The sequence below is a fragment of the Schistocerca serialis genome, chromosome 4, assembly GCF_023864345.2.
Source record: "Schistocerca serialis cubense isolate TAMUIC-IGC-003099 chromosome 4, iqSchSeri2.2, whole genome shotgun sequence".
Classification (NCBI taxonomy): Eukaryota; Metazoa; Arthropoda; class Insecta; order Orthoptera; family Acrididae; genus Schistocerca; species Schistocerca serialis.
Window position 1 is genome coordinate 70,730,292 of NC_064641.1, and position 72,089 is coordinate 70,802,380.

The 72,089-nt window shown below is 40.0% G+C and overlaps 1 protein-coding gene and 1 non-coding gene across 2 annotated transcripts; both read right to left on the reverse strand.

Annotated features, from left to right (window-relative positions):
* Positions 1 to 2,345: 2,345 nt before the first annotated feature.
* On the reverse strand, positions 2,346 to 38,305 carry LOC126474241 (trypsin alpha-3-like). The gene is made up of 2 exons (XM_050101705.1): positions 37,937 to 38,305; positions 2,346 to 2,714 (listed from the first exon to the last, which is right to left on the reverse strand). The coding sequence occupies exons 1-2, from the start codon at positions 38,303 to 38,305 to the stop codon at positions 2,346 to 2,348; spliced, it is 738 nt and encodes a 245-aa protein (XP_049957662.1).
* A 14,249-nt stretch (positions 38,306 to 52,554) lies between these two features.
* Positions 52,555 to 52,629, reverse strand: Trnas-cga (transfer RNA serine (anticodon CGA)). Its single transcript has one exon. It is a non-coding gene; the product is annotated as a tRNA-Ser (tRNA).
* Between the last annotated feature and the right edge of the window lie 19,460 nt (positions 52,630 to 72,089).

Consider the following 72,089-nt stretch of genomic DNA (forward strand, 5'->3'; position numbering starts at 1 on the left):
TATGTGAAGATTTATTACGGAGGACGTTCTGTTGTGGCTCTTCTATTTATTTGTTTGAGGCACTCCTTAAGGGTTTCATGTGGTGATGAGAGCCGTAGCACTGCGCTTGATGTCATGGCAAGTATAGCAAAGAGAGTTCTGCATGCATGCGCCTCCTAGGAATATCAATGACTCGAACATAATATACTGCATTAATGTCAACCCAGGCTAATTCTTTTGTTGTTCAGTTGGTTGAATATCATAGTCTGGACTGGATATCAGCCTCAGGTAATGGCTAATGACTTGTCTGATGTATAGTCAGCATTTAATAAATTCCGATTGTAACGCCAAGTTACTGGAATACTGATTTAGTTGACACCGGCATTGAATTAAGATTTAAGAAGGTTCCACCTAATCGGGAGTTCGACGATTCCTACAATGCAGATGTGTAGTTTATTCGAAACACACACACTGACCGAACTTTGGAACATTCCTGCTTGAGGTAAGAGCTACGCATATAAGAACTGCCTTTCAAAGACAGCACTCTGGCTTTCGAGAACACTCAAGCATATATTTGTATCTTGTAATGTACAATATCATTGCAGCAAATGCTCTACGTAGAGTAAAAGAAATAATCCTCATAACACAATTATTCACAAATTTTCTCTGACCTCATGGCGAGGAATCGTAAAATAGCTATATGAAGGAAACTTAGAATTAACTTCACTGGAGTTGGATTTTGCTCGGGTTGCATACCAATCAGGATGGAGATCGTTGCAATTCATATAGTTTTTATTGTTAATCGAATTTTCGATTACAGTTTTGTGGTTACAGTTGGTACAAGAAACGATAATTATCCGACAGCACTTCCGAAAACTAATCGATAAAACTTACTAGTATGTACAAGGCTGCAAATCGTGCAAGTACTCAGCGTATATGCAAGATTTATTTGCCGCACCACCGATTGCAGAAAATTTACTTCTGTCCACCAGTAACAAAGCTGTAGCGTCGAGACACGAATTATAAATTTGAAAAAGAAAGTTTACGATGTGTTTCTTTTATCTGGCTTGTGTATAGGATCCAGAATGCAGAGTGAAAGGAACATTGTAAGGTCGCGTAGAAACCGTAGTATTGATGAGCTTTGAGGCCACAATTCAGCAATATGTACTTGTTTATATATACAGTTTGAAGATAACGTGCAGTAAAATTTTATTTTAGTAATATAAGCACTAGATTTCCTTTTACAAATAATTAGTGTCTGAATGTTAAAACCGAAATAAAGTGAATGGACTACTACCTACTTAGGCTGCGTATATGCTCAAACTGACAGCATGAACAGGTTTCTCTCAGTATTGTTTTCCCTGCACAGGAAGAATAACACAGCAGCTGTTCCAGAGTTTTAGTAACGTTCGGGTTCTTGGCAGACAGAACAGACATTTACTCACCTCCGGAGGCACGACCTGTACAGGTTGTAAAACCAACAGTCGGTTACTAAAGAATCCATTAAAAGCAAAATGGATCATAATACGAACTTCTGAAGTCAGTCTTCTGAACAGAAACAAGTTTCGAAAATCACTCTATAGGAGTATGGTATACAGTGAAACGTCGTGATACAACATGTATGGAATAACTGATCAGCGTTTTGCTTAGGGTGGAAGCTGGAAACTCGAAAGTGCATATTTAAATGGATTAAATGTTGAAGTCTGCGTGGTGACTTTGAAGAATGTGCTGGAACATGGTAGAGAAACCTACTGTAAAGCTATTGAGCTTAAATTTTATCAATTAGCGGGATACATCGTTTCCTGCAAGGGGTGATCAACAAAAGATGTGTTCCAGTGTAAAGCATAAAGCAACCATTCACTGTCTAGAATAGTGTGACGCATGATAGTAACATATAGAAAAAAAAAAACAGTTATGGCGATATGTAAGAGATAAAAATGAGGGATACTAAAGTAGAACTACGACGAATATATTCTTCAAATGTTCCAAAAGAATTTTGGGTCCATATTCATTTATTTCCAGTGCTACAGAATCTTGCAGACGCAGTCCTCAACAGCAATTTTCGGTTCGATACAGGTTACAGCCAATCATCCCCGACAAAGTGAGCATTGCGAATGCGGGACCCCGACAGCACAGAAACCGTAGCGTACGCCTCACTTGCTGTGTGAGTATAAATCACATTTTTCTGGCTTGCCTACAGTAATTTTAGTTCAACGTGACACTTATCGGGACGTCGAATGCATCGATGCCGCTCCAGGTGACGTAACTACCCACAGGTTTATAGTGGACACACTGAAGACTGTATGCGTAATATGGAAGTACGCCTGGTGCTCGAAAGCGACTGTCATCTGGACCGCAATGCACAGTTATTTGATGCCGGTGTTTTCGGTGATCCAGCTGCGTAGTGAAACCACGTCCGCATAGACGCCCGGATAGTAGGGTCTCGCACAGCCCTTGCCGAAGGAGACGACTCCGACGAGTTTCTTGCCGTGGACGAGGGGGCCGCCGCTGTCGCCCTGGCACGCGTCCTTGCCTCCAGAGGGCACCGCGGCGCACACCATGTTGCTCGTCAGCGCCTCGCTGAAGTAGCAGCTCCGGCACTCGCTCAGGGAGACCACCTGCACAGTGGTGGCGCGCAGGAAGTTGGTCGTGCTGGCCCCCTCCACCATCGCCCCCCACCCAGACACCATCACTGAAGCACCCGCCTGCGGACGGGAGGTTGCCAGAGGCACTATCTGTAAGAAAAACAGCGAGTCAACAACAGCAGAAAATGAAGTTTGAGGCATTTAGTGTGTTTCACCAAGTAAATGTTCCACAGCTGCAATTCACTTCTTTACTTTGTTGTTCTAACACGTTTCTCCGTTCAAACCTCATTCTGAATAGCTCCTGTCCATAGTTAACCGTTCATTTCCATCTAAGGAATTGCTACCTTTGCTTGCAATGCTACGGCGTTGACATGAGGTTTAGCGCGTTTTTCCATGTGTTTACTGATTGGTTCTAATCTCACCCTGCCTGGACGAGCTAAGAGACAGTATGGAAATTATAAGTATAAATACACTATGTGATCAAAAGTGTCCGGGCACTTGGCAGAAAATGACTTACAATTTCGTGGCGTCCTCCATCGGTTGTGCTGAAATTCAATATGGTGTTGGCCACCCTTAGCCTTGATCACCGCTTCCACTCTCACAGGCATACGTACTATCAGGTGCGTGAGGGTTTCTTGGAGAATGGCAGCCTAGTCTTCACGGAGTGCTGGATTGAGGAGAGGTGAGGCCTGTGACGAAGTCGGCGTTCCAAAACATCCCAAAAGTGTTCCATAGGATTCATGTCAGGACTCTGTGCAGGCCAGTCCATTACAGGGATGTTATTGTCATATAACCACTCCGCCACAGGAAGTGCATATGAACAGGTGCTCGATCGTGTTGAAAGATGCAATCGCCATCCCTGAATTGCTCTTCAACAGTGGGAAGCGAGAAGTTGCATAAAACATCAATGTAGGCCTGTGCTGTGATAGTGTCACGCAAAACAATAAGGAGTGCAAGCTCCCTCCATGAAAAACACGACCACACCATAACACCATCGCCTCCAAATTTTACTGGTGGCACACGCTGGTAGATGTCGTTCACCGGGCATTCGCCACACCCACACCCTGCCATCGGATTGCCACATTGTGTACCGGGATGCGTCACTCCCCACAACGTTTTTCCACTGTTCAATATTACAATGTTTACGCTATTTACACCAAGGGAGGCACCTTTTGGCATTTACCAGGGTGAGGTGTGACTTATGAACAGAAACTCGACCATAAAGCCAAGTTTTCTCACCTCCCGCCTAACTGTCGTGGTGCTTGCAGTGGATCCTGATGCAGCTTAGAATTCCTGTGTGATGATCTGGATAGATGTCTACCTTTTACACATTACGACCCTCTTAAACTGTCGGCGGTCTCTGTCAGTCAACAGTCGAGGTCAACCTGTATGCTGTTGTGCTGTAGGTGTGCTTTCACGTTTCCACTTCATTATCACATCGGAAACAGTGGACCTATGGATGCTTAGGCGTATGGATATCTCGCGTACAGACGTATGACACAAGTGGCACCCTATGACTTGACCACATTCGAAGTCTCTAAGTTCCGCGGCGCGCCCCATTCTGGTCTCTGACGATGTCTAATGACTACTGAGGTCGTTGATATGGAGTACCTGGCAGTAGGTGGCAGCACAGTGCACCTCCTGTGAAATACGTATGATTTTGGGGGTGTCCGGATACTTTTGATCAGATAGTGTATTAAACAGTGGGCGATTAGAGACTATGTTAATCGTTGACAACGTATTCCACCTGTAGGTCACCAAAAGGAGGTAACTTGATGTAACATATACGATATTACAGTGCCTGTATTGTTTAGAAGTGTTGGTCCGGACAAGCATGCACTGCATACTTCAATATCGTATTTATCTGCCGTTACCAGGTAGTGACTTTCAGATAAAATGAAATGTCCTCCCATTGCACGGAAATTACATAGTGCGTGATACACATGTAGGGAATAGCTGATCAGCGTTTTGCTTAGGGTGGAAGCTGGAAACCTAAAAGTGCATATTTAAATGGATTAAATGTTGAAGTCTGCATGGTAACTTTGAAGAATGTGGTGGAACATGGTAGAGAAACAACCGTAAAGCTACTGCGCTTAAATTTAATGGAAAGAAAGTAAAACAAGATGTCAAAAGATACACTAAGTAAACTAAATTTTTCCGTAAGCGTAATTTAAACGAATTTTAGTTGATAGACTTTATCAATTAGCGGGATACGTCGTTTGTTGCAAGGGGGCGATCAACAAAAGTTGTGTTACCAGCACAAAGCAACCATTCACTGTCTAGAATAGCGTAACGCATTATCGTAAGTTGTAGAGAAAAACAAACAAACAAACAGTTATGGCGATGTGTAAGACATAGAAGTGAGGGATACTAAAGCAGAACGCATCAACGACGATATGAAAGTTTGTGACTGACTGTGAGTCGTACAGAGAAAACAAAGCGGCTAAGGTGAACGTTCGCGTAAAACAGGAAATCCGGGTTTAGTCCTGGTCCGGCACAAATTTTCACTGTCGTCATTCCGTTGTACAGCCGACGGTTGTACATATTCGCATTCATATATTGCATGTAACACAGACATGTAACGGAGTATTACAGAAGCAATAAAATGAATTATAATTAAAAAAATATACATATGCCGGTCTAAATGTGGAGCACAGCCATACTGTAATGTTAATTGTTCGTGCCGTAAAGGAAACTCAACAAGTATTGCGTTAACAAGGGACAGCAATAGTTTCCTCAGCATATAATTTTTCCTGCGAGAGTTTGATCGGAGTTTCCCAATGTGGCACCTATCTGGACGTCGCTAGTTAACAATGTAGGAAACGGCTAGAGCAAGTGCTGTGGGTAATAGAAAAGTCGCTGACCACGAAGCGTCACGCACGCGCCTCCTTTCTTGCAAGCCACTATAACTGGTAAACACATCATGAAAGCCGCAGCCAAGCACGAGAGAACTACTTAAAGTCGAAGGCCGACTTGCAGCGCGGAAACTAAAAATGTTCTGCAACACCCTACGTGTCAGTCATTTAGGTAGCATGCAGATGAAAGGTAATTCTGTCATCAAACTGAAGGTTGGTGCCAGCCCTACAATTCTTTACTGGGCACAGCGCTGTTGTAAATGGTTGCCAATTTCGTTTCTCCGACCTTTGAAGTGACTTACCTAACCACTTAGAAGAGGACGTGCTGCTTAATGGCGATACCAAACATGGTGGAAATGACATTTATCATTCGAAAGAACCGATTAGACAGATAAAAATCCTACGACTACCACGAATCGAACCTGAGACGTTTGGATTCGTTGTCTGTCACTCAACCACTGTACCATTAAATTAGGCAAATAACAGAGCGAACAGGCAAATACTTTTCCCACTTTCCATATCTGAGTGGGACGGGATTTAAACCTAATAAGTGTTTCGTCGGATTATAGAGTAAGTATATAAATTTCTGTAAGTTTATGGGGCTTTGAACATCATGATATTAAGTATTTATTATTGGGTATTTTTTCCGTTCCTGACCACATATGGGGACCTTTCGTATTCTTTCTATGGGAAGGTGAATACAGTTTGAATAAGTTTTGTAGGGAAAGCCATTGTGCTTATTTTGTTTATTGGTTCATTGGAAAGGAATGGCATCGGCTGTACGAATATATCTTACAGGAGGGTAGTTGTACTTAGCTCTTAAGTAGAAGTCATTCCAAGTCTACAGAAAGGAGTAGTACCTTTGAAGTCTTCCAATAATCTGTTGTAGGATCTTGTTACCATAGTCTGAAGTTTTCTTTTCTTCCGTTGCTCTTCGGAAATCAAGGTTGGCAACTGCACTACATTTCATGGCGGCATTCCATAGTAGGGCGTGGGTATCACTTTATGAGATCTGTTGGGGGTGAAATTGATTGTAATCATTCTATACGGTTGGCAAACAGCTCTATTCTCCGTTCCACTAGTGAAAAAAATACGAGCTCATCGAATTCGGACCAGCTCTCTGCAACTGGATTCAAGACTTTCTTGGAGACAGAGCACAAATCACTCTTAATGGAACAAAATCGACACTTATGAAGGTAATGTCTATGGTACCCCGAGAAAATACCCGTTACTGTTTACAATGTATATGAACGATTAAATAGAAAGCGTCAGAAGCTTTTTAAGACTGTTCACAGATGATGTGGTTGTCTACAAGAAAGCAGCAACGCCAGAAAACAGTGCTGCGCTAGTATTATTCTTAGTCCTAGAAAAGGGGAATGTTGTTAAAATTCAGCAAAGGCGCGGCTGGGCGATGAAGTCTGGGGCTACTGGCAGAATGTAGTGGTAGTTGGCAGCTAGTAGGCCAGACAGAGTAAACATGGCGCAGAGCTGCGGTGGCGTTATTGCACACACGATGTGTTTTGAGTGGTGCAACAACGAGGCAGGAAACTGCTGCGTTGCTTGAAACTATTGCGATGTATGAGGCGGGACACTAGCCCAGAGCGAGGAGGGCTGCCATAGTTTCTGTCTCTCTCGGACACTACGTCAGAAGTGAGGGGAAAGGCAGTATAAACAGACGGGCAATTTTAACTAGAGACAAGCGTGTGCCAGGTCAGTCGAGAGTCGGGACGGACCTGTGCTGGTCTATGCTTATAGGGGCCAGTCTGGCAGCGATGTTGTAAATATTCTGTGTAACCTGTTCTTTATTTCTATGTACTGTTTGGGCTGTATTCCACCTCCGGGGACACAACACTGGGGCGGGATGGAACGGCAGTCGGGTACTTGGAGATGGCACAGACTGCCTGAAGGAGGGCAGTGACAGCGGTCTGCAGCAGATCCAGGATGGGCCACGTTCTCTTCCAACCTGGCGTACCAGGGTCCGGGCAAGGCGTGCGCTGCGTCAGCACCAGAGTCGGCAGCCGATGTTGCCATCTGGCAAGCACCACTAGCGGCAAGATGCAGCACAGTGTCCAGGATGGCGCGGGTTCGAGTCTGGTCTTGTCCTGGGAGCAGCAGCGGCCGAGGGCCACGGGTGACCCGTACAACCACCTTCGTCCCACGGTCAGACAGAGAGGCCAAACGGGGCAGAGGGCGGCGAGGACCAGGGACTGTAGCAGTTTCTGGAATCGCCGGCAGCTACGCGGCGCAGGACGTGACGCTCGGTGGGTGGCGACTGGGCAAGTGCGGCTGAGTTCCAGCTGAGCAGCCTTGATGATGGTGCAACGGTGTCGGCATACCGGGAGTTGCTGAGCCGGGTGGACTCGCGGGACAACTCTGCGGGCGGCACGCTGACACTGTGCTGCACCCATCGAAGTACTGTAACTTATGTGAATCAAGAAATGCTTCAGAATACCGCAGTATCACTCTGCACTGCCCCTTGACGCTATTTAACTTTCTCTTCCTACTGGCGTAAAATGGCGCGGTGGATCCCGACTTCAGTTCGGCCATCTTGAGTCCCGAGTTTGTCCATCGACGCCCCCACAACAACATTTTCGAACTGAAGAATGACCAGCAGAGGATTGATGAATGGTGCAGGCTCCGGCAGTTGATCGTGGGCGTAAATAAATGACATACTGTGTATACATGGGAGAAGAAATCGACTACCGTACAATTATGCTATTGATGATAAATTGATGGAAAGAATATCCACTGTAAAATATCTAGTAGAATGAAGACATAAAACAAATAATAGGAAAAGCAGCTGGGTATTGTTCGTCAGTCTGGGATAGTTGTCAGGTAGGACTGACAAAAGAGATAGAGAAGATCCAAAGAATAGCGGCGCGTTTTGTAACGGGATCATTTAGTCGGCGCGAGAGCATTACCGGGATACTCAACAGACTTCACTGTTAGACGTTACAAGAGAAACGTTGTGCATCATGGAGATGTTTGCTATTACTTCCTCCCACATACATCTCGCTCAATAAGCACGATGAGAAAATTCGAGAAATTAGAGCGATGCAGAGGCTTACGACTATCATTCTCCCTACGACCCATACGGGAATGGAACAGGGTAGAGGTGCTCGTTTAGAGGTACCAGAAGTACACTCTGCCACACCCCAAATATGTGGCTCGCAGAGTATGAAGACCCCGTCCCCCTTTCCAGGAAGGGTGTCCGTGATGAGGTTTGCAAGGGTGCCAATCTTCTTTCTTAGGTTCTTACGTCCTCGTTCTTGCTTTTCCTTTCTTTCTTCCCCCATCGGGCTACAAATTCTGTCCTCCCTCTGTCTATATGCTGTAGTTACATCGCGTGAGCCCTTCCTTGCGTCCATTCTATACAGCTTGTTATAGCAAGACTAGCCAAAGGTAGTGTAGCCCTAGAAGATTTCCAACTCTAGTAGTACAAGTTTTAGTTGGTAACTTTATTATGTATGAGTCAGTACAGTAATAAGATTGGAAAGATACGTTTTATTTTATTATACAGACTTAAATGTAGACATTTTGAGATTGGCGTGAAACACTTTAACAAAACTTATAAGCCTCCCAAAGACGAATTTAATAAGTGTATCAGATATTATGGAATTGCTACATTTCATGGGACAAGCGAGCTATCGATTTTATTTGTTTTGTTAATTAGCTGTCTGGTCCCTTCTGCAACATGCTGTGACAATAAAGCGACTTATATAGATCTATAGTTTTGTACATAAAACGTGAAAACTTATGATATCTGAAAAAACTGAAATATATGCTAATGTAGTAAATAGTTATAAAGAAGAAAAAAAGCTGTAATGGACAACAGGCCAACAGTTGTAGTTTAGATAACTGAAGTTGTTTTTCACATAGTTTATTATTTATTACATTTAGCTAAGTAGACTGATGCCCATTTATTTCCACAGGGTATCAAGCGAGAGGGTACGAGATTTTCTGCTATTTTATTGCTAAGAATTCCTTGTCGTTTTTACGGTTAAACGAATTTTTTCGATGAGAGTTTTGGGACTGCAGTCGTTACTGGAAACGGTAATTATTCGATAGGACCTCCGAAAACTAGTCTATAAAACGCACTAGTGTGTGTGAGACTGCAAGATTTATTTCCCTCGTCACCGATTCCAGAGAATTTTACTTTTGTCTACCTGTAACAACGCTGTAGCAACATGGCGCAAAATGTAAATTTGAAAAATAAAGTTCACGATTTGTTTCTTTTCCTGGCTTGAATACAGGGTCCAGAATGCAACGTGGCAGGAAGAGTGTAGGGTCGCGGGGGAACTGTAGTGCTGACAAGCTTTGGGGCCACAGTTCAGTATTATGTACTTTTTTTATACTCAAAATTTAAAGATAACGTGCAACAAACATTTTGTTTTACTAATGTAAGCACTATCATCTCTTTTACAAATAATTTGTGTCTTAATCTTAAACAGAAATAAAGTTCTTGGACCACTACCTACTTGGGCTACGCATATGCTGAAACGGACTACATGAGATTAAACTTTAATAAGTTAAATGGTATAATTATTTGAAGCGTCGTCCGCACAGCTCATCGAGATTCACAGAGAATAGAGGTCAAAATAGATGTCTTCCGATTTAACTTTCAAAATGACACAAATGGCATTATAAGAAATCAGTAGTTTTGTTTCCATTTCGATGAAGCTCGTGGCTATCTTAAACAGTAGCAGCATAAATCACCTGTATATGTGTTCTGTTGCATTTCAACAGCCAGTTTCAGAAAAAATACTTGAAATCAGTGTAGAACGAGACACACCAGTCTTCTTTGCTAACACTCTAGTTGCATAAGCTAGGTCGATAGAAAGCTGTTTGTTTTACTTCTTCCTTTGTTCAACAGTGATTATCATATATTGTCTCAAAATCTGGAAGTTAATTCTGTTACAAAATTCGAATTTTTGATGGACTGATATATACTGGGTTTGATACCATAATTTTCTTCTGGAACCTGAACAAATACCAAATTCGATATCTCGTGTTACTCTCACTTCCACACTGAAAACAAAACAAAGTGGCATCATTCGAAAAAGGTTGAAAATTTTCTACATAAAATAAAGAACGGAAAACCTATTGATGAAGTATTTTGATATTAAGGGCCATAAGTAAACACTTGGGCGAAGTGTGCCTCATAAAGAAAAAAGTAGTCCATCAAACTTGGTGCAGCTCTGCTGATACTATTTTCCTTAAGGCTGTAATAGTGGACATCGAGGCTTTTCATCTGGTACCTGGATGGAATTTCAAGTGGAGCTATGTAACGAATCTGATCCAGTCCAACGTATTATGGAATTCATAAAGTTCACTACTGTCACTTAGAAGGAGTAAAGCTATTCCATTTATGATGTGGATCTAGTGAACAGGTCGTAAGAGGGTCATTAATCTACCATCAGTGTGCTAAATCCTATGACAAATAAATATTTCTTCATGTACTGATGTTGATTTTTCTCCAGGAGTTCAGGTGCTTTTAACTGGCGTCCATCAGAATTGATCACATTGCTCCAACGAACATCCACACACAACACACTTCAATTGCATCAAGTTTCTGAGTTGTAAGTTTGGAATCTTTATGATATAAGAAGCTTCCATGGCCGGTGACTCAGCGGGAAAGGCTCTTAAACGTGATCAGAGGAATGTAAAGGGCTGCATCCCTCCAAGTTTCTGCGATAGATCTCATTGTGACAATGCTGTTTTTTCTTAAGAACGTGACAGATATGATCAGGTCGCATTAAACGTAGGCCAAATGTCATCTAAACAAATTGCCTTTATCAGCAGAAAGAGATCCCTTCTGTTAAAGGGACCGAACTGATCGATGATAGTTTTCTGTGGCTGAAGTGAACTGCTGGAGATTGGTTTCCTGAAATAGTTAGGCCTTTGTCATCAAACTGGATCTCTCGCATAGAAATGGCGCTGTCTAATGCCAGACAGAGATTTAACATTATGCTGTGTAGAGAATACACATGGAACATTTATGAGCTGGGAAGTTTTAAGGCCCAGTGAAAAGATAGTGTCCATTTCCCACATGTAGACTGAAAATAGAGCTGGCTATGAATGGAGTCCTGTAGCAGTCCCCTCGGTGTGGCTCGAAGGCCGATTAAGTTATTCTGGAAACAGGCAACTTATGTTTTTTTGTTTTTTTTGTGTCAGGAATGTATGAAAACCAAATAGAAATTCTTTTGACATGACTATAGCACTTAATGCAAAATTGAAAAAAAAATACTATTAATGTCAATACATGCCGCTAAAAGAAGATGCTGATTGCTGAAAGTTCAGAGAATTTCAGAGTGCAGACCAGAGACTGTATAGAGGTCCTTTACATTTCCCAAAATTGCTCTTAGTTTCTGAGAGAAAATTCTTGAACTCCATCCCAATTTGTAGATGGGCCTTCCTTAAAGGTGATGTGCATCTATGATGTTGTACTTCCAAGTTTTAATAAATGGAACGATTATTTCAGTCATCCAGTTTGGAAAAAGAGGTTCTTTCATCTCGACAACATAAAGATTTCGAGAGAGCGTTGTTAAAGCCCAAAATGCTAATTACGTTAAGAGAACATAAGCCAATACAGAGCTGGCTCCTGTCGAGGATTTCAGTGAGCACTGGAAACTATATCCACTGGCGTAATGGTGGGACTTTGAACTTAAGCAGACACTTTATATCAAGCTTATCTTACAACACCGCGTGTCTGTCGTGGCGTTAGTAGCCATCACTAAGCATCTACAAGCTACAATGATGTGGAAGAAGTACTGATGCAGGTTATCAAAACAATGGATAACCACACCATATGGATATTTAGATACATAGGTTCACTGATCTTTTTGGTTTACTTAAGGCATCTACCAGACTTGATGAAGAATAAAAAAACTGCACAATTAACCACTCACAACATTATTCAGTTGGCAGTAACTTCACCTCTCCATGAGTAGGTAAAACTGAAAATACAATACGCGATGAGCAAGTATGATACAGTTATATAATACTAATACTGTTCTGTTGGCCTAACAAAGAACTAACGAAGAGATAAATAAACAACGTAACTACAATGTAAAAGAGGGAGAAAAACAGGAAATTTCGAGCAGAAAAAAATTACAGTAATAAATTTAAAAAAAACTTCATCTAATAACATCATAGTGACAAAAGCTGATTAAAGGAACAGTACAGTACTAATCTTAAAGAACAATGTGTAGAAAAACCAAAGATTTCATATCACCTAACAATATCACAAAACTGAAATCAGATGGCGATGGCCACAAAACACAACATCAAAGACATTAAACATGTATTCGCAGATAAACAGAAAGAACACATCACCCAGAAGAAACCAAAAGCACCAACACTCAGAAGCCAACCCAAAGTCCACAAAACACTTACTCCAGTGGGCCCTCTTAATTAATTTCATGAATGCACTATCATACTATGTGGCAAAACACATGAGTAAGATCATAATGCAATACTATGAAATGAAGAGTAACAGAACACTGAAAAATAAAAATGAACTCATAACACATATAAGACTTACATATTCCACAGACAGCGTCACTCACTTCCTTCAACAATGAGAATATGTATACCTGGATACCCACAACACACACAATAAAACTAACCAAAGAAAACTTACTGACATACAGCACACTAACTGTAGATAATATCAAAGAAATAACCAAACAGCTGAAAGTAATGACATCCCAAAATAACTCAATTTGGAAAGAAATTTTACTTACAAAAAGATGGCCTTCCAGTGGGATCCCCCATATCAGGAACACTGATAAACATATTCATCAACCATAGGGAATACACAATCTTTGATACAATCATCACACAGAAAGGATACAAAATTGTTTACGGGTACAGATATGTGGATGCTATTATGTATATGGTAGATGAGCCAACAGAGCAAAAAGATAAACAGAACACACAAAAACAATCAGTTCACCATGGAAGAAGAAACACAAAAGCAATTGCATTCTTTGGATACAAAAATCAAGTGAGACCATAATATGCACACTTTTCACATCTTCATAAAGCCAACAGCCGCTGATACAATTGTACATGCCACGGTTATAATATCCATACAAGGAGAATCACCTTAGACTCGCAGTGCAAAATAAATGAAACTATCGTACGACATTGTTGGCTGGGATCCCTCATCTGGAGAAATTCAGCCGCTATGCTGCAAGTCTTATTTCAGACTGGGAAACTTACATGTCGATGAGGTTGAGATGATCATGATGACAGCACAACACCCAGTCTACAGGTGGGGAAAATCTCCAACCTGGCCTGGAATCTAATCTGGGCCTGCTTCATGGGAGGCAAGCACGTTACCACCCAGCTAAGCAGGCAGACACTTGCATCACAGATATTACGGAAATGGATAGTGCTATTCATGTGCGGTTTTCACACAGTGGATTGGTAGTCAAGGTCTTGTATTGTTAGCCAATAAACAGATTGTAATAATGCTTAGGATGTTTATGTTTTGTGCAAACAAACAATTTTTAAATGGAACAGTGCCTATTCACATTAACAAACTAGAAGTTGGTTAAATCACAATGTCACTGGTGTTTGTTGCAATATTCTAGTGCGAGTCGTTTACGAGACCGCGTATTCTGAAAACTTCCCACACTGACACTTGTACAATACCTGTGGTAGCACACATTAGAGAACAACGTATCTGTATACTCTATTTATGTGAATTCTGACCAGTAACGAGATAACTGATCATCACAGGTTCTGTTCAAAATGACCACCAGTAGTGGCAACACACGCTACCAGTCAGGTATGGGACAACTGCTACATACATGCTAACATTTCAGAGGAGGTGTCCGTAATACGTCATTGCATGTCATAGGGTGTAGTTGGTATGTCGTTGTAGACAGCGTCTTGCAGCCTTCCCCACAGAAAAAAAGTGTGATATGGGGAGTGGGTTGGGCAAGCTAATAGTCCTCTGCGTCCAGTCAAACGATTTGGAAACAATTCGTGCAGATATGCTGCAGCACTTCGTGCACTATGGGGTGTACAGCCATCATTTTGTTGCCACAGGTTCCTCCTAGTCTGCAGAGAAACGTTTTCTAGCACCTGTGGAAGATGGCCTGTTGGAAGGCTGTGATACTTGTGTGCGTTCAGTGTTCTGCCTATGAAAAATGGACCTCTGAGCTGATGGTTCATTATCTCACACCACATGATTACACTCCACAGACTCTGACGTACCACCTGATGAAGCCAACAGGGATTGTCAGCAGACCACTTCAGCGGTTTACCTGGCCATAATTGGTAAATGTGGCTTCATCACTAAACAACATACATGATACATTGGGAGTATTTTGCCTTAATGTACAGAAGTTAACATGTTTCTCACAATCGTTTTCATGCAGCTCCTGATGGAGTGAGATGTAATAGGGATGGAACCTACGTCGATGGAGAATGCATAGGATACTTCCCTTACTTATGCCTCTTTCACCTACGATTGCTTGGGAGCTAACTTGTGGATCAACTGCAACAGGAACAGAAATTAATATTTTCTCCTCTTCTGTCAACACTTGCTTCCTTCTGTTACATTGTCTAGGTGTTACACCACCACTTTCACACAATGCATTGAAGAGGTTGATAAATAACTCCCGAGATAGTTGATGTCTGTTGGGATACCTTGCCACATACATCATACAAGAACAAAATGCATTCTTCCTACATTCTCCATACACTGTGAGCATATTGGTTTTTTCTGCATCGGTAAATCCCACTGGCCACTCACTACCTGCTGCTTGGACTGTCATGCACTAACTTACTAGCAAATTTCAATGCACGCAAGGAAGATGCAAGCAAAATGTAAACAAATATATGAGTAAGAACATTGTCCCTAGAAACTACACAGACTCAATAGCACAAAAAATTGTCAGTGTGGAAACTTTTCAAAATACTATATCTCGTAAACAAATCCTGCAACAAACACCAATGACATTCTAATTCTGTGGTGTCACCGCCAGACACCACACTTGCTAGGTGGTAGCCTTTAAATCGGCCGCGGTCCATTAGTATACGTCGGACCCGCGTGTCGCCACTGTCAGTGATCGCAGACCGAGCGCCGCCACACGGCAGGTCTAGAGAGACTCATTAGCACTCGCCCCAGTTGTACAGCCGACGTTCATAGCAATGGTTCACTGACAATTACGCTCCCATTTGGCGAGACGATAGTTAGCATAGCCTTCAGCTACGTCATTTGCTACGACCTAGCAAGGCGCCATAGCATTTGATAATTAGTATTGTGAAGCATACCTCACGACAATCTGCGTGAGCTTAACAGCGTGCATTTCGGCCTCCTCTAGCAACACGGTGTTGGCTCTTCAGCCAACACTTCAAATTCATACTAATTTTAGTTTATTAATGTCAACAGGCATTTTTCTATTGAAAATAGTACATGTTTGCAAAAAAATACACTCCTTAATTATTAACACAATCTGTTTATTGGCTAACAATACGAACCTATGATTACCAATCCATTCTGTGAACACCACACCTCAATAGCACTTAACATTTCCATAATATTGGTGGTATAAGTTTTAGGTGTTTCATCCTATAAACTACAAAGACTCAACCACAAAATCAAAACACAACTAAAGAAAAATGGAAGCAGCAGACAATACAAATAATGCAGATGTAAAAAAAACAATACAGAAACTACACCACATACAGAATCGCAAAGAGCAATACTACTGGCTCGACTAACATAAAGAAATGGTACACTTTAACATACAAAGAATAGCAAATATACTAAAGAAATGAGGATTACATTTTGCTTCCAGAACAAAAACATGCTCCAGTCACATTTTCAAACAACAACAGACAAAACAGGAAAATTTGAAGGAGCAGTTAGATACCAATTAGTCTAACAAGAATGTGAATCAATGTATCTGGGAATGATAGGCAGAAATTTCAACTCTAGGTATAAGGAACAAATAATATATAGCCATTCTGCATTTACTGACCACAGCATAGAACTAGGCATAGAAATTATTAAAGCGAAATATTACAACAAAACACTCCTGATGTTACAGGAAATCCTTTGTATAGAAAGAGCAATAAAAAAGGAAAGTAATGAATGATCAAATAAATATATACCAATAACTTGCAGACCATGTTAACCACAAAACAACTGTAACACATCACCAGACTAAATAACTAATTAATCTTCCCTTTCCCTGCGTCTCTCTCTCTCTCTCTCTCTCTCTCCCCCTCCCTCCCTCCCTCCCTCCATCTCTCTCTCTCTCTCTCTCTCTCTCTCTCTCTCTCTCTCTCTCTCTCTCTCTCCCACACACACACACACACACACACACACACATACATACATACATACATACATACATACAACATACGCAAAGAAGGAAGTAATATCAACCCACACATACATATAACAAACAAAAACAAAAGACGAAAGATAAACACACAGCGATACTTGGCAACATTATACACTGTAAATCCACAGTCAAAGGTGCAACAAATGAAGTATTGTGATAAATGTGGTCGAGTAAATGCCGAAAATCGGTCATCTGGAGCATGGAGATCAAGCAAACTCATCTCCAGAATGACACAAGTGAATCAACATCATTGGAAATCTTAAGCAACACCAAACGATAATTCAACCTCACGAAATTCGTGCTGCAAAAGTAGTTTCTAATCTGTAAAACGAGAGAGTGACATGAGAAAACATAACGTATTAACATACTTGTAACTACTACTACATAATGCATTTATTATATATACACATCAAAAAAAGTTTTGTATCACCTCGGTTCCGAGAGTTTCCCAACCTGTACAGAAAATTGGAACAGAGAACAACATAAACACCATTTCCGCCCTTTTTACTGCTCATGAAAACCACGAATTGCATATTGTTCCAGTATACAGCGAAATCTTCAGAAATGCTGGTCCAGATCGCTGTACACACTGGTACCTCTAATACCCAGTAGCACATCCTCTTGCGTTGATAAATGCCTAAAATCGTCGTGGCATACAATCTACAAGTTTATCAAGGTCCACACTGTCCCACTCCTCAATGGTGATTTGGCGTAGATCCCTCAGAGTGGTTGGTGGGTCACGTCGTCCATAAACAGCCCTTTTCAATCTATCCCCATCATGTTCGATAGGGTTTATGTCTGGAGAACATGCTGGCCACTCTACTCGAGCGATGTTGGTATCCTGAAGGAAGTCATTCACAAGATGTTCACGATGGGGACGCAAATTGTCGTCCATGAAGATGAATGCCTCGCCAATATGCTGCTGATATGGCTGCACTATTGGTTGGAGGATGGCATTCACATATCGTCCAGCCGCTACACCGCCTTCCATGACGACCAGCGGCGTACATCGGCCCCACATTATGCCACCCCAGAACAGCAGGGAATCTCAACCTTGCTGCACTCGCTGGACAGTCTGACGGAGGCTTTCAGTCTGACAGAGTTGAGTCCAAACACGTCTCTGATGATTGTCTAGTTGCAGGCATATGTGACACTCATCAGTGAAGAGAACGTGATGCCAATTTTGAGGGATCCATTTGGCATGTTGTTGGGCAATCTGTACCTTGCTGCATGGTGTCGTGGTTGCAAATATGGACGTCGCCATGGACGTCAGGAGTGAAGTGGCACATCATGAAGCCTACTACACACAGTTTGAGTCGTAATAAGACGTCCTGTTGGTGCACGAAAAATATTATTCAACATGGTGGCGTTGCTGTCAGTGTTCGTGCCAGCCATGCTAAGTAGGTAGCGGTCATCCACTGCAGTAGTAGGCCTTGGGCAGCCTGCATGAGGCATGTCGTCGACAGCTCCGGTCTCTCTGTACCTGCTCTATGTCCGAACAACGTTGCTTTGGTTCACTCCGAGATGCCTGGACACCTCCGTTGTTGAGGGCATTTCCTGGCACAAAGTAACAATGCGGATGCGATCGAACGGCGGTATTGACCATATAGGCGTGCTTGAACTACAGACAACAAGAGCCATGTACCTCCTTCCGGGTGGAATGACTGGAATTGATCGGCTGTCGGATCCCATCCATCTAATAGGCACTGCTCATGTATTGTTATTTACATCTTTGGGTGGGTTTAGTGACATCACTGAACTGTCAAACAGACTGTGTCTGTGATGCAATATCCACAGTCAACGTCTGTCTTCAGGAGTTCTGGGAACTGGGGTGATGCAATACAATTTGTGATATGTGTATGTAAAAACAAATTATGTTCTATAGGAAACAGTAGACGCTTTGTGATCATGAATAAAACATGTCAAATGCATATGGCAAAAAAAAACTGCTTTTTATGTAACTGCAAAGGTGGAGCATACCTCCATGAACTCAAATTTCATTTGGTAAGTCATACATTCAGACTTTTGATATGGCGTCTCATGATAGTGACACTTAAAATTTCTTTGATATTGTAGTATAAACATTTTTTTTAATGTGAGCTCGTCCAGGTCCTGACGGTCGAGGGATGTCGACTGGTCGCCATATCATCCTCTGCCATGTGGTATCATGCAGATGTGGTATGGAGAAGCATATGGCCAGCACACTGCTCTCTGTGCCATTTGGTCGCCTTTTCACGTCTTTAGGCAGCTACTTCTCAGTCACGAAGCTCCTCAGTTGGCACTATGAGGCTGAGTGCATCACGAACCTGTCCTCCACCAACGAAAATTTTTTGGCATTAACAGGAATGGACACTGGGTCCTCCAAATGACAGCCATTTACAGCTGACCACTCAGCTAAGGAGGTGCACATATACATTATTAGGCAGCAAAAAAAGAATGACAGAACACTAATGGTGCAGAGGTCATGCCAGTTATTTAGTCTTGAACACTGAAATTGTTTTCAATGTGACATACACCTAATGTGCAAAATGTATGGACAAAAACGACTTTCGTGTGCTGGGTCATTGCAAAGTAACATAGCTCAATGAAACTTTGACCACTTATTGAAAGAACTGCTATAGCATAGTACAGAAGGTAACTGTAACAATTACATGTTGAGATGAACAGAAATGAGACTTCCATGCAAAACGATAGTTACACTGAAGTCATCGTTATTCATGATGGTATTCTGTACATTAAAACTGACAGAACATAGGGTTTGACGGCTTCTGTGTGATCAGTGTGGATGGCCATGCATGCTCTGTAATGAGCTCCCAAGCTAGCCACAATCTTTCTAAGGAGTTGTTGTGGTAGGATGTTCCATGGCTCCACCAATGCAGCTGAATGGTCGTTGATTCATGTAGACATGATGCAATATTTTTTCCAATGCATCCATCATGTATTGGATGGGATTTAAATCAGCAGAATTGGCAGCCAAATCCATTCACCAAATATCCTTTTGTTCCAAGTGAGTGTCCACCTGTGCTGTTTTGTCATACATTGTCATTTATAAAAATGAAGTTGGGGTCAAACCAACCTATACTTTGGAAATTGCTTTATTATGTATATGACAACTACAGTAAGGAATCACACTGATGGCGTAACTTTACATAGAAAACTAATAGTGCTTTGACATAAATCTGTTAATAGCAGAAATTTTGTTGACAATGACAAGTAACATGACCGTTTTATTTCGAAAATTCACCACCAAGTTTACAACAAAATCTAAATTTCCTTGAGCTCAGCTAGATAGAACCCTGAATGAAATCAAAAACGCACATATTGCTGCTATTCTCGTAAATGACCTAACAGGAAGCAATAAGAAACACTGGTTATACTATTGGTATTTGTTCACTGATGCTAAATGGAAACACTTATTGTAGAATACAGCACAGCAGACAATGTAGCTACTCACATTAAGCCGTCAAATGTGTCTGGACCATAACATGAGTCGACATTACAACTGAAGAATATGATGGTAGTATACATGTGCATATGCTATATCTGGAGGAAAGAGAACAGTATTTTAAAAATTTCCTAATATAAATCAAGATTTTAGTTTTGTTGTTAACCTCATTTAAAAATTTCTCTCTATCTACAACCGACTTTTCATTTATTTAAAAAATAAAAAAAATTAATAATTTTTCCTTAAAAACACGTTTTCTGAGGTAGTGTTCATCCATAACAGCAAACCAAATTCTCATTACATTTAAAAAATTAAATTTCTAATAATTTTTTCTTTATAAATAATTATCACAAAATCTTGTCTATCTCAATGAATAACTTGAAGTCTCATTTTATTTAAAAAATAAAAATGTAATAATTTTTTTATAAATAAGTTCTGTCAAATATTCTTGTATTCCAGTGATTTAAATTTCCATTTAAAAACTCAAGATACATTTGACCTTTAAATGTTTTAATTTATTTAAACTCTACCTTTTTATTAAAATAAAAGCAAAACAAAATGTACTCCAAAGATTAGCTATTTCAAAACTCAGAAAACTATTGCAAATCATGGATTGAGCTATATAGATTTAGAAAATTCTTCAAAAAATTGTTATTCAAATGGAAGTGGAAAAGATCTCTTAGAAGTTATTGTTTATTTTAATATGAAAGAAATGAAAATGAGCTAAATAAGTTACAAATATATAAAAGAACATTGATCAACCAGTAAAACAAAAAATCTTAATCAAGGAAAATTACTCGATCTTATTCAAAACCCTGGTGAGAATATTAATAATAATGATAAAGAATTGAATAAAAAATATATAAATGAACTTCATCTAACCTGTAAAAGAAATATCTAAAAAATTATACTAAACATAATAAACAACAATTAATCGCTCTTATGGAAAGATCTGAGGACAGTATTAATAATAACGATGACTAAATGAAAAAAAAATCTTTATAAGATCTTCAAAACCTGTGAAACAGAAAAATTCGAAAATTATTCTAAACTTAATATACAAAAATTAATAGATCTTATCAACACATCTGAGGTAATATTATTTATATTGATAATAGGAATTACTTATATAACCTTCAAGTACATGAATATCAAGAAAGAGTATGATAAACATTTTTCAGGTTACAATTTTCTAGATTACGACGATTTTTTTAAAATTTCTAAAACGAATTAATATTAAAGGTTATGAATTATAGTCTAGAATAACGATTAAATAATGGACAATTAATATGTTGATAATATTGCTGAACCACAAGAATATTTTAACCAAATTAAAAAAGGTGTAATCACTAAATTCAAGAATGATTTTAAACAAAGAAGTGCGATTAAAGCTTACATTAATTTTTATTGTTATTGTATATGACATTGGGAAATAAATGAAATAAAATTTAAAAAATGAAGTTTTATACAGGAGAACTAATTAAGACGATTATTATATTAAATCAACACATAAACTTATGCTAAAATGGAAAAAAATGCAAAGAAATACCCAGATTGGTATTTATTGCATGTCAATAGTTCAAAATTAAGTGTTAATTGACACAAACCAATTTCCTGTACTTCTTATATCGATTCACCAAAGGTACTTAAAAATAAAATACCAGTGATCAATGTAAAAACTGAGATAAAAAACGTTTTCTTTATTTAATAAAATCAGCTTTATAGAAAGCAATTGATCACATAGAAAAGATTCATAATGATACAAATATAGGATTAGAATTTGATGATATTATTGATAAGGGAAAATTACTTTTCGCATTCAGTTAGCAGATATTCTAAAATTTGAAATGGAGTCTAATATTTCAAAAAATGTTTATGCTTATGATGAAAAATGTAGTGTACATCCTCTTTACAATATAAAAAAATTAACATGAAAAACATGTTAATCTACTTTTAATTTTAGAAGAATATAATTTTCAATAATGTTTGATAAAAATCGATATTGATTAACTAGTTCACAATCAACCAAAAATGGACATCAAATTTATTCTTGTGATAAATATTTAAGATATTTTTATTCACATGAAAAGTTAGACAGTTAGAAAAACGATTACAAAGAACTTAAAGATGTAAAAATAATATCCCTTAGAAGGCGAAAAATTAAATTTAAAAATTATAGTGATTCATTATGAATACCTTACTTAATTTATACAGGATTTGATTGTCTTTTAAAGGATGTTTACAACTGTCAAAAAATTAGCAGAAATGTTAAAACAAATACGTAAAGAATCTGCTGAAAGTGTTTAAGTATTGGTTAAAAGTAAACAAGAAATCATTGAATATCGTCACTAGAACATACAGATTAGTTGAAAACATATGATGATTTTAACTGAGATATGAGCAAAAACACAGCTAACAAATAGACAAAAAATTTATAAATCATTTACTAATTCTGTTTTTGCTATAACGATAGAAAATATTATCAATAGACAAAATATTAAAACAAAAAAAAGAGAAAATAAATTCCAGAACCTAATTATGATCATACTTCTTTGCAGTTCTTATGGAAAAACTATACTAAAGTTCAATAAACCAATTTTTATTACAATGTAATAAAACAAAACTATGGGGAAAATTTTTGATTTATTTTACATGGGTACAGTTTATTTTATTCATGATATAAAAAAATGAAAATCCTTATATAGATATGAAATCATTTATAAACGAATTTGACATAAGCAGTACTCAAAAAATAATTTATACAAAATTCCACAAGTAAAAAAAAAGTTTAAGAAAAATGAAGCATGCAAGTTCAGGAAAAAATATGTTGAACACATAATTTGAAGATCGAAAATGTATGCTTAAAAATTAGAAGGTAAAGAACACAAAATATCTAAAGCAGATTAAAACGCTTTTGTAAAACATACAATTAGTTTTGATAATTACAAAAACCGTTTAGATGACAAAATGTAACAACATAGAAAAATGGATTTACTTAGTTCATTTACGCATGAATTGTCATGACTGAATGTAATAAAATGTTTTATGTTCTGAAGACAATAAATGATTTATATTACAAGGTGGAATTAGTAACTACCATATGGACTTTTAAAAATAAACGAATTTAATCTCAGTTCTTAAAAAGTATTAAATATAAAAAATGAAATAGAAAAATATAAAATATAAATATTAAAAAATTAGTTTTGAAAAACTGAACAATGTATATCCATGATGTTTATAAAACAAAATATTATAAAATAAAAATTTATTTGTTGTCTGATTTTTGATGCATTTTCATATATATATATATATATATATATATATATATATATATATATATATATATATAGCAGAAAAGATTAGTAAAAGTCAAATTTCTTTAAGAAACCGACAAAAATAACTTCATTGTTATGCAAGGCCATGTATTTTAATTCACTTGATAGCTCCTGGCCACAGAAATCCGTTTGGTATTCATTTGAAGTGAGAGCAATAAACGAAGCGGAAACAGCAAAATCACTTAACGTAAACACAGGTCACGTGGAGATTACCACCTCCCACTACAACTCAGACTGCTCTGTAAATCTGGTCCAGATCTACGATATTTTCAAACTGGGGCGATATAAGACAGTGGCGCTCCCCCCTCTCTTGAGCGTTTGTGGTACGACGCCAAAAATTTAAAAATCGACTTTTCAAAAATAACTTCATTTTGCAGCACACATCTTTCTGAAGAGTCTGATACATAAAACATATATATTCGAAGGAACATAAGACATGTTTTTTTGGTCTTAAGTGTGGCAAAGTGCAGTGCCACACCTCTCCACACAGCATTCTTCCATTGCATGCCCTTGTATTTCGCTCTGTGGAATTCAGACATGTAATATTTTGTAATGGAATGGGTGCCACCAAACTATGTTAACGCCAGTGGAAATTAAAATGTCCTGTGGTGCCTCTCCTGCTCCCAGTCAGCCAGTCTGACATCCTGCTCCCCTTTATTGACGTCCTGCTCCTCTTTAAAAAAGTCTCGGAATTAATACTGGTTGGGATTATTTGTAACCGGCAGACCAAGAACTCTTCAGAAAATTTACAGTCTTTACTGCCTATTACCTAAAAACTTGCTGATTTGTGTGACACAAAATTAAATATAGGATACACAAAACGAGTAAAGACAAGAGACAAGCAAGACAGTACACGCTTCTTCAATCGTTAAGTCCTAGCTTCTTTTCTCTCTAACCTTGCCACAGCTTTATATGGCGCACTTTCCTTTCTGGGGCAGAATCTACTACCTCATCAAAGTTCGTCAAAGTTTTGCTACATGAAAAAACGAAATGTCGTTGCCTAATACTAGAAAAGCTGTTAATACAAATTGTACCCAAGACTGGTGTGGTTTCTCGATCTGATTACATGTATTTTGTTACAGCTATATAAAATGAAATAGGCCTGCACAATATTGCAGCAGTTGTTACACACACCAAAGAAACGAGACTGTTTTGGCACAAATGGTCATTTTTATAACATGACGAAATATAATTCACAAAGTACCAATATCAAATGCCTATTAGGCCTGCTACAAGCAAAAAGTTTTGTGTTAGGAAATACTTTCACATTTCATTCATACTCTCTAGCTTCTGAAGCATGGGATCGAAAAGTAGTTGTACTAAATTTTTAAATAAATTTCGAATCGTCATATTCTCCCCTAATTTGTGTGAGTTCCCGTTTCTTCTCCTTCCTCCGTCTAACAAACAATCTTATCACGAATTCTGTAGCTATTCCTGCCACTGTCAAAACTTATTCTCTGGTTAATTTCGTCACCGGTTTAGTTATCCAGTTGGGCATTATTACGTGTTCGTACAACGCGTTTTCCACGCTACTCCCAGAATAGAACTTTAGCGGCTGCCAGCCAGGGACTGTATAACTGGCCCTTAGCAGTGTAACGGTCTGGCCAAAAATTTTCTGTCAAAATTTCATTTTCTTGGATACACGGAGGTGACACTACGCAATCTTTGTTGCCTGTTATTCCTGTTAGTCATTTTTTTCGACGCTGGTAGTTGAATCTATGGAATTCCTTAGTAGTTATAACAACGTTGATCATTTGCAAACCCAGTCAACCACATAAACAGTGACTGGCATTCATCTGTTCGCCTTTTTTCCGCTCAGCTCGTGTAGACCCGTCCCCATTTGTCTACAGGAAAGTTTATTTCTAGATGCGACGGGGATTCCCATGGCAGAGACATCACATACACTATGCACGCATTCAAAAATCAACTTGCGATTCTTTCAGAAATCGACTTAGAATTTGTTTAAAAATGCGTTCAAAATCATATGAGAAATCAATAGACCAATGCCCGCTTGGTGCTAGGGGCTTTGTGAAACAAGGTATTTTTCTTCAATAATATGAATTTGGCGCCCCCCACCCTCTTAAACTATCGCCCGGGGCAGATAACCCGGTTTGCCACCGCCCCCTAGTTCCCGGCCTGTTGCGCATACGTGAATCTGGCAGCTTAGGCGCACCAGTAAAATTTTTCCGGAGAGCATCTGACTGCTTGCTAGTATTGCATATACAGCTAACTTCCACACTTCTGTAGCCAGAAGCAGGAGAAGGTACTATTCATACAAGAGCCAACTGCACACATGCATAAGCTCGCTCGCAACCGCTCAAATGATTCTAATGTAAAGTTGTGACATCACGCCCATCAGAGGCAATTTGTTGTTATGAAACATTGCATAGTCTTCCTAAAGCCTTTGACACATTTTACTGTTGGCAGACGCTTGTAAGAGCACTGTGTTTTGTTGTTGAGTGTGGTGAAATTTCCTTGGCAACTTAATTTTTTTTTTCGTTTCTTTTTGTCTCGTTCGTTTTTTATTGCTGCAGTATTATTCTACAGTAGCTAGACACAGTAATATTATTTCTTAGAATATTGGTTCTTACCTGTCAAAGTTACAAAAATTTAACCAAAAACTAAAACATGAAAAATTCCCGGAATTCTAAAAAATTCCCGGGTTTTTCCCGGTTTTCTACCGGATGAAAAAATTCCCGGGTTTTTCCCGGATCTCCCGGTTGTCCTGGGTCGTATACACTCTGATATACTTTACTACCTCCCTTTTACAAAACTTTGGCAACGACATAAACATCTGGAAAATGTTTTTTCGATAGTTCCAGTTCTTAAAAAAATTCCTTTTATTTCCACACCAATTATATCTTTTTATTTTTATGTGATTCTATTAGAATGGATAATTTCGTCGACTCCACAAATTTCAGTTAACCATTTTGTTGCACATCGTTTTTCGAAAATTCCTTTTAATTTACTTGTTCTTATTTTATCAGCTATTTTATATTTAGCATTAGTATCTAACAAACTTGTTACACAGAAACCTTTCAATAAGGTTTCTCTGTTTTGTTTCATTTTCTATCTACTTTAACAAATTTTATTTACTTTATTTTCGTAGAATCCATTTCGAGTAAATCAGTTTACAATGATGTGAAGATGGTATCTGTTCCCAAAAGAACAGATACCATTGATGACCATGCAGCTTCTCTAGAATGAAATTGAAACTCTTAGCTGCTGACAGGTGTAGTTAGTACATCAATGGGGACAGTTGAAAATGTGTGCCCTGACGTGGACTCGAACCCAGGATCTCCTGCTTACATGGCAGACACCCTCGCCATCTGAGCCACCGAGGACAGTGCAACTGCAGAGACTTATCCCTTGCATGCTTCCTGTGAGAACCACATTCCCAACGGTCTATAACCTACATTTGTATTGTTCCTAGTAGATACTTGCCCATTCACTCATTTCTTGTGCCAGACTAGGCTGACGAATCTTGTAAATATCAGGCAAAGTGTGTGCATTCGCACAGAAAAAGGCCAATGACTGGGTAGCCTTTAACTATGTGAAGATGGTATCTGTGATAAAATCTTCTCAGGTTGACAGACAAGTCAATGTGGTGTTCTTGAGCAACGTTTCAGCAAGTTTCTTACTTGGTGTGTTCAGTTGCACTATCCTCTGTGCTCTCGGTGGCTGCCATGTAAGCAGGAGATCCTGGGTTTGAGTCCCGGTCAGGGTACAGATTTTCAGCTGTCCCCATTGATGAATACAACACATATTGGCAGGTAACGGTTTCGATCTAATTATCATTTCAGTTTGAGATGAACCATCTGTTCCAAAAGAAATTACATTCATTCCATTAAAAATACACTCTCTTTGGTTTACATAACTCATGATTCGTTTCTTCATAATTGTAAGCCATTATGTACAATTTTTTTAACAAATTTACCTTTTTCGTTTTACAAATTGAACAAATTCCCTCAATTCCCTGTTTTCCAATGTTAGCTGTCAATTAGTGACGATTATACGTTTCAGTAAATTTTTGTACAGTTAAAACAGCAGACATGATTATGATTCTCTAAACAGAACCAAACATAATTAAATTTTAAATTATTTCAGCAAGTGTAATAGGTTTACATCAAGTAAAACAGTTTTAACAGTTTTTTTTAATCTTATAGTAAGAAAATTTTATTTCTGCCATATTTTTATGATCAGATGTCAGGAATCATATCGTAAAATTTGTCGAAAACACTAAATCATTAGTTGATAAATCTGTACTTATATTTTGTCAATAACAGGAACTTATTTAGGTATAGATACATATGAGATAACTATACACTTTTGTTTATTTTTTGAGTCATAAAAGTAATTTAAATTAGTTGTTTATTATGTACACTTTCCTTAAAATTACTTAAATCTTTTCAGTATGGAGTTAAATATGTTTTTGAGAAATAATCTGAAAACCCTTTTTCTATTTCCTTTTTTGTAAGGTAATTTGATAAATTAGTTTTATTAAGTCGAATATTCTTACCATTAAAATCTGTTTTATTAACATAACTATTCAACTGCACTAAACTGCTTGTACATTCATGTTTTGTATCATATTCTTTTTCTATATTTTTTCATAACTGCAACATAAACCACTTTTAGAGTATTTTAAATGTACTAGTCTGCTACCTTTAAAATCAATATATACTTTAGCTGTTTCAACAATGTTAAGAAATTCCTTATGAACTTATTTAATCATATTTTCTATTTTTGGATTTTATATTGCTACTACATTAACTGCTTCAACAGATGCTACTTCATTTTTTAACTCTCTATTAATTTGTTATTTATCTTATTTCCAAAAATCCCCATTACTTAAAGTAAAAATTGCAGTTAACTTATAATTTGTACATAATAGCTTTAAAAGAAATACATACAAATGTCTCCAAATAAATTCGTTAGAACTTTGTATACTTCTGGTGTTGGAACAAAAGTGATTTTTCCTAAATGATTTACTAGTTGTTTTGGTATATTTCTTCCAAATGAATCAAAAACATATTTTATACATTTATTCTTATAATAACAAATACAATGAGTACCAGCATGTTATGTATCTAAATTTACTATTCCATACTCCAAATTATTTCATTATCAGGTAATTCATCAATCATAAAAACACCACAGAAGTATCTAATTTTTAATTGTTTAACTAATTCTTCTATGTCAAAATTAGATAAATGATTATGAAATTTTGTGATTATTTCTTTTTTCCCTTATTCCAGTTCCATTTTTGTTCTTGTAATTTTTTATCACCTATTTCATTTATAAATACTTCTGTAATAACTGCAGCTGTTGAAGCAGTGTCAAACATAAATGGTAAAGCTGACAATAGTGATCGCAAAAATCCATTTTCATGTTTTGTTGAGCCTAAACCTTCTTCTTTCTATTTAGAAAATCAACACATTTTGCCCACAGGAGGTGGGCTTACTGTTATGCATAAATTACCACTTTTAGCTGTTGTCATTTTTTGTGCATCAGTTAAAACTGACCAATAGTATCCGGTACAACATTAGCTTTAGTTTTCTCACTTGGTGATGATGATGACTGGTTTGTGAGGTGCTCAACTGAGAGGTCATCAGTGCCTGTACAAAGTCCCAATTTTTACACAGTCCTATTATCTACTCAATCCAAATTAACCACTGTCATGGATGATGATGATGACGATGATCAGATGATGAGGACAACACAAACACTCAGTATACATGCAGAAAAATCCCCAACCCAGGCAGGAATCGAACCTGGGACCCCGTAAGCCACTTGGTAGCAAAATGAAATCAATTGAAATATTGTTCATTTATAGGCATTAAAAATCAGTTAAGAATTCTGTATATAACTGCACTCTTTATCATCAAAATTTAAACCAATTCTTAATTTTCGTTTCCATACATTATTCCTCGAACTTCAGTTGTGGCTAGGTTTCAACTATTGAAGCATCAGGAGCATATAATGTTTCTTGGAATTAATTACTTCTTTATCTGTTTCATATTCCCTTTTCTAAATCTTTATTATTTCAATACAAACTATCACATTTTAACTTGCTTCAACTAATAGATATTTTCCTATACCTCCATGTGCTAATCTTTCATCCACTTTAGTTCCAGGGCCACACCAGTAATAACCAGGTAAATGCTTTTAAATGGTGATTATGAATTAAAGTATTAACCAATTCTTTTTCGTAATCACTACCCCAAAATGTATGTGGTAAATTATTCAAAATTCTAATAAAATAGAGAATTCATTTTTCAGTTTTTTAAACCCTTCCTTTAATTGTTCTTTTTATTATCTATTTTGTCCAGCTTTTTTAACAACCTCTGGGTCATATTTTTGGAACATTTATTAGGACACAAAAATATAATCATTTTTACTTGTCATTGAATATTTATATTCATCATTAATATTCAGTGTTTATGTTCATCGATAATCATCAACATTTATGTTCTACATTATTGTTTAACATTTACATTTAATATTTAAAATTTTTAAATATTTCCTCTACATTTGACATTATCCATTTTTCTTGTTGTATCTATTGTTATATAACGAATTTTATCTTTATTCCAATATTTACTATACATTTGTTTAAAATCATCAAATTTAAATCACACCCTACAAATTCATGATAAGTATGCATTAAATGTAAGACATCTTCTCCAAAAATATTTTAAAAATTCAGATTATCTGTAACTAATTATTTGGTATTTTTCAATAAGGTTAAAAATTATCTATTTCTTTATTCCTTCCTCCAGTAAAATGTTCTCTAATTATGTCATTATTTTAAATAATGAAATCATCAAAAACAACAGGTGAATTATTTTGGCATTGATCTAATGGAACAATTTCTTAATTATTTTCAATAAAAGTCGCAATTCATGAACTTTTATTTTATTTTCACATCTTCCTATAAACTCTTAATTTTTTGTTGATTTAAACTTTTAGAATACAGATACAAATGTTTAATTTTTTCACAATTTAACCCTCCATGTACTAAAATTTAACTATCAAACATTAGTGTTGTTCATCTGCAACCACTTGGTCCTATAATTTTTAACTCTTCTCTGAAATTCTTGTTTATTTACATAAATTTTATTAATATAAATCAGTAGACTGCTCAGTTGAGTGATAATTCATCTGTTCTTAAATAAAGATTAACTATTCAAATAAGAGACACTTATAAAAATGTTTCACTAATTGGTTTTTATAGAACTTTTAAACTGCAAGTATTACATAAAAAAATATTAAATTATACAGTAACAAAGAAAATACTATTGGTCAATATAATTTGAAAAATTCATTCAGTTGAAGAAACCTAATATACACTTTAAGCAAGATACAATTAAAAAAAAACAGTTGTTAAGCAAGATACATTTTAAAAAACAGTTGTTATCAAAATATAAGTTAAACAATGTATGAACAAAGAAAAATGTATTGGTCCTGTTTTGAGATTCAATAATCAGATTATTGAACCTAATGAGAAAACAATTGTAAATACTGTTCCTAAAATTATTCCATTTGAAGTAATAAGTATTAATTTTAAATTAGCTGATGGAATGTTTGTTATACATATTGATCATTTTTCATAAAGAAAGTAATATTATTTCTTCATTAAATCCAAATGCCGAAATTGTAGGACCAATAAGATATGTACCAAATCATCCTATAGATATTCCAATTTTTAATACCTTTCAAAATTTAAAGGTTACTATCACTGATGGAAGTGATAACCAGACTGACTTCAATGGTTCTCTTGTAATAGTATGGTAATTTTAAAAGTGATTTAATAAATTTTTTCCTTAAGAAATCACAAACAAAATCAAGGGTTATCCATTTTACTCATTTCCTGTTAATGAGAAAACAAAAACAGTGTAAATATACCTATAAACAAGCAGAAGACGATATTAATATCGGTGATGTTTATCTTTATAATAATTATTCACAATTTTATATTACATTTAATGTTATTCACATACATGGAACAGATTTTTCAGCGTATGATGGTAAATCGAGTATTACACGAATAAATATTTATGTGTTAAAACTCTTTGTCATTATTACAATTAAAAAAGAAAACAATATTTTATGTAGAATAGAAAAAGTAATTATTTCTTCATCAACTCCTGTTTGATTAACTTCATTTCTATCAAATGAATTAACTGTGGAAAGCCACATTTTAACAATGATAAAAATAAAATTAGAAACAAACCAAATCAACTACTTTATCTATTTGAATTACTTGGTGGATTTTAAAGAAATAATTTGGCAATGAGTTCCAAAAGTAATTTTCAATTGGGTTACACGGAAAAAAGATGAAGTTTCCATTCTTTGGAGGACTACTACTAATGATGATAGTGCACTTCCAAATGAACGTAAAATTGTTGTAAAAATAATGGAAATTGGTGTTGTTGTTGTTGTTAAATTTGAACCAGAATATTCACTTGAACTAGAACAAGAGAAATTGATAAATTCGAAAATAAAAATTTCCTTCTTTGAACTACAAACAACTGAAGTTTTTTCATTAAATGAAAAAAGAAATTTAGATACAGATATTACTAATTATTATAATATTATAATTCTGATGGATTTGATATGCCTTACTTTATTTTCTTTGTTTCCCAATAGAAAAAATAATCAATTACATGTTTCTTCTTTATTCAATCACATATAATTAAAAAATGTCTATGTAAAGAATGGAAAAAGTGAAGTTTTTTCTTAAGAATTATGGTATCTTGATCCACTGAATAATTTTTTAAAAGAATACAATGTTTTTAGAGCATTTGAAGGAATAACACAGTTAAATAAAAGTGCAAATGTAAATAAATGCAGTTTTATTCAAAATTTTCCTATCTATCTAATAAATATATCTAGAAGAATGAATGTTTCAACCACTCAAAAAGGACAGTGAAATTACATGTATTTTAATGAAAATATACCAAACGATGCAATTGCTTATGTAATTATGTATTGTAAGAAGAATTCAACTAATGGTTCACAATACAGAAATTTAAATGACAAATTTCAATTATATAAATGAATATAAATTAGAGAAATTATAGAACAGTTAACCTCATGTTTACATTTCCTTTTGAAGTATTTTCACAAAGATAGGAAAAAACTGAAGAATTTAGATTGTAAGAATTAAAATATTTAATCCTCTTTAAATATTTTTCAATTTCAAAAATTTAGTATTTTCAACTTTTTAAAATTTCCAATTTCAAAAATTTGAAAATCAAACGTTTTTCTATGTAAATAGAAGCAAAACAAAATGAACACAAATGGTAGTGTTGAAATTCTAGTAAGTGAACTTACCGGTTATATTAATGGCTGCACAGACATGTATACTAAGTTAACAGAGCTGAAAAGAAACATATCTTTGAATATTACAAAAGCTGTAATTTTAATAATAAAATATGGTAAAAAGTTTTATTACTTTCAGATCATAAATATAAAATAACTCTTCCAAATCATTATACTACAATCTTTTCAGAAGATGAAGATGAATTACTGGTAATTATTAGATTAACTTTTATTTTTCGAGGTAAAAAAACAAAATCGAGATTAATCAGCTCATGTTATTAAATTTGAATTAATTTTAGAATTACCATGACTTATCAGCAGGTTCTGTTGTAGGAGCTAGTGGCATGAGGCATTCTGTCACCACAGTTTCATGAGAGTTACAAGCCCATGTACACTGTTAGCAATGGTACTGCTGAATGGGCCTACTATAAGCACCTCACAGATACCGTAGGCACCACGCATGTGTCTAACTAGCAGTCATTCCTCGCCAGGTGAAGCTGCTATCGCCTGGACGGATTTACATCGATAGTGTATGGCGGCGGTCATAACGTTCTGGCTGGTCAGTGTGCACACAGTAACGCCATTCACGCCTGGGAGGTACCACAATCTTTGCTGTCAACAGAAACTTGGGTGGCTAATAATTATTAGTTTTGACCAATAAAAAACAGAATGCAGGTCTCAGTGAAACACTTTAAAATCGGGTGTTTCTAGTATATGAAGACAGTAGAACCTTTCCACAATGAAAGGACAAAGCAATTTCTTTCTTTTTTTTTTAACAAAAAGAGATGCGGGTCGATTCAAGTTCACGAGTTAAGTTCACGTCTTGTCCCAACAAATAACCATCATACAGTTTATGCGCAGGCGCACGGTATTGTGTCCGCCTAGGCGGGCCTCATGACGCTACCGTCAGTTCCAGTACAGCACTCGTGGCTGACGCATCGCTGTCGCGAAGTGGAGCCGAGGCAGTTCCAGATAAGTTTTGTAGTCTGACGATAATTTAAGGATTTGTAGTTTTAGTTTGACGATGTCCACTATGGAAAGACGGTAGTTACTGTTATTCTGAAAACCGTTGGCCTATCCCGTGCAACTGAGGCTGTTAATTATTAAAATTAATATTTACACAGTTGCTGAAAAGGCCGCGAAATGTTGAGGATATTTAGTTCAGTTTTACCGGTTGAGGAACGGAGCCCTAAAAACAAAACTGAAATATAAAATATGCTATCACACAGTGGTAACTGTAAACCTGACTTGAGAAAGTAAACTGACTTCGTCTCCAGTGTATCAGGACACAGCGGAATAACTTGCCACGTAGTGTTCCGGTGGAAGGCGCCTTGGCAGCAGGATAGACGTATCAGCTAGCAGTAGCAGGGAAGCAGCCAGCTCCTTCCACCTGCGGCACGGGTCGCAACATTATCTGGCATGCATCTCCTTTCAAATGACGAGAACAAGTCGAGCTCACGGTCTTTCACAGACACGAACAAAACACTGCATGCGGAGTGCTAGCTTTCTCAAATGTTTGCCACTTAAGGATGAATGTTACGTGTTTCATGAGACGGTAGGAGACGCACGTAGGAGTTGAAGGTTTATGAAATACGCACGCAAGTTTCAGAGGAAGGAGGGTACGCCAATCTGACCTCCCTGTCTCGCTCACAGTGCAGACTCAACTTTCCTTTCTGTTGGGGTTGATACACAGACAGGCTTCGTCATGGAGGAACTTAAAGACGCCTCCAGTAGTCGTACTTGGCGAAAGAGCTGGTAAGAGACTTGTGATGCTACCAGTTGACATGATCACAACAACATTAATAGCTGCAGTAATGCGACGCAAAAGGGAAACAGAATTCTATCACTGCGGGAAACTGGAGTGCAATCGTCGCTGGAGGTAGGGAATAGAAAATAACTGAACAGCTCAGCCTTGACAAACGAAACGTCATGGGAATCAGATCAATAGAGCCCTTTAGTTGGCACAAGTTAGCCGTCGCTATTATGCTTCACAAGAACACCTCGAGATCGAGTAAAACGTCGAAGATAGCAAGTGATCAATAAATATTTAACTTTGAATATACTTACCTGAAACAAAGTTTTCGGAATCGAGTTAAGGACTTCACCAGTTACCCAGGAGCTGACACTTATAGTAAACTTTACCTAATACTACTGAACTACCTTCTTTTTCTTCCTCTTCTACTTTTTTCTTTTCGAAAAGAAGGCGTAGCTTCCATCCTTCAGCAGCCCTCTTCATCTCCATTTATGAAGAACATGCTATCTCACTGATTATGTTTTTTTTTATTTAAACGGGATATTCTCGGTCGTCTTCTCGTTTTCTTCCCAACCATCTTGCTCTCGAAAATATTGTATAAAAGAATATGATGTCTAATTCAGCGTGCAGTGAGTTTTGCTTTATGTTGACCTATTACTAATTCTTTCTTTTCTTCAATTTCTTGTAGGGTTATCTCATTCGTATTTTGTGTAATTGTCCTTCACAAACATATTTCCGCAGTTTCGGGGCGAGCATTCTCTTACTTTGCTAACATTTAGGTGTCACATCTTTGTGTGGGAACACTCCATGTGATGGTCTTTACAGATATTATCTTAGCGTGGAACCAAATGTGCTTGTTAAGTGGAATTCTTATTTTAGAATGCACTCTTGGGCAGTGCCATTCTTCTCTTGTTTTCCTTGAGACATGTATTGTTTTACTGCATATTACTACAGAGGTAGTGAAACGCCAACTAAAAGTAAAGAAGTTTAAGAGGAAGCAGCTGTACTATTGGAACCTAAAAAAGCTGAACGAATCAAAAACTCAGCCTTACCACGTGACAAATATAGAAGGAAACTTCAAGGAGGCACTGGCGTGAAAGACCATACGGAATGGTCTTGAAAGAGCCGTGTTAAATGCAACATAAAATGTACTAGGACTGAAAAAAAACATAAAAAGAAGCAGCCATAGGTAATAGATGATACAACGGATTCGTAAAGAAACAAATAAAATGCAAAATGTCGAAAGTCTACATGAATGTAGGAAAACTAGGGTACAGTAGATTGTCAACAGAAGTGACTCGCTAGCGCAAAAATTAAACTAGTGTGTCGTAGATATTGCACACAGATAATAATCAATCACAGTATGAGGAACAGAACAAGAAGCACATCGAATAGAGATGACAAAATTAAACTGGTAACAGAAGCAGAAAATAGGTGTGAAAATGGAAACAGTACTTGAAGAGGCTTCATAACTGCACAGACAAATTTTGACCAATTGAAAATGAGGACATAGTTTAAGAAGATTACAGGCGAGATTCAACACTTGTTTCTGAATTTCAAGACGTTTTGTTGATCAATGAAGGAATATATCCTCAGATACTGATGAAATGACAGTTCAGCTTTTGCGAACATGAGCCAAAGAGCGGACAAGAACTGTCGAAACTCATGGTGAAACGTTTCAAAATCTGAAAGTTAAATCAGGTTTTGAAAAGGACACAATTTCTGCGCATCCAAAGAACTGAACTGCGAGGGGATGTAAAAGTGCGGTACAGCCAGCACAGTATCATATTTATCAGAATGTTTCAGTACATGGTGTAAAAAAAAAGGAAGGGAAATCAAAAATAGATTAGGAGGAGACTAGTTTCGTTTTAGCAGTGCGTTTCAAGCAGAGAGTTGCCACTGAGTTTCTTTTTCTGGGAAACCACAGCATGACAGATATTCGTAGATGGTCCCAGAATGTGTACAGAGGCCTGGCACGCTGAGTCCTAGGGAGAAGTATCTGTCATGATCACAAAAAGGTCGCGCAAAGCTGTCCGATGTTTCGCGTGCCGGCCGCCCGCACGCAGCTGTGACTCCTGCAGTGCTGGAACGTGCGGTCAGTCTAATTCGAGGTGATCGGCGGATCACCGCCAAACACTTCGCTGCACAAGCGGACGTCTCTGTGGGCAGTAGTGACACAGGCGTCCATCAGCTGGGGTATTCTAGCGTGTGCCGGCCAGGGTGGCCGGGCGGTTCTAGGCGCTACAGTCTGGCACCGCGCGACCGCTACGGTCGCAGGTTCGAATCCTGCCTCGGGCATGGATGTGTGTGATGTCCTTAGGTTAGTTAGGTTTAAGTAGTTCTACGTTCTAGGGGCTGATGACCTCAGAAGTTGAGTCCCATAGTGCTCAGAGCCATTTGAACTCTAGCATGTGCGCCCGCTGGGTTCCTGGCTATCTAACAAAAGGACATAAAGGGCAACGAAGGACCGCCTGTGCTGAATTGCTTGCGCGTTACGTGACTGATCGTGGCAACATTTTACCAAATGTCGTCACAGGCGGTGAAACATGTGCCCACCCCTTCGAACCGTAAACAAAACGGCAATCCACGGCGTGGCGTCACACTATCTCTCCTCCGAAGAAAAAGTTCAAAGCGCCACCCTCAGCTGGTAAAGTCATGGCGACGGTCTTCTAGTATTCGGAAGTGGTTATTCTTTCTGATGTCTTCGCTCACAGTGCAACGATCAAGCCTGAAGCGTATTCTCTTACCCTCAGGAAATTAAAGAAAAGACTTCACCGTGTTCATCAGCACAAAAATGCAAACGAATTTCTCCTTCTGCATAACAACGTAAGGCCTCAGGCAAGTCTTCGCTGGCGAGGGGAGCTCACAAAATTTTATTGAGCGGTTCTTCCTCGTCCACTTTACAGCCCGGATCTCGCACCTTCCCATCTGCTTGGCCCAAGGGGTTGGATGATGGGGAGATTATTGATGCAGGTCCTCGCAGTAACGTGGCCTAAGGCCGTCGTATTGAACGGAGATTACACTGAAAAATAGGGCTTTGTAGCTCAAAGAGCGTGGAATAATATGGTGTACTGGAATCCAGAATAAAAGCAACATGCTTTCAGAAAAACTATATGCTGGATTACTTACTGAATGCACCTCTTAGAATAAAGAAATACCGAAATACAATACCAGCGCAAACAACAGTGTAAGAAATGGATGTTTTTTCCCTGTTGATTGACGTTATCTATCCAACTGTTTACCATTCTAATCGATAAGCTATATACAGATAATTCCGTTACCCCATACCTTGGCCTTCTTTCCCAGCCGAAACTCTCCCCGTATTTTCAAGACCGCCACGTCACAGTCGTACGCCAGCATGTTGTACCTCTCGTGTATCTTTTTCTCTATGACGTCGTATAGCCTGCCTGTTCTCAAGTTGGCGGTGCCGGCGCGAATCCGGTAACTGAAATATATACGGATGCAGTGGGCCGCAGTGAGCACCCAGGACTTGCTGATGATGGAACCACCACAGAAGTGTGTGTCTCCTATCTGGACGGACACCTGCCACGGCACGAGTTCGATCGACACGTTGGTGCCGCCGACGATATGCGGGACCTGAGCTGATGTCGACGCCGCGCTGACGAGCGCCAGAACCGCCACTAGAGGCGCCAGCATCGCGTCGACTCCTGCGCGGCCCTCCAGGCTGCCGCCGTAGAATGTCAACTGAGCCCAAGCAGTCCCTCCGCTATCTCTCAAGCTAAGGAAGATGTGGCTTCATAGCTGATATTATTACTGCAGTAAAGAAGGGGAACTACACATAACTTCTGGTGCTTGGGTTCCACATTCAAAACGAATTTTTTGAGAACATAATCGTTCCAGCACTGACATTACACTCAGTGGCAAAAGCCAGTTGCGTAGTCTGCTTTTTTAAGGGGACTAGTACGCGAATAAGTCAAAAAATCGATTTTTTAATTTTTGTCCTAAAAAATTCTGTACTGAAGAAAGAGGAATTTAAATGTTTCTCAACACGTGATAAAGCCCCAATGTTACTTATACAGCTGTGCTAAAAACAGGATTCTGTTCTCACTTTCTTGTTTTTGTGACTTTTTAGTGACTTATACGGGAACAGATACCAAAATCTTTTCTGGCAGGACTAACTACCTTGAAAAATAGGTGTGCTGGTGTAATATTTTTGGCCTTAAAGCCATCAAATTCAGCAACAAGAAGGTCCTCTTAGAACAGTTGAGAAGACAGCAGTGGAAAGATGACTTAATGTGTTCTGAGGAAACGGTGACAGATGGTGTATTTTGTGCGTGTATCGTGAGGAAGATCACCTAAATTATGGTTCTCCTCCGCAATTAGTGGCTGCTGTGTTCGGAGGTAGCGCGCCAAAATGATAAATTTATGTTACTAACATTATAAAAACCAAACAATGAATTTACTTACATTTCACGTAAAAGCATCTCTCAGTAGCATGCTATCATTCCATTATTACAAAAGCGTCAATTACCATCAGTATAATAAAAAAATGCTAGACGAGAAGCCAGGCAAAGCATTTCGATCTTCGGATCGCGAAGATCGCGCCTAAATAGGATGGCAGGCGAAGTGGTTTGGTTCTAAAATCAGAGCTCTACCGGCAGTCTCGGCGGAATGACATATGTGCCGTGGTCGGTATCAGTTATGGCTTAATTAACAATCCCTGGTTTGTAAATAAAAGAGCTGGTTCGGCAGTCTCGGAGGACAGACAAATAGTCTGCCGCGGTCGGTATCAATCATTAATTAATTAGCAATGTCTGGTTTAAAAATGTGATAGATTGATCGGTAGACTCCGAGGACAGATATGATGTCGGCCACGGTCGATAGTGGTTAAGAACTTAATCAGGAATCTTTGGTTTTTGGATATGTAATTGAAAACTGGTTTCATAGTAATTATGCAAACATGCAGTTCGTTATTCTGTTCATTTTCTGTGAAAGTGTGAAGCATGGAAATTACTTGGGGTACGTAAAATGGACTATAATCGTCCAGTTTCTCGTATTCTTCTAATAAAAAGCGAGTAGCACCCCGTTTAAACAAACCAATTAAAAATTTAATTATTTTTATAATACCAATTCCTCATTAATAGTTTACTACAGCTTCAAGATACAGGACCCGCGACCTGCGTGCTGTTTTCTGCTCAGGGGACAACGACTGTAGAAGACCGCAGGTTGGTATAAATGGAAATGTCGTGTGGCTAGGGCCTCCCGTCGGGTAGACCGTTCGCCTGGTGCAGGTCTTTCGATTTGACGCCACTTCGGCGACCTGCGCGTCGATGGGGATGAAATGATGATGATTAGTGAATAATATTCACAACTTCTGCATTCCATCAGGGCGGTAGAAGCAACTAGGCAACTAGCGTGTACTGTAATCTTAGTGTAAATGAGATCAGTGATTATCTGTTGTGTTGGCTGAAGAGCCAACACCGTGTTACTAGAGGAGGCCGAAATGCACGCGTTTTAGCTCACGCAGGCTGGCGAGAGGAGGGAAGAACTATACTGTCGTGAGGTCTGGAACATGACAAGGAATTAGAATTCAGAAAGCGGAAGTACCTAGTTTGAGACTTAACTTTGATCCATTAATGATGAAAGTCGCTCTTGACGGTACATGATTCACAATATTGTCTGTTCAGAATTCATTCTAACTACTGAATATGGCGCCTTGCTAGGTCGTAGCAAATGACGTAGCTGAAGGCGATGCTAAACTGTCGTCTCGGCAAATGAGAGCGTAAGTAGACAGTGAACCCTTGCTAGCAAAGTCGGCTGTACAACTGGGGCGAGTGCTAGGGAGTCTCTCTAGACTAGACATGCCGTGTGGCGGCGCTCGGTCTGCAATCACTGACAGTGGCGACACGCGGGTCCGGCGTATACTAATGGACCGCGGCCGATTTAAAGGCCACCACCTAGCAAGTGTGGTGTCTGGCGGTGACACCACAATATCATATTTGGAAACACAGAGGAGGCGTGAAGGGAGGACATTTTCGAGGAAAAGGACTTATGATTCTCACTTAAATCCTTCTCGCTATCTATCCGTCTCTCTCTTTCACTTGCCGCACTGGGTGTTCTGCTATATTTCCATGATGTGCAACGTCAAGGTTTAACGTTACGGAATTGATGGGAGTGCCTGATGGAATAAACATGCAAAACCTTTAACTGCTCTTGATTCCAGGAGACTATTCGAAGCAGAGAAATCAGTGTTGGAAGCCACCAAAGAAGCAAGAATACAAAGCCTGAAAAAGAAAATGGAAGGAGAACAACACCAGAAACAAGATGAATATCGACCTGGGATGCGTTAGTGTTATGCACTGCAGGCGGAGACACAAACGTAACCTTGAATTTCCAGGAAGTTCATTCTTTTTTGATTTTCTGGCGCACATTGGTTAAAAACTATTAAAGATCAATGGCTGAAATTTCGTCTCTCTTAAAACATATTTAACTAAAAAGTAGACAATTCTTACGACTTAAATTTGAAAATTAAAAACTGTTTTAAAGAAAAACTTTGAATTAATTACTGAAGTTTTTGATAATCATTATTAAAAAAAATTTTGTATCATAATTTATGACAGCAATATCTATGTTAGAAGTCAGCTTTAAACATAATAGTGTACCTAACTTCCAGGAAAAATAAGCTTCTACTTTATTCTTACTTCCAGATATATGTACCTATGCTATACAAATTAATTTACATGCTTTATTTGACTTGGAACACAAAATACATTTCAGAAAAAAGTGTGAGACCAAAAGCTATGACTCATACATGAAATTGCTCCCAAAAGATCTGTTAAAGGATGGTAAGCATTACACGGGCTTACCACTCTTATTCCTCGGGCTACACTATTTAGAGAAGTGACAAATTTTTCAAGAATTCCCAACTTGTCTTCATGAACCAGACCTCTTGAGATGGTTAAGAATTTGCCTAACCTTCTGCTGAACCAAGATGACTAGAAAAGAGAAAAAGTCAAGCCACGTGGATTTAGAGCAGTTGAACGATCGTAATTCACAGACTATTTCAAAAAATATTGCAAACGTCACTATTTTCAAATAAACGTTGGCCTACCTGCTTCATATTTAGCCATTCTGAAAGACTGAAACCAGTTTCCTTTATTTGATAATTGTGCAGTCTGGACTGTATTACAAAAGGAAGCCCTAAAGAACGCCAAGTCTTATGTAGAGGTTCTATTCTGCAGCTGCTGTATATCTCCCTTTGTAATAAAATAACTGCAGAGTTTTGCTCCACTACAGCAGAAGATTTCTTACTATGCGTATTTTCATTTAAAGAGCATTATCAGTGGGCGTGGGTATAACGAAGCAGGGTCATTCTTTTTCTTCATGTGATTTCTAAATTCAACAGTTGAGTGTATGATTGAATCTATCTATAACGACCCGTTTGTTTCAGATTTGTCAGCGCGACAGCATCATTAATGCAAGTGTTGAAAGATGTGTCGGTCAAAAGAAAGTCAGTAAGGATAGGCCGATGCGTGCACATGGTCCCGTTGGTTAACGAAGGAGACCAAATGGTTCTGTAGCTATTTCACACTGATTTCCTGCTCCTATAAGCGAAATATTGAAGAATTAAAACGAATCCGTGTTATGATGATGATTTGTTCGAGCACCCCTGAGTTAGTGACGTGGGTCAATAAAAGCATACCACAAGGGTGGAAAATACGTACTTTAAATTGAGAACATTAATTATTACTGAAAAGGAAATAGTGTTTACAATAAGTGTTGAATTTTTATGCCGACGAACCTAAAATAGGCGAGAAATCCACAAATGTACACATATCACCAAAAGACATCTACTGCAATCAGTGCTTGCTTATGGACTCCCCCACATAGAATCGAATTAATTGTACCCCTCTGTTTGAGCACTAAAATACAACTTTAGCCCTTTAGTTGATAATGCAACCTGGTAAGTCTAATCCTCTCTCGTGTTCCTGGACTTCTGGACTTTCCAACTGATTTACTACCGTAAATAGAACGTATCCGTTTGAGCTTGAGGACATCGCCCAAATTACAGCTGCCTTCAGTCGTTGTTATAACGTTCAGCGGTGCGATTTATGGTAGCTGCAACACACCGTTGGAACTATACACTGAGACGACAAATGTGATGGGATAGGAATATGCACGTATACAGATGGTGACAGCACCGCGTACGCAAGGTATAAAAGAGTAGCGAATTAGTGGAGCTGACATTTGTGCTCAGACGATTCAGACGAAAATGTTTCCGACGTGATTATGACCGAACGACGGGACTTATCGGATTCTGAGCGCGGAAAAGTAGTTGGAGCTAGATGCATGGGACATTCCATTTCAGTATTCCGAGATCCACAGCTCAAGAGGGTCCCGAGAAAACCAAATTTCAGGCATCACCTCTCACCAAGGACAACGCAGTGGCCGACAGTCTTCACTTAACAACCGAGAGCAACGACGTTTGCGTAGAGCTGCACCACTACCACCAATAATATTAGAAATCAATGTGGGACGTCCGATGAACGTGTTTATGGTCTATGGCAGCAGAAGATGGACGGGAGTGCCTTTGCTAACAACACAATCGCCTGCAGCGCCTCTCCGGGGGCGGACCCTACGAAGCCGTAGACCCAAGTTGTCAACAAGGCACTGTACAGGCTGGTGGCTGCTGTGGGCTGTTTTTACATGGAACGCACTGTGCATCTGGTCCAACTGAGCCGAACACTGCCTGGGGACAGATAGTGTTCGGCTACTTGAAGACCATTTACAACCATTCGTGGACTTGATGTTCCCACACAAGATGAAATTTTTATGAATAACAATACGTCACGTCACTGGGCCACGGTTGTTCGCAACTGGCTTGAAGAACATTCTGGACAATTTGAGCAAATGGTTTGGCCACCCAGATCGCCCGACATGAATCCCACGGAACATTTATGGGACATAATCGAGAGGTCAGTTCATGCACAAAATCCTTCACTGGCAACGCTTTCGAAGCTATGGACGGCTATAGACGCAGCATGGTCCAATATTTCTGGAGGAGACTTCCAGCGACTTGTTGAGTCGATGCCACTTCGAGTTGCCTCACTTGCACTGCGCCGGGCAAAAGGAGGTCGGACTCACTATTAGGAGGTACCCCCCGACTTCTGTCACCTCGGGGTGGTGGCAGTCCAGCTCCCAGAAACACAGCCCGCGCCCAACTGGCGCGATGGTTGCCCCTGGCCAGCGCACGCCTCCTAGGAGTTGCTTTACCCACGCTTAGGGTTGATAGAAAAAAAGCCTGATCTCCTACTCAATATAAACTGCCACAATTACAACTTGCGCGTTTTATCAGTGAAACGTGATGAATTTAGTAGTTTCAGTAGATTCCAGGTCTCTGTTCCATAACTTCACTTCTGTTGCTAGGTTGCCAACCTACATTTGACTGGAATTCACAAAAATTGAAAGTATTTCCAGATCTAAGTGAGCTACCAATACATCAACGTTTGACGTCTCTCTGAAAAGTTTTTAGACATCCCAATCTCTTTCTCAAGCTTAAGGAATGTGACGACTCGAAACAAATTATAAACATGTATTTAATAACAAAATTAAGCCGCCTGAAGGCTAAATTTAATTTGTATCTCTATTAACTTTTTTTGGGTTCCATATTAAATTTGTTTGAATGTATATTACAGTACTATCAACTATAATTCACTGCAGTTTTATTCCCACAAACTGGTCAACCATTTTACCAAATAAATAAATGAAATTTATAGACTGAGATATAATGTGGAATCGTCGCATAATAAAATAATTTTCATACTGATTCCAAAACTGTGTAATATTTCTGAAATCATGGAGAATTTAATGTTATGATTTATCTTTAACTAATATTAATCCAGCTGATGTTGTTATGTGTAAAACATGATCTTTTGTCACTGGCACAAGAGGTAGCGTGCCGTATTCACTGTAACAGCTGCTAATGCTACGACCAGCCTGCTACATCTGGTTACTCGAGACATCTACTGACACAATGGAGATGGACTCAGTAGGTGCTTGGTACCACTGACAGGGGTGGTGCTGGGCTGTCGAGAAACGTTGATATGCTGTGCCAGCGTATTTGCTACACTCGCCACATATTAACCCGAGCAGCATCGAAGACTGTCGAAGACTGAATGAATGTCAATAAGCAATAAAGATTTCCTTGTATCCATAAGCTGCCTTCTGCTGTGTCCATATCCCCCACTGGTAGAGAGTCAGTGCCCACACCACCCCGTACTAGACATGTCGATGTATTTGGTGTGAAAATAACTACTGAAGATGATGATGGACAACCAATGGATGACAACAGTCAGTACCATGGTTTTGCATGAGGGGTATCCTACGCAGCAATATTAGAAGTGTCGACTTAGACTTTACTTGGACCCGTATGGTTTCTTTCCAATCTAGCGGTGGGCGCCAGAATTTGTGTAATGTACCATAAGAAATTAAGAGATGCGCAGTGATTTCACAACTTGAGAGAAGGGATAGTAAAAAGGTTTAAGAGGTAAAATTCATGAATGTACTACAATTATCAGCTTAACGACGTATTTCAGAAGCACAGAGAACAGATAGACAGTTTTGTAGACTACTTTCAGAAAATTGATATTAACGCTTATGAAATGACCAAAGACGGTGATGCCAAGAAGACAATATTACAGGAAGCCGAGAAGGGAGTACCTGAAGCATTTCTGCGCGGTCTAGCATCGGAAATTTCATGTAGGGTGCAAACAGAATCCCCAAAGGTTTTAAATGAAGCAGTAAATGCTGCAGGAGCATTACACGAAGCTGATGTGGTCACTAAACCATGGGAAAAATTGGTATTTAGTACAAATGACAACTGTTTTATCGTCGAGGTCAATAATGTCACGCATGAAAATGGTGTGGACACTCCAGACAAAACCTTATACACAAAAGTTGACAGAAACAGGGAAATTGGTCACATGGTTTGCCTCGTTGCCCTCCATTAAATAAGGCACGGGGTAGTGTGGCCACTGTACAACGCCACTAGTAACTGTTACCATGGGGCGCTCTTTCGTGGGATTATTGGTAGACTTCTTTCCGCGCAGCTACTTGAGAGGAAAATTAAGCAGATTTTTATTTGATACAGGGTCGTAAGTAACTTTGCCAAGAAAGGGTACTTGGTGAAGTAAAACTGAATCTACCACACTGGAGGTTAAGTGATATAGGTGAGGGTAAATTTCCACTCACTTGGTTTTGCAGTGCTGGAGTTTCAAGTAGTGGGGAAGTAACTTCCAAATCATTGCAGTTCTTCCTGTTGTTAGCAGTAGAAGTATACTTGATTTAAATTTTCTGGTTGCACATCACACAAAAGCTGACTTAGAAACGCGTGTATTACAACTGGATGGAACACAATTCCATCTTGCTTTTGTGGCCAGAGAAGCAACACTGTAACCACGATCACCTCTAGGTCATGGGTGGTCAAGTAAACTGTGCACAAGATTCCTTAAAGTCAGTTGACTGGATATCGTACCTAAAGGTATAGGAAAATTACTCTGGGTAGGTGTAGAAACTGATCTACTGATTAAGTTTTTAAGTATGGTTGAGCCTTTGTTTGATAATGAAGAGATGGATAAAGCACAGTGTTTTGCACGATGTTGTTTTTCCAATGTACAGTAAATTGATGGAAAGTAAATTGTGCCTGCCAGGATAGATAGCTTTACTTTTACAGAACCAAAGTTATCCCATGGTAGGAAAAAGTCGAGTAAGTTGAAGAAATTAAGTTATATTATGATATTTTTGACGTTTATTTTGAAGTCAAATAGTTTATTTGTGGAAAAAATTATTACTTCGTGTGTCCCCTTTAGATTAAAGCTCTTAAACGCTTCCTAAGACTAATTTTTTTTTTAGATAGACCTGTTTTGGTTAATGATAGTACCATTCGTCAACTTACCCTACAAGGAGGGTAATATGAGTCTGGGGTATGGGTAAGATCGCAGAGTGAACATTTTATTTAAAGAAGAAAGACATTTTATTCGTGCTTATCTATTCATTACGAAAATCACGATATAACATTTCTCCTTTGTTTTTCATTAATTTAATCCCTGTACGCTGCGCATGAGCCCATTCTTGACAGCGCGAACGCTGATACCACATTTCTGTCTTTCACGATGGATGCAGTCTTTTCCATCGACGTAATCGGAACCACTGTCGGCGTACTCAATTTCGATGGATGAGTTTGAAGGTGAGTCTCAGTGGTCTCTTCAGGGATCGTTTCTTGGTTTCATTCCAAAAGTTTCGTCGAACGCATGTTTATGTTTAGGACCTTCGTTCATTTTTTTGCCTTTGCATTTGTATTCTCTTTTATTTTTTTATCTGTCTTCATTTTACTTTCTTGTACTTTCCTCTGATTGTTGTCTTTTCTCTGCCTCTTTCCTTCCAGAGCTATTTTCATGGGTGGACTGTTTATGTGTATAGATGACAACTTATATCTTCGTTTTCTTGCACCTCCGTTAGGTACAGCTTCAGATAACAGAGGTGAAGCAGAGGTTTATGTAAAGTTAGAGGTAGGTGAGGACACTGATAACGCACCAAGCTCTACATGGGGCAATGGAGATAAAATATAATTAGTATAGGGTTAGGTAAAGGCCTTGGTAGAGGTTTAAAGATGCAGCTTTGCTAAAGGCAATGCTGAAAAAAGCAATGACTGGTATTGTTATTACCTGGCCTGGATGATTAGCAAGACAGTCACTACAGGTAGTCTTCAGAGGTGCTTAAAGTGACACATCCAACAGCTGCAATCAGTGGCTTGTGTGAGGTGAGAAACCTAGAACAGTTATGAAATTATCTCTGCAGGGAGTAATGGCTTCGGAAGTGAGATGTTAAATATGATTATCCATAAGCAAAAGAAGTGGATTTCGGATGATCTTACTTGGTTAATGAAATACGCCAGTTATTTTACAAAGCTCTCAGCATTCATCCTGTCAGATTCCTGGTCAACTCCTAGAGATACAAGTGGTGCAACATCAAGATATCCTGGTTGCATTCTAGCCTAGAGGTAAATAAAAAAATGGAGCTATGAACTGACCTGTGGCCCTAACACAGCAAGCAGCGCTGACATTTGCTCCCTTCCCAGCAGAGGAAACCTTCACTACCCTTCTTTTCCCAACAGGACTCAGTACTGGTGGTACCTTTGTGGGAGCAGTTGAACATCCTGTCTCATTAACACTAAAAACCTGGCGGGACTCAAAGTTGTATTTTATTCTTATTTTCCTGTATACATGAAAGAATCCCTCAACATTCACTTTATTAAATGCGGCCATTCTAGCTGCCACCATAGGTTCTGGTTTACAAAAAGAAAACTTGAACTGTGTTATGAAAGTGTGAGTAAAATGTTTCCCAGTCATCTTTTTAGCTTTGCTGAATCTGTGGTCTATATTTTTAATTTCAGCATAATCGAGGATAATTCGAGTGAAGTCAGACCATGTCAATCGAAAAGCTCTTCTGTCCAAATCGATGAGATATTGCTCTGATCCTTGTAACTGGTGATCATCAAACGTATTTTTAAATCTGTCCTCATTTTGTGTCAAATCCTGAAATAAAATATGCTATGTGAATTATTAGTTCCACAATGAGATTTTCGAAAGTTCAAGTGACAGCTTTTATTTTAACTTTACTTTTAATGAACAATAAATAGATAAATTATTAATTTTAAATGAGATTTTCAGCTATATTTAAATATGAATATAACAGGGTTTACTTCACTGATATGTCTTTTACAAAGTGATGTAAAGTAGCTTCAGAGAGGCTGAACTTCCTAGTGGGGCCATTAACATGAATTCCACTTCTTAGATGCCACAATGCCTCTTTGCTCCATTTCTGTCGATCTGTCTTCCTTACATACAGGGTGGTCCATTTATGTTGACCGGGCAAAATATCTCACGAAATAAGCATCAAACGAAAAAACTACAAAGAACTAAACTCGTCTAGCTTGAAGGGGGAAACCAGATGGCGCTATGGTTGGCGCGCTAGGTGGTGCTGCCATAGGTCAAACGGATATCAACTACGTTTTTTAAAAGAGGAACCCCCATTTTTATTATATATTCGTGTAGTACGTAAAGAAATATGAATGTCTTAGTTGGACCACTTTTTTCGCTTTGTGACAGATGGCGCTGTAATAGCCACAAACGTATAAGTACGTAGTATCTCGTAACATTCCGCCAGTGCGGACGGTATTTGCTTCGTGATACATTACCCGTGTTAAAATGGACCGTTTACCAATTGGGGGAAAGGTCAATATAGTGTTGATGTATGGCTATTGTGATGAAAATGCCCAACGGGCGTGTGCTATGTATGCTGCTCGGTATCCTGGACGACATCATCCAAGTGTCCGGACCGTTTGCCGGATAGTTACGTTATTTAAGGAAACAGGAAGCGTTCAGAGAAATGTGAAACGTCAACCACGACCTGCAACAAATGATGATGCCCAAGTACGTGCTTCAGCTGCTGTCGCGGCTAATCCGCACATCAGTAGCAGACAAATTGCGCGAGAATCGGGAATCTCAAAAACGTCGGTGTTGAGAATGCTACATCAACATCGATTGCACCCGTACCATATTCCTATGCACCAGTAATTGCATAGCGACGAGTTTGAACGTCGTGTACAGTTCTGCCACTGGGCACAAGAGAAATTACGGGACGATGACAGATTTTTTGCACGCGTTCTATTTAGCGACGAAGCGTCATTCACCAACAGCGGTAACGTAAACCGGCATAATATGCACTACTGGGCAACGGAAAATCCACGATGGCTGCGACAAGTGAACATCAGCGACCTTGGCGGGTTAATGTATGGTGTTGCATTATGGGAGGAAGGATAATTGGCCCCCATTTTATCGATGACAATCTAAATGGTGCAATGTATGCTGATTTCCTACGTAATGTTCTACCGATGTTACTATAAAATGTTTCACTGCATGACAGAATGGCGATGTATTTCCAACATGATGGATTTCCGGCACATAGCTCGCGTGCGGTTGAAGCGGTATTGAATAGCATATTTCATGACAGGTGGATTAGTCGTCGAAGCACCATACCATGGCCCGCACGTTCACCGGATCTGACGTCCCCGGATTTCTTTCTGAGGGGAAAGTTGAAGGATATTTGCTATCGTGATCCACCGACAACGCCTGACAATCAGCGTCAGCGCATTGTGAATGCATGTGCGAACATTACGGAAGGCGAACTACTCGCTTTTGAGAGGAGTGTCGTTACACGTATTGCCAAATGCATTAAGGTTGACGGACATCATTTTGAGCATTTATTGCATTAATGTGGTATTTAGAGGCAATCACACAGTAACAGCATGCGTTCTCAGAAATGATAAGTTCACAAAGGTACATGTGTCACATTGGATCAACCGAAATAAAATGTTCAAACGTACCTACGTTCTGTATTTGAATTTAAAAAACCTACCTGTTACCAACTGTTAGTCTAAAATTGTGAGCCATATATTCGTGACTATTACAGCGCCATCTATCACAAAGCGAAAAAAGTGGTCCAACTGAAACATTCATATTTCTTTACGTACTACACGAATATGCAATAAAAATTGGTGGTTCCTATTTAAAAAACGCAGTTGATATCCGTTTGACATATGGCAGCGCCATCTAGCGGGCCAACCATAGCGCCATCTGGTTTCCTCCTTCAAGCTCGACAAGTTTCGTTCTTTGGTTTTTTTTTCGTTTTTTTCGTGAGATATTTGGCCCGGTCACGATCAATGGACCACCCTGTATACTTTCCCCATATTTATTACGCAGCCTGTAATCAAAATGACATGAATATACAATAACAAAGGGATCAGAAGCATGGCAGCAGAGAGAAGTGGGTGACAAGACTCATTCGCCATCTTAGCCGCTGCACAATTCACCATCTTAACTGCAGTCGAGATTGTAGATACAGATTTAAACGTGCGTTAAGTCTTACAGAATAATTTCATTAAATTGTTGTTTAAGCATCAGTAAATCTATAAGGCTTAAGAGGAATCAATTAAAATTCATTAATATAAAAGTATTACTTACTTGAAGCTTACTTAAACTTGGGAACAATTGTTACGAAAACATTGTCCACTTCCAAGCCACTGTCCTCCACAAAACAAAACGACCAAGTGGTCCTACTTCAATAGGCATACCCGCAGAACATGTAGAACTGTAGAGGTATCAGAGAAATTCAAAATTCCTTGCCTTTGATTCCCATCTTGACCTTCGTCTACTTTGACAACCAGCTTAGAAGTAAAGAACAAGGATGAACTGAATAGAGATTTCATGTCAGTCCATGTGATGCTAAGACGGTATATCATGTTTGGTCTACTGAAGAGAAAAGTATCACATTTAGAGGGACAGGATAATGAGGACATGGAAACACTGCTGAGAGAATACACTGAGTTATTTAATCCTCCTGGACCACTGCCTGACATACCATTTACTCAGCATCATATTATCACTGCAACGACTCACCTGTGTTTAAGAAACCTTAAGAATTCCACAGCATTTACAAACTGTAATGGCACGTGCTGCAGTCAACACTGACGCCTGCCGGCCGCGGTGGTCTCGCGGTTAAGGCGCTCAGTCCGGAACCGCGCGACTGCTACGGTCGCAGGTTCGAATCCTGCCTCGGGCATGGATGTGTGTGATGTCCTTAGGTTAGTTAGGTTTAAGTAGTTCTAAGTTCTAGGGGACTGATGACCACAGATGTTAAGTCCCATAGTGCTCAGAGCCATTTGAACCATTTTGAACACTGACGCCTACTGCAGCGGCAACACGGCACACAGACCAGAGATACGGGTTGCCAACTCCGTTGTGAAGTCTGCTGACGCAAGAGTGTTCACAAGCAGGTACCACAGTTGACAAAAAAATACGTAGGTGCGGTCAACGTCCATCAGAGGGCATCAACCAGCAGCAGAGGAAGGGGGGCGCGACGATTAACGAACTGTTTTCTGGCAATCAAGTGTGTGCAAAAAGTCCCAGAAATATCCTTTCACCCGGGGATAGATAAGCAGGCGGCGCCCAGCTGTTCAGCAGGTAGTTGACTCGCCGATTGCGGAGAAGATAGGTTGGTCCAGCGGTGCGCCACCTCCACCATCCTCTCCTCCGCAACGATTGTGATACGTCGCTTCCGTCGTGTTAGGCTGGCTACCAGCTGCTAACAGCCGACATCGACGTGGAACAGTTGTATGGGCATAGAGTCGAAGGGCACTCTGATTATAGGAATTAGTTGTGGAGGAGGAGATTAGTGTTTAACGTCCCGTCGACAACGAGGTCATTAGAGACGGAGCGCAAGCTCGGGTGAGAGAAGGATGGGGAAGGAAATCGGCCGTGCCCTTTCAAAGGAACCATTCCGGCATTTGCCTGAAGCGATTTAGGGAAATCACGGAAAACCTAAATCAGGATGGCCGGAGACGGGATTGAACCGTCGTCCTCCCGAATGCGAGTCCGGTGTGCTAACCACTGTGCCACCTCGCTCTTTCGAATTAGTTGTTATTTGCTTGATCCGCAAAAGGGATCCTTATTGTGTTTTGGCTTTGAAGAGTGTGTTACTGTTGGTGGTTAATAGTAGTTTTCTTAATAGAAAAAAATTGGCAAAACGAGTTGGTTCTTACTCTGTAGATTTAGCAGCGCAGTTTATAAATCAACAACATTTTAAGAGAACAGAGAAGAGAGTAATAGCCCCTAGGGCACACCAATTGTAATCATGCCTAAGAAATCATCAGATGGCAGTAAAGCATACACGTTTTGCAGCATCTACCGTTATGTGAAGTGGTGGATTGTCACACATACCTACCCTGTACCTAATAAACAAAATAATGTAGGCCAATGTCTCCAGAATGAGATTTTCACTCTGCAGCGGAGTGTGCGCTGATATGAAACTTCCTGGCAGATTAAAACTGTGTGCCGGACCGAGACTCGAACTCGGGACCTTTGCCTTTCGCGGGCAAGTGCTCTACCGACTGAGCTATCCAAGCACGACTCAGGCCCCGTCCTTTAGTTCTGCCAGTACATCGTCTCCTACCTTCCAGGATTTACAGAAGCTCTCCTGCGAACCTAGTGCTCGGTAGAGCACTTGCCCGCGAAAGGCAAAGGTCCCGAGTTCGAGTCTCAGTCCGGCACACAGTTTTAATCTGCCAGGAAGTTTCATATTAGGTCAATGTCGTTATTTTACAACTATGGACATACAAAATGGATAGCATCAATAAGAGATAACATTGCGAGACCGTCCTAAGGCTGCATTCACAGTTGTGTCTGGTCGATATCAGTATTGCTGCATGCCACATGGACTGAAAAAAGGATCAGCAACTTTACAGAGCCAATTATAGTCTGTCGGTAAACTCAAGAGCGAGCGAGCGAGTCCCTACTGTGCAGAGCCACCTACGTCACGAGGTGCTTCTACAGTCTGTTTCACAAAGTAGTGTCGGCCCTGCCGCGGCGCGGGCTTTAAATCTGTGGCGACGTCGTGTGCAGATACGTCCCGGCTGTTGCGTTTATTTTTAGCAAATGCGTTAAGACTATAAGGGTTACAAAAGATGATAGCTTCTTCCGAAACACAACATTATAAGGTAATATTTATAAACATAAGAACCGAAGTCTGGATTCTACTACAAACATAGAAACGAATGCCTGTTCATGTGAATGTATGTTCCTCTTTGGTCATTCGTAAAACGAACCCCATATAACGCTATCAATCTCTAGAATTTAAGGCTTCTTCTAACTTTGTATTTCTACTAAAAGATGGAAGTTTCTTTGAAAGGCTGCATTGAAACTTAACAATTCTTCCAACACGAAGAGTGTTTAAAAAGTAAGCAGAAATTTATAATTTTGTGTGTTGTGTTAGTCCGATTTGCACTAATTTTTTCTCGCTGTCTTCGTAAACATATCTGAAAAGTATGTGAACAATGTTACGCATATTGGGTATTTACTCTGGCAGCTGTCAAAAAGGTTACATGTGTTTTGGTAGCATCAACGATTATTTATTTTGTATAAAAGCAAATTAGAGAATCTGTATTAAATTTTGTTGTAACAATTGAATGAAGTGTATGAAGTTTTTAGATATGTTAAATATTGCTTTTGGTGAGTCTGTTATCAGTAAACCGAGCACATACAAGTCGTATAAACATTTCAAAGCAGGTCTTAAAGGACAGTGGTTTTACAAGCACGGATGAGATTAAAAATGCACAGTTAAGAGACCTATAAACTATCTCGAGGAAACTGTTCCTAAAGCGTGTCTGGAATTGGTAAATTTGGAAATTTGTGGTAAGGACTATGGGACGAAACGGCTGAGGTCATCGTTCCTTAGGCTTACACACTACTTAATCTAACACAAAATAACTTACGCTAAGGACAACACACACACCCATGCCCGAGGGAGGACTTGACCCTCCGACGGGGGGAGTGGCGCGAACCGTGACAAGACGCCTAGACCGCGCGGCTACTCCGCGCGGCCTTCGGGAATTGGTTAAAGCTCTGTCATGAGTGTATATTGCGTAATGGGAAATATTTTGAAGACGATAACATTGTTGCAGATTAACAAATAAAGTTCTTACCAAAAAATAAAAATTCATATGTGAACGCACCTCGTATGTCAAGCTTTTAACTTAGAAGTTCGGAATCGGTGTATATGTTTCGAAGGAAATTTCAGCAGTGTTTAGAATAGCTATTGCGCACATTTTTTAAGTAATATGTCTTAGAATCAGGAGAATAGTAAACGAGATAGAGATTTAGTGACAGAATACATTCAAATGCTACTGTTTCATAAGCATCAAAGGTTTTACGTGATTCTGCAACTGTCTATAACGATGGGTTTCCTCCCAAAATTCTGGCGATTCCAGTAAAGCATGCGGCTTATTTTCGCTTTTCCTTCCTTATGCGTCCTATTGTGGTGACACTGCCGTTTACATAAATTGCAGTCCTTTGATTGGGACTGGAAATATTAGCCAACAGTCCTTTTTGTGTTGCCTCTTTAACACACGCTGTAATAACATTAGAGACGATCGAAAAGCTCGTTACTCCGCAAATACTTTTTCTTCTTCGTATTCTGCACATTTTCTTGTACTGCAGGGCGATGAGGCATTACTTCCGGATACCGAAGTATATCAGTGAGTATACAAAGTTAACTGAGTGAGGCTGGCAACTAAGATCCCACGAACAGAAAAGACGTATATCACTGCACGCCGATCTACACCACTAGACAGGTAACAGGAAACTGATTTTGGGTACCCCTGTAGGCCGGTGGCAGCGTTCTTCCGGGAAAGGCCACTTCCCCCACCAAAAGCGCTGCTCGCTCTTGAATTTACAGACATACTATAGAACGGATATTACAGGGCTTAAAACCAAAGCAATGTGTGATCTACTTAGATGCCATCATAGTGTTTTCCCTGGATATCTAGGAGTACGTAATATGTTTACATCACGTCCTTGATCGTTCATATGCAGCACAGCTAAAATTCAATATGGAAAAATACCAGTTCTTACTACAAACAGTCCATTACTTGGGCCATATTATTATCCAGGATGGTATACATGCCAATCTGCAAATTATTGATACCCTGAGAAACATCCTGACACGCACTACAGAACAGGAATTGCAGTCATATGCAGCAAATTTATATAGAAAATTTATAGCAAAATTCGATGAAATTGCAAAATCCTCATACTGTTGTTACAAAATTGAATGAAAGTTGAATGATCTCTGAACTGCAAAACTACATTTGTAAGATCGAAAGATATATTGACCACTGTAGAGAGAAAGAGGCTTTTCATGATGAATCCCGAAATACCATGGTTTAGGGCTCAAATTAAACTCCATAAAATTGAGAAACTCGTCTGTCTGATTATTAGTGCTTGTTCAAGCCCAAATTACTATGTGAATAGATTTTGTCACGATAAACCGAGTCAAACAGGAACTGAGAGTCATTAATACATTTTTTAATATCTCGGCTAAACTGAGTTAGGGGCTTTTTACTAGTTTCAACGATACCATTTTCATTGAAAAATCTTAGGGTCTTAGCAATGTAGTCACTATCCTTAATCAACACAACGGAGTATCCTTTATCGGCTTTGACTACCAAGATCTTATTGTCCTCTAATTTTAAATTTACACTCCTGGAAATTGAAGTAAGAACACCGTGAATTCATTGTCCCAGGAAGGAGAAACTTTATTGACACATTCCTGGGGTCAGATACATCACATGATCACACTGACAGAACCACAGGCACATAGACACAGGCAACAGAGCATGCACAATGTCGGCACTAGTACAGTGTATATTCACCTTTCGCAGCAATGCAGGCTGCTATTCTCCCATGGAGACGATCGTAGAGATGCTGGATGTAGTCCTGTGGAACGGCTTGCCATGCCATTTCCACCTGGCGCCTCAGTTGGACCAGCGTTCGTGCTGGACGTGCAGACCGCGTGAGACGACGCTTCATCCAGTCCCAAACACACTCAATGGGGGACAGATCCGGAGATCTTGCTGGCCAGGGTAGTTGACTTACACCTTCTAGAGCACGTTGGGTGGCACGGGATACATGCGGACGTGCATTGTCCAGTTGGAACAGCAAGTTCCCTTGCCGGTCTAGGAATGGTAGAACGATGGGTTCGATGACGGTTTGGATGTACCGTGCACTATTCAGTGTCCCCTCGACGATCACCAGTGGTGTACGGCCAGTGTAGGAGATCGCTCCCCACACCATGATGCCGGGTGTTGGCCCTGTGTGCCTCGGTCGTATGCAGTCCTGATTGTGGCGCTCACCTGCACGGCGCCAAACACGCATACGACCATCATTGGCACCAAGGCAGAAGCGACTCTCATCGCTGAAGACGACACGTCTCCATTCGTCCCTCCATTCACGCCTGTCGCGACACCACTGGAGGCGGGCTGCACGATGTTGGGGCGTGAGCGGAAGACGGCCTAACGGTGTGCGGGACCGTAGCCCAGCTTCATGGAGACGGTTGCGAATGGTCCTCGCCGATACCCCAGGAGCAACAGTGTCCCTAATTTGCTGGGAAGTGGCGGTGCGGTCCCCTACGGCACTGCGTAGGATCCTACGGTATTGGCATGCATCTGTGCGTCGCTGCGGTCCGGTCCCAGGTCGACGGGCACGTGCACCTTCCGCCGACCACTGGCGACAACATCGATGTACTGTGGAGACCTCACGCCCCACGTGTTGAGCAATTCGGCGGTACGTCCACCCAGCCTCCCGCATGCCCACTATACGCCCTCGCCCAAAGTCCGTCAACTGCACATACGGTTCACGTCCACGCTGTCGCGGCATGCTACCAGTGTTAAAGACTGCGATGGAGCTCCGTATGCCACGGCAGACTGGCTGACACTGACGGCGGCGGTGCACAAATGCTGCGCAGCTAGCGCCATTCGACGGCCAACACCGCGGTTCCTGGTGTGTCCGCTGTGCCGTGCGTGTGATCATTGCTTGTACAGCCCTCTCGCAGTGTCCGGAGCAAGTATGGTGTGTCTGACACACCGGTGTCAATGTGTCCTTTTTTCCATTTCCAGGAGTGTAGTTTCTCCACAGTATCAGAAACTGTATCTGGAAAATGTGGCGTATGTCTAGCCCACGTAAGTGCGTTACAAGTTGCCACAGTTATATCGGCCTGCAAAGTTTTGGGTTCTTTTGCTACATCATATCCATTCTTAACCTCGGCGATCACCCTGTTGCTGATTTTGCCATTAGTCTGTGAAGGTAAATTAAAGTCTAACCCCTTGTTATGCAGTGACTCGCATTTCCTATTTGACTCAGATGTAAAGAGAAAGAGGCTTTTCATGATGAATCACAAAATGCCACGGTTTAGGGCTCAAATTAAGCTCCATAAAATTAAGAAGCCCATCCGTCCAATTGTTAGTGCTTGTACAAGCCCAAATTACTCGTGTGAATAGATTTTGTCACGATAAACTGCAAGAATATTATACTTTTAAGGAGACCTTTAGTGTTTGTAATAGTTTTGAGATGGTTGGCCTTCTACAAAATATTAGGGTGGCCGAGGGGCTGTGTTAGCCTCATTTGATATAGTTAATTTGTATACGAACATCCCGGTCAGTGAGACACTGGAGATTATCCACAAAAATTTGCTAAAGAATGGTAAGATGGTTTATAATGAAGTAGTTTAGTTTATGTAGTTGTTACGACTGAACTTGTCATTTAATTATTTCACATTTAACAGTAAGACTTACGAGCAACAAGATGGCCTTACTATGGGGTCAAGCCTCTTAGGCCTTTTATCAGAGATTTTTATGAATAATCTAAAGTTAAAGCTGTTCAGCTCTCAGAGCAATTTGCTAAATGACATTGTAATTTACAGGAGATATGTTGATGACATATTTATTGTATTTAAAGGAGGTTGGATGGGATACACCAGCTAGCTATCCAGTTTAATAGTATGCATGGGAACATTAAGCTCACAGTAGAGGTAGAAGTCGAAAATTCCCTCAGCTATCTCGATCTACAAATTACTAAGAATAGAAATGGGCTGGAAATAGGCATATTTCGGAAGCCAACGACAACAGACATAATAATTGCGGCGGATTCGTGCCACCCCATCCCCCGCACATAAAAGGGCGTTCTTTTCGTCAATGTTTAACTGGTTATACAGATTTAATTTGAGCACAGAAGCCACTGATAGGGAAGTTGAAATGATTGTAAGGATAGGACGGGCTAGCGGGTACTCGAAAAAATTTGTACGAGAGTTTGTAGCTAAGATTCTTAGCAAGACACGGCAACTGGGCCGCCAAAAATTAAATAGTAAGTTTGTGTCGATGGAATATGTTGGACCATGTCGCCAAAAAATAACTAGAGCCTTCAGGAAGGCAGGCGTTCGCGTAGACTTCCATACAAGGAAGAAGTTGGGGGGAATATTACGACATAAGGAAGAAGGGGAAGCAGATAAGTTTAAGCAATCCGGTGTATACTAAATTAAATGTGGAGGATGTGCTGGGACATACATTGGCCAGACGGGTCGGGATTCGGCCACATATAGTAATAATAGTGGGCTGGGGTCCCATATGAGGGAGAATGGGCATAAGCTGGCCCCGATAGAAGATAGCCCAAGGATTCTGCATTTAGAACAAAAAGGGAAGATTTTAGATAACCTTGAAGATCTGGAGATCTATGCGCGTATACAGCATGCTGCCAACGCAGTCTTTAATGAACAGGCTTCCGGTGGGAACAACTGGCTTTTTGGCTTGTTCGAACGGATACTATTTTGAGTTTGGTGTCTGTCAGCCCCTCATAAGAAGTTGTGATAGTGTATTTTATAGGAGCTGGTGGTGTTCTGTGCACGTACCGTTATGATAGGCTAGGTTTTTTGCTGAGTGGTTGGCTAGTTTAAAGTCATATGGGGAAAGTTACATGGGTAGATAGGTTGGCGTATACACATTTGTTCACCACAGTACCCCTTGGGTGGTCCTTGGTGACACAATGGTTTATTTTACTCATTTTAGACTTTAAAGTTTTAACACTTCTAATGTTTTGTGTGTGGTTTTTTTTTTTTTTTTTTTTTTTTTTTTTTTTTTTTTTTTTTTTTTTTTTTTTAAATCTAGAGCTCTCCGGTATCCGAACAGCATAGGTAGGACTCGGGCAATTGTCGTGCCACTACTTTATATAAGGAATGTATGAGGTGTAACCCACGTGTGTGTTTTGGGATTTTATGAAAATGCTCTTCTTCTCACCATTAAACTTTTTCCATGAGGTACAGGGGTGCAAGTTGTTGTTTGAAGGCCTCTATTTGGGCAATCACGGCCCACGAATGTCACTTGGCTGTAATTCGATAGGTGTATGGCTGCCGCCGACGTGGTTGCTGTTGGCTTTAACAGATGGCGCCTAACACGTTTGCGCACGCGAGCTGATCACAGGGTTTTAGTTCCTGATGGATACTGTTGGTTGTATTTAATTTGGTGGTATTCCTTTACAGATTTAGGAGCTTGAAAGGTTTATTCACGAAGGAACTCTCTCTCCCCCCCCCCCCCCCATTATTTATTTTATACTGACATATGGTTTGATTCGTATTAGTGCCACTACTGGCTGTGGGTATAGAATGGCAATGTAAAAATTTTGGAGTTTTTAAAGAATTTTTCAAAAATTCCTTTAGTGTTAACGTGTACGGAAGTACCATTCCGGTGGCTAGTCGTAATTACACCCTGTCAGATGTTACATGCTGAGTATATTATTATCAAATTACATGTGAACGCATGGAGCACATGACCATGCTGCGCCCCCTACCGAGGGCGCTTCGCTGCTAGTTGACTTGTTTAGTGTCAATATACGCTCTGCTTCAAGACTGCTTGTGTTTCAGTTATAGTCATATGTTATTGGACACTTTGAGTTGTCATGGTTGTACGCCTGGTTGGTTAGAAAGGAGCTGAAGTTTGTGGTATGTAATTCATATGACCCGATCTCATTTTCTGTAACGTTGAGACGTGTTGAGTGTGCTGTCTTTTGTACTTTTTTGTAACAGATGTCTGAATATGGGTGTGAGCCCGAAACGCGTAACATGTTCTACTAAAAGAGTCAATTGAACATCTCATGACTTTATTGCGATTGTACAGCATTGGTTGCCAACATTAAAGTCACGTGTGTTTGCCATAGCTGGCAGCGTGATGCACAAGGAAACGACAGCCAAAGGCCGGCGCTTGTGCTGCTTCGATCGTCAGCCCACTGCCCGAGCAACCCCAATCTGTGACCTGTGTCTCCCGTGGTAGCACCCCTATGATCAGCTGTGGCTGTACTTTTTGCTTTGACCATGTCACACACATTCCATCCATGTGTGCAACCACCAGCCAAAAACCAGAATCAGTATTGCTACTACTAAACCGAAAAATACTTCACACTGCTCCGTGGATGTATTCTAAAATTGTACCCAGCCTTTGAGCAAACCAGCAACACTACCACAATTCCAGAGCAATGTAGGACAGCAAGGCAAGTGGGTCCCGCCATCACCATCCATGGGCTCGAGACCAGACTGCACTTGCCACCAGCACTGCATCCTTTACGGGATTCAGTGCCACAGACCCACCAACCTGTCATCCGCACCTGCTGCTCCCAATGGTGAGTTTCCAGTGGGACGTGGCGCCACAGTGTCAGCTGCCGTCCAAGTCCTGCCAGCAGGCATTCAGTGGCACCCCACGCACAGCAATCTTCGCACATTGCTGTGGTGACACGAGCGTGTGAGGGTCCACTGGGCTTCCAAAGTGTCGAGAAACGTAGCGCGCCACTGACGTCAAAGGCTGTGGCCTCTAAAGACTGCAAGCCGACAATAGGCCTTCTGTCAGCAACGCAGAGCGCCAGCTCAGCAGCCGGGGTGGAAGCCACCGCCCGCTCATCAGCACTAGCCAGAGACAACAGAGAGAGGTGTGGTCCCCACACTGCATCATGTATTGAGTCCGCCCCCGGTAGCTGAGTGGTCAGCGCGACAGACTGTCAATACTAAGGGCCCGGGTTCGATTCTCGCCTGGGTCGGAGATTTTTCTCCGCTCAGGGACTGGTTGTTGTGTTGTCCTAATCATCATCAATTCATCCCCATCGACGCGCAAGTCGCCGAAGTGGCGTCAAACCGAAAGACTTGCACCAGGCGAGCCGTCTACCCGACGGGACGCCCTCGTCACACGACATTATTATTATCAAGTATTGAACTAAAAAAGTCATTCTTAACCGTCAACAGTGTTTCCACTGTCACCTCAACCCAACCACTCACGTCGCACCGGTCACAACGCTGTATATACTAAAATTCGCCATTCTTCATACACAATTTTAACGATCGTTATTATCCCTGCATACAACAAGCTACTTTCAATGGATGTGGGAAAACGACAATATCCAGATACCAACAGCTAACCCTGCAGTTTCCATGAATGACATAAGCCATTGGTAGGTTTCCAGGTAAAGCCAATCCTGGACGATTGCGCACTGGAGTTTGTTGTTTAGTTTCTTTGTGATACTCATATGCATATCACTGTGGATTGGATCTTGCACGCCTTTTCTATTAATGTCGCCTGCTAAGAGATCGAGACTGACGAGGTCCTATAAATATTTTGTAAGCCACTTTATTTGTGAGTGCATTACATTTCTTTAAGATTCCTCTGAGCCAGATACATGCTTTAGTTGGTACGTAATGCAGTTGGATATTTACCATGTGCAGCCTCTAGCCTGTATAATAACATTATTTGTAGGAAATCGCAGTAGCAAGCTTATACAGTGTTATCATTCGCAGCAATTGTTTCGCCAAACATCTCAGAGTTTGTTTAGCACCCCCATAACTATCCCATGTCCAAACGCTCCGCACTTTATAGGATCTTTTACGCCTTCTGTACTAATATAACATGTTAAGCGTCTGAGTCTTATGAGTATCGATCAAGCCACTTCATCCGTGGATACGCTGCAACAATATTACTTGGTAACAAGAGCACAGAACATGTCTATCACAGGACTAAATGTCTTAACAACAGTGCTCTGCACTAAATAAAATACTGATTCTCAACAAAGCGGAAATTATTGCTGGAGTTTCCTTATAGTTTGCAGGAAAGTAATGGAAACAATAAACTGCAAACGACTTAGATCATCATCTAAACATATACCCTGCAAGCCATAATACTCTTTATGGTGGAGGGTGCATCATAACAGTATTACCGGTTTTCGCACTTATTACACACAACTGCTGGTCAAGGAAAAGATGATTGTCTGTATTCATCTAATGGAATGTAAGTTGCAAGCGTTTCGTGCCCCTCTGCAACGGTCTCCTGTTTCTCCGCTAAAAGTATTGTAAGAAATCGTGACAGAATACTATTCCACGAGTTGCCTCGGCTTGCTGACTAAGCATGCCATTCTTAATACGATGCAAAACTTTTACAGAAGATAATATGGTACGTATGACCTTTTCCCAGATGATGATATTGTCTTTATGAAGGCTGCACTGAAGCCGGCCGCGGTGGTCTCACGGTTCTAGGCGCTCAGTCCGGAACCGCGCGACTGCTTCGGTCGCAGCTTCGAATCCTGCCTCGGGCATGGATGTGTGTGATGTCCTTAGGTTAATTAGGTTTAAGTAGTTCTAAATTCTAGGGGACTGATGACCACAGATGTTAAGTCCCATAGTGCTCAGAGCCATTTGAACCAAGGCTGCACTGAAGAAATCATTTGCATGACAACAGCACCCCACCTTGTGATATGTGGTGCACAGTACTACAAACATTTAAGCTCTGTGCCTGCTCCATTCACGTGGAAAGCTGTTTGTAATCATTGTTTGCACTTCTGCAATGGTCCACTCTTTTTCCACGCCGTGCTCTGTGTGATCAACATTGTGGATACATTATCTGATCAAAAGTATCTGCACGTCTATTAGCTGACATAGCACGTGGTGTGTTTACCAATCGAAATGCAGACTGTATCCTGATCCATCCATGTGGAAAGAATTATTGTTTGTAAGTCCCCGTATGAATTCTAATTTCTTATTGCGATCATTTCGCGAGACGTACGTGGGAAGAAGTGATATGTTACCTGGAATATTCACTCTCACAAATTTTACAGTAACCCCCCAGAGACAGGTAAGGCCTCTCTTGCAGCAACTGCCACTGGCGTTACTCCACCATAGGATGTATGACTGTATACTTTTAATGTAATATAAACTATGCAGAATATCCAAAACATTTACTCATCTTCGATGTCTCCCACACCCAAAGTATCAATTAATTTAGTGTCTGTGAATTCTACACATTGTAAGTTTATGAAGTCTACTATGCTCTCAGGAACCGATCATAGTACAATAGTACCATTCCGTCAGATAAAGAGCTGTCTCGATCCCCATCATCTACATACCGATATCATAATCACAAAAATAAATAAACCGCACCTCTTGTAACGCCTCCAGCTAACCAAACAATTGGTCTCCACTGGATAAGGGTCCCAGTATGACGAACAGTAACCTCCAGTCCCACATCATTTAAATACAACCAAACATCCCTTTTCAAGCGAAAACAAACGTGAAATTGTGTTTGACGAAAAAAAAAAAAAAAAAGAAAGTGTCCCATACACTGTGTTTAAATTAATATGTAAACCATGGCTGCAGATCTGCAACGGTCTGTTCTTTTACATATAGCGTTTGTGTTCTTCTGTTATGGTAGTTGTTTCAGGCAGATATGCCAGTTCTTGTGCTCTCCTCCAAGACGCTTTAAATGTACGGGACTACCGGACAGCGTACAACAGTGTTCATAATTTAGAAGGTATAATTGGAAGTGAAATCGTATTACATGACCGACTGTGTTCAACATCTTGAATCTTTAGCGTCTGTATGAAGCTTTAACATCCGCAGATGATCAGTTCTCCGTGGTAGATGGAAGTATTAACATGTCTTGCTCCGAAGTGCTAAACATCCTACACTTATTTGGGAGGACAAACGCTATGGTATATGGTTATTATCAGAGTACCTGGATAATCTTCTTATTGACGTTGGTAACATAAATTACTCCTAAAATGGCGTACTTCTTAGCAACAAGAATTATACACTATGTGATCAAAAGATCCGGACACCTAGCTAAAAATGACTTACAAGTTCGTGGCGCCCTCCACAGGTAATACTGGAATTCAGTATGGTGTTGGCCCACCCTTAGCCTTGATGACAGCTTCTACTCTTGCAGGCATACGTTCAATCAACTGTTGCAAGGTTTCTTGGGGAATGGCAGCCCATCCTCCATGGAGTGCTGCACTGAGGAGACGTATCGATGTCGGTCGATAAGGCCAGGACGGAGTCAGCGTTACAAAACATCCCAAAGGTTTTCTGCAGGAATCAGGTCAGGACTCTGTACAGGCCAGACCATTACAGGGATGTTATTGTCGTTAACCATTCCGCCACGGGCCGTGCATTATGAATAGGGGCTCGATCGTGTAGAAAGATGCAATCGCCATCCCCGAATTGCTCCTCAACAGTGGAAGCAAGAAGGTGCTTAAAATATGAATGTAGGCCTGTGCTGTGATAGTGCCAGACAAAAAAACAATGGGCGCAAGCCCGCTCCATTGAAAATGCGACCACACCCTAACACGAGCGCCTCCGAATTTTACTGTTGTCACTACACACCTGACAGATGACGTTCACCGGGCATTCGCCACACCCACATCCTGCCATCGGATCACCACCTTGTGTACCGTGATTCGTCACTCCACACAACGTTTTTCCACTGTTCAATCGTTCAACATTTACTCTCCTTACACCAAGCGAGGCGTCGTTTGCCATTTACCGGCGCCATGTGTGCCTTACGACCAGTCGCTCGACCATGAGCTCCAAGTTTTCTCATCTCCGGCCTAACAGTCGTAGTACTTGCAGTGGATCCTGATGCGGTTTGAGATTCCTGTGTGATGGTCCGGATAGATGTCTGTCTATTAGACATTACGGCCCTCTTCAACTTTCGGTGGTCTTTGTCAGTCAACAGACGAGGTCGGCCTGCACGCTTTTGTGCTGTACGTGTCCCTTCACGTTTCCAATTCACTATCACATCTGAGACAGTGGACCTAGGGATGTTTAGGAGGGTGGAAATCTCGCGTACAGATGTATGACACAAGTGACACCCAGTCACCTGACCACATTCGAAGTCCGTGAGTTCCGCGAAGCGCTCCATTTTGCTCTCTCATGATGTCTAACGACTACTGAGGTCGCTAGTATGGAGTACTTGGCAGTATGTGGCAACACAATGCACCCAATACGAAAAACGTATGATTTTGGGTGGGTCCGGATACTTTTGATCACATAGTGCATGTCCTTATATCTACTAAAGAACCATCTTGTGACAACATTAAGTTGGTTAAAATCTGTGATCAAATGGAATCTCGACAACAGTTGGATGATGGGCAATCTGTAACGCTAAAGGAAGAAGTTTGTGGTGTGTCTGCTAACCATTTACATGGCGAACTTTCCGAGGCATGGCATTTAGGCGAAGCTGCCGTTTTTCCTACAGGGAATGGCAATGTGACAGCAGAAGGTATATTGGAAAAAACTGACAAGTAAGCACTGGATACCATTTAGAAATAATGTAAAACGTCTGTAGTTATGCCACGTAAAGTGGAATTCTGCTACGTTAAAATGGGTATTCTAATGGACGAACTGCTGGAATTTTGCAAGATCTGCATGTAGAAGACTGTTATCTTATGGGTGTGTATATAATGCAAGATACTGGCTCTGAGCACTATGCGACTTAACTTCTGAGGTCATCAGTCGCCTAGAACTTAGAACTAATTAAACCTAACTAACCTAAGGACACCACACACATCCATGTCCGAGGCGGGATTCGAACCTGCGACCGTAGCGGTTGCTTGGTTCCAGACAGTAGCGCCTAGAACAGCACGGCCACTCCAATGCAAGATACTGCTCGGATTTTTAACAAAATGGAGATGTGTGACTACTTGATATCAAACCATGACTTCTGTCTGCAAGCATACTACCAAGGACACAGCACGTTATTGTAAACAATGGTAAGACACCTAGAATAGACCGTTTAATGTGCATGAGCTCCAAATGTAGAGTAAAGACGTATAACAAGTTTATATGTCGAATCACAAACCAAGATCAGAACGAAGACATCAGTAGCCATCTTATCGACTTTATAAAGTGTCGTGATCTGTATCTACAGGAAACTTTTTCACTCTTCTTGGCTAAAGAACATGGTATTACGAGGCTGGAAGAATGGACTGTGTGTTTAACCCTCTGCAAGAGTGCTTTAATGTATTAGGAGACGAAAAACAGTATTTACATTGTGCCAATTGCTTCTGTATGGTATAAATTATCACAGAATTTACCGAACAGCTGCTGTGTTGCATTTAACATTGTACAGCGGTTTGCATACTGGGGCAATAAGGAAACCCAAAAGTCAGCTGGTGTGTTAGTAGACCTTTCAGGCAATAATGACTGAGAAAAGATGTTCTGTCTGCCCGTAGTTTTAGTAACTCACCTGTAAACTATGTGGAGATTATTAATACAGGCTCCAATAATGACGATGTAAGTATTATACAGAAGTGCTGCATTAATGGAGGACAGACATACAGGATGGCGCATGAAATGTGTTGCCATTTTGTTTTTGAATATAAACTTTATTGTCAATACAATCTGAAAGGAACATATACTACAATGAAGAGCCGTCCACGGAGATTTGTTCTAACTCAGCACATGCTCAATACGTCCACCATTTCGTTTCCTAACTTCCTTCAAACGAACACTGAAGTTAGTGATTACCCTACGGCACATGTCTTCCGTAATTTCACTGCAAGCTTGAAGAATAAGTCTTCTGAGCTCCATTAAATCACGTGGACGTTTCGGGAAAATTATTTCCTTTAGGTACCCCCAAAGAAAAAAGTCACATGGATTGAGGTCTGGACTATTGGGGGGCTAATTTTGTCCGTCATTGAAGTGACCTGGAAACCTAAGGGAAATGATCCGTATGTCGAAATGCTCCATCTTGCATCAACCACTACGTGTTGAAGGGCAAGGCAGTAGCAAGAAGCTGTGGAATAAAGCTATTGCGAAGCATGCTCAAATAACGCTCGCTGTTCAGTTTCTTCAAAGAAAAAGGGTCCAATAAGTCCATGACTGGAAATTGCTGCCCACGCTGTAATCCTCGGAGCATAATGTTATCGTTCATGAAGCACTTGTGGGCTTTCAGTGGCCCAAAAGCGTACATTTTGTTTGTTAACCACACCGTCTAAATAAAAATGCGCCTCGTCTGAAAACCAAACGTTGTTGAGAGTTGTCTCCGCCTACTGAGCAAACAGTAGTCTCTGCTGCTTGTGTTCTTCAGTGAGTTTCTGCGCACAGGTCAAAGAATGTGTTGAACGGAGCGTCTGGATATTCCCAGTTGCGCTGCTGCCTTCTACACGATTTCCCGGGACTTCTCTGTACAGCAACTCGTACTGCTTCAATATTCTCCGGCGAACAAACAGGCTTAGGCCGAGATCGCTCCGCTCCCAATACTGTTCCTTCCTGTACAAATTTATCGTACAACCCGTGGATGGTCTTCTTGCAAGGGACCCATCGTGTGTTAAACTGTTGTCGAAAACGCCTCTGAGTCACAACAAGGCTTTTCATTTCATGAAAAAGTAACACAATTGCTGTGTCGTCAGTCTTCCATTCTCAGCCATTGCTGCTTACTAGTCTCCTAGCGGCAGTATCGTGAATTACACGTCATTTCGCAACTCATTTGTTTTTCCAAGCTCTGCTGGTACTGCTGTAGAGATCCCAGCGGGATATCTAATGTGCGTCGTAAATTGTGAAAGATACAATTGGTAACACATTTCGTGCGCCACCCTGTATTTTTCTCAATCTAGAATATTATTCTCCATAATGCCGTTCAACATAGATATTAATTAGGAATGGTGTAATATTAGTATCTGTTTCGATAACATAAATAAACTTACATTCGATAATCTAACCATGCAGGCTCATAAAAGCCATACAATTTGTGTAAAAATTTCTTAGATCGTCGCTGAGCAGCGCCACGGCGCAGAATACGAATTGTTCATAAATTGTATGGATAACGATATTTTGTGTTTCTTATTTTTTCACGGCTGAAGAATTGTAATCCTCTTCTGTTACCACAGACCTGATATATTTTTTAAAGACGGCGGACGTGTATGTGGCGCGGTCCGCAATCACTAGTTAGTTATTGTAAAATATTACTGTTGTTCAGCGATATGTAAGAATTTATGTGTGCATCTATTATGAAATACCGAAGATAGAACATAAAACTTTACGGAGCCTATTGTTAGCAATACTGACTAAGGTAATTAAATTGGTTATTGTGCTCTCAAATGCTGTAGTGCCTGCTTAAATTACTTAAAATATTTCTGTGCTATCCACCTCCTATCAATGGCAACAGAAATAACGGTGTTTTTACAGTTTTCATACAGCTACCAGGGACCGACTGCATGTCGTAAAACGTCGTAGTTAAGGCAGAAGGCGCATTGACATTTACCTTGTTTGTGATTTAAATCCAATTTCTTTTAACGTGTGGTGTAATATAGCAAAGAAAATTTCCAGCTCTGTCTGGTCCCTTAGGTTTCGTAGTTGCTATGTCTCACATCCGGTCGTGATCGAACATGATCACGACACAAATAAATTAAGTGGCAATGCGAACTCTGTTCTTGATCTTGAGAACGGTGCGCCTTCTGCAAACGATTTCAGGTGACATATAAACTATCACATAAAGTACTTAAGTTTTTTTTTAGAAGTCTTTGCCCTTCCTGCCAAGAAGTGGTGCAAAACTCACAACAGATTTCTGAATCTTCACAAGAGAATAATAATTTAACCAAAATATAACTATTTAAAAAAAACGCACTTGGCGTCCGAACAGGGACTCTACTGAAATCACGAAAATCAGTCCTCTTGTGTTTGCTGTTGGTACAGATGTATCTAACAACACATTTATTTTTCATGTGGACGCTACGCGCTTAAAAAAATTGCGGACGAAAATTTCAAAGAGGAAAGCCGAGCCGACGGCGGAAAACAGAGATATTTTATATCTAGTTGCCGATTTTTCAAGTACGTTACGAAAAAATTTTCATATGCAGTTGTGACGCTTAGTACTACAGTTGTCTTTCGAGCTACATTACCATTCTTCCTTTTATTTCCATCTCCACATTTAAAAAAAATCAGCTTAAAATTATTTTTTGTCAAAGTTTAGTAGGATTTGCGGCGTAGTGTCTAAATGCCATTGTTGAGTCTTGATTTCAATGTGTAAATATGGCGTCGTGTTACGTATAAAATGCTAGCGCTGTGTGCTAATTCAGTTGTTTAATGTGCCCGTCCTCCATCTTGTCTTCTCCGCTTCAGTTCACAGTCGTTTGATAGGCGATTGCAACTTGACAGACAGCACGTGACCTGACGTCACAAGCAAAGGACAGACGAACAGCGTTGTAGACCACGTGTAGCTGACGTAATGCTGTTGACAAACAGACCCCGCGAGATGGCGGAGGGAAAACAGAAATTAATCCCGACAGCAGGTGACAGTGACGATATGAACAGCACTCAATATTCGTTGCGCTCACGTGCAATTAGTATGCGAGTGGAGGCGGAGGCTAACGCCGGTGATATGATTGACACAGACCAAACAATTCAAACGATTCCCGCAGCTAGCAACCCAACTGTAGATACGAATGCAATGCTACATCAAATCCAAAATTGGATGGCAAATTATGATAGGGAAAAGGAACAACTGCGGTTAGAAAAGGAACGAAAAGCAAGAGAGAGAGCTGAACGAGAGAAGGAAGACAAAAAAGAACTAATGCGAGCTTTTACCGATTTAAATAAACAATTTGATGCGGTAAATGAAATATTTGAAGTGGTAAATGGAAAATTTGACACAGTAAAAACTGCAATAACTGTTGTTGTTGTTGTGGTCTTCAGTCCTGAGACTGGTTTGATGCAGCTCTCCATGCTACCCTATACTGTGCAAGCTTCTTCATCTCCCAGTACTTACTGCAACCCACATCCTTCTGAATCTGCTTAGTGTATTCATCTCTTGGTCTCCCTCTACGATTTTTACCCTCCACGCTGCCTTCCAATGCTAAATTTGTGATCCCTTGATGCCTCAGAACATGTCCTACCAACCGGTCCCTTCTTTTTTTCAGGTTGTGCCACATACTCCTCTTCTCCCCAATTCTATTTAATATTTCATCATTAGTTACGTGATCTAACCATCTAATCTTCAGCATCCTTCTGTAGCACCACATTTCGAAAGACTCTATTCTCTTTTTGTCCAAACTATTTATCGTCCACGTTTCACTTCCATACATGACTACATTCCATACAAATACTTTCAGAAACGACTTCCTGACACTAAAATCTATACTCGATGTTAACAAATTTCTCTTCTTCAGAAACGCTTTCCTTGGCATTCCCAGTCTACATTTTATATCCTCTCTACTTCGACCATCATCAGTTATTTTGCTACCCAAATAGCAAAACTCCTTTACTACTTTAAGTGTCTCTTTTCCTAATCTAATTCCCTCAGCATCGCCCGACTTAATTCGACTACATTCAATTATCCTCGTTTTGCTTTTGTTGATGTTCATCTTATATCCTCCTTTCAAGACACTGTCCATTCCGTTCAACTGCTCTTCCAAGTCCTTTGCTGTCTCTGACAGAATTACAATGTCATCGGCGAACCTCAAAGTTTTTATTTCTTCTCCATGGATTTTAATACCTACTCCGAATTTTTCTTTTGTTTCCTTTACTGCTTGCTCAATATACAGATTGAATAACATCGGGGAGAGGGTACAACCCTGTCTCACTCCCTTCCCAACCACTGTTTCCCTTTCATGTCCCACGACTCTTATAACTGCCATCTGGTTTCTGTACAAATTGTAAATAGCCTTTCGCTCCCTGTATTTTCCCCCTGCCACCTTTAGAATTTGAAAGAGAGTATTCCAGTCAACATTGTCAAAAGCTTTCTCTAAGTCTACAAATGCTAGAAACGTAGGTTTGCCTTTTCTTAATCTTTCTTCTAAGATAAGTCGTAAGGTTAGTATTGCCTCACGTGTCCCAACATTTCTACGGAATCCAAACTGATCTTCCCCGAGGTCGACTTCTACCAGTTTTTCTATTCGTCTGTAAAGAATTCGCGTTAGTATTTTGCAGCTGTGACTTATTAAACTGATAGTTCGGTAATTTTCACATCTGTCAACACCTGCTTTCTTTGGGATTGGAATTATTATATTCTTCTTGACGTCTGAGGGTATTTCGCCTGTCTCATACATCTTGCTCACCAGATGGTAGAGTTTTGTCAGGACTGGCTCTCCCAAGGCCATCGGTAGTTCTAATGGAATGTTGTCAACACCCGGGGCCTTGTTTCGACTCAGGTCTTTCAGTGCTCTGTCAAACTCTTCACGCAGTATCATATCTCCCATTTCATCTTCATCTACATCCTCTTACATTTCCATAATATTGTCCTCAAGTACATCGCCCTTGTATAGACCCTCTATATACTCCTTCCACCTTTCTGCATTCCCTTCTTTGCTTAGTACTGGGTTTCGATTTGAGCTCTTGATATTCATACAAGTTGTTCTCTTTTCTCCAAAGGTCACTTTAATTTTCCTGTAGACATTATCTATCTTACCCCTAGTGAGATAAGCCTCTACATCCTTACATTTGTCCTCTAGCCATCCCTGCTTAGCCATTTTGCACTTCCTGTCAATCACATTTTTGAGACGTCTGTATTCCTTTTTGCCTGCTTCATTTACTGCATTTTTGTATTTTCTTCTTTTGTCAATTAAGTTCAATATTTCTTCTGTTGCCCAAGGATTTCTATTAGCCCTCGTCTTTTTACCTACTTGATCCTCTGCTGCCTTCACTACTTCATCCCTCAGAGCTACCCATTCTTCTTCTACTGTACTACTTTCCACCATTCCTGTCAATTGTTCCCTTATGCTCTCCCTGAAACTCTGTACAACCT

Coding starts and splice junctions, on each gene's coding strand:
- LOC126474241 (XM_050101705.1), bottom strand. CDS start 38,305: ATGCTGGCGCCTCTAGTGGCGGTTCTGGCGCTCGTCAGCGCGGCGTCG. Junction 2,715..37,936: donor GGCTGGGAAAGAAGGCCAAG/GTATGGGGTAAC, acceptor TTTTTCTTACAG/ATAGTGCCTCTGGCAACCTC.